This window comes from Mesoplodon bidens, assembly GCF_964165515.1.
Source record: "Mesoplodon bidens genome assembly, chromosome: 18".
In the NCBI taxonomy this organism is placed as follows: Eukaryota; Metazoa; Chordata; class Mammalia; order Artiodactyla; family Ziphiidae; genus Mesoplodon; species Mesoplodon bidens.
Genome location: NC_138175.1, coordinates 33,850,060 through 33,921,247, shown reverse-complemented (window position 1 = coordinate 33,921,247; position 71,188 = coordinate 33,850,060). Strand labels below are relative to the sequence as shown.

Genomic DNA, 71,188 nt, shown 5'->3' with positions numbered 1-71,188 from the left:
AACCCTTAACAATCATCAGTCTTATTCACGTTCCCTCTTCCTCTTTCCCAGCATGCTTTGTAATACTTTACTGACCTCATTGCACTTTGTGTGCATCTATACATTCTTCCTTTACTCTGCAAAATCTCTCTCTCTTTTCTCATTAACACAGAGTTTTTATTTATTTATTTATTTATTTAATTTATTATTATCATTATTATTATTTTCGGTACGCGGGCCTCTCCCTGTTGTGGTCTCTCTCGTTGCGGAGCACAGGCTCCGGACGCGCAGGCTCAGCGGCCATGGCTCACGGGCCCAGCCGCTCCGCGGCATGTGGGATCTCCCCGGACCAGGGCACGAACCTGTGTCCCCTGCATCGGCAGGCAGACTCTCAACCACTGCGCCACCAGGGAAGCCCGAGTTTTAATTTTTTTTTAATGCAACAGCTTTCACTAATTCCAGGACGGGTCTTGCTACTTTTTCTTCAGTGGTCAGGAAACGACCACATTTACAGGAGCCCTGTGTTTACTCTGGCTCTCTCTAATCAAGGGATTTTTCTTTCAGCAGACCACAGCTCCTAACTTTATCTCTTTGTCCTTTGAAGCCGAAAGCTATTGTTTCTAGCAGCCATCACTAATTCAAGTAAACACTCTGTTTTCTCCCAAAGTGCTACATTCTGTTAAAGAAAACTAGAATTAGGAAGGTCTCAATTTCTCCCGGCTCTCTATTTTATGAAAGGATATTGCAACAAGGCTTGAGAACAGAAGCAAAGTGTGTCTTCTCCGTATTCACCAGCTGGCTCCCTCCTCCCACGGTGATGATGCTTGACCCCACCTACCCAAGGGTGTTTCACACATTTACCCCAAAATATAAATAAGGATTCACAGGTAAGGAGTGCTATCCTTTTTAACTTTCTTTATTTGGAGGCAGCGGCTGCTGCTATTGTTTTTCTGCCTGCATCAGTCATAAAGATGTTTCTTCTGGAAAAGATCTGATCTTTGCCCCTAACCCCGCTGGAGGTAATTAGGACAGGAAGGAGGGCAGGGCACCTCACCTGGAACAGCGATGGGGGCTGTTTTACTCAGGTGTCTGGGTGCAGTCTGTGGCTGTCTTGGTTAAACTCTTATTTAGAGGGCTGTTCCCGGATCTAGAGCTTCTATAGCAGGAGGGCTTGCCTGTCCTCCAGACTTCCAGAAGCAGAAGGCCTGGGAATGTGGTCAACTCCCTTAGTACGTAGTACGTGGCCTGTGGCGGTTTGGGCTACTTCTCATCTTATTGGCTGTGACATTGCTCCGTTCTCTAATGATGCAGAATGTAAATATCCTACAGCATCAGTGTTGTTATCAGTATATTAATGGTGCTATTAGTAGTTGGTAGTACAACGGCTTTTAGAGAAGTAGCAACCTGAAGCCACACAAGCCATTCCTCCAGCCATTTCACACGAGTGCAAGCAACCTGAGGGCAGATAGCCATTCTGCATTGTTCACTGACGTGTCCCAGGACCAAGAACAGTGCCCGGAGGGGAGCAGGTGCTCCCTAAATGTTTGCTGAATTAATGAATAAATGAACTCCACCTAGCAAGCCAGCGTGTCCCCAGGGTCTCAGATGACTTCTACAGTCCCTATCCCTTTTGGAGCTACACTTCACCATCCTGTGTATAGATTTCTAGCGCACTTCACTGCACTGTGGGCTCCACCCCTCCGCAAGCACCAGAGGGTGACTCTGGCGCTGCCTAAACTGCCTGGTACTTAGTGGGTGCATAAGCTTTCAGTAACCATCTAGATCCGGGGAAGCTAACCTTTTTTAGTCTCTGTTATGGCTGGGTCTGAATTGAACCTTCCAAACTCAGAAGCAGGAGAACGTTTTGGCCAGAGTGCAATTACACCTCCTAAAATAGGGAGTGTTTCATTAGAAGGAGCATTGGGCTAGTGGAGAGAAACGCTGGATTTAAACAGTTCTCTGCCACTTACCATACAACCCTCTGGAAAGGTCATATTCAATTCCCTAGACCTTGGTTTCCTCATCTGTTTAAAGGGAATGGTGTTACCATCAGCTCTGTCCTGTAGGGTGAAGGGAAACAGTGAATGTGAAAGTGCTTTGTAAAACATAAAGCCTCCAGCGTGCAAAGGATGATCAGGGAAACTTCCGTTCCCCAACCTCAGGCCCAGTTTAAAGCCACCGTGTTCCTTCCCTTTCCGTATCTAGCATCTCCAGCAGAGACATCTGCAGGAAATCCAGGGTCCTGTCTGAACCCAATGATCTGCTTCCTGGTGGGGGCCTTCTCCTGAGATGTCCTCATGCTGTGGATTACCTTCTTCTCTTGACCTTGAAGGCATCTGTGTCCTGTTCTTCTACCCCAAGCTTCCTCTGCTGAGTCAATCTGTAGTTGCATCCACCCCTGTAATGTAAGGTGGTCCTGCCTTGTGTCCTTCCTTTCCTCCCTTGCAAAATGAGCTGATTGGACCTCATCTAGGGAGAAAAGTCACATGCGTACAGAGGCCAGCAGGCTGGCAGATGAGTGAGGTGATCTAAATGGGAATGGAGGAAAAGTGGAGAACGGGTTTGCTCTCTCTAAAGGGGACAGTGGCACCTTAGTGCCAGCCAATTGTTGAAATGTGGGAAGGCGAGAACACTACATCATCTGACACTCAAAAAAATCTGGAAATTTGAACTTTTATTTGAGCCCTCCTGACTTTCAAATGTTGGCAGTGTTTCAAATTTGTTAAATATGCCTTGGGAGCCAGATAAAACACATATGCTGGTCAAACTCAGCCTCTGAGTCTCCATTTTGTGGCCCGAGGTCTCTGAGCCTCCTTTCAGCTCTAAGATCCCTGTCTTTTCTGGGCTGTGAAAGCTGCTCAAAAATACCCCAAGCAACTTCTACCCTTTCCTCTCCTCTCAGGTCCTCTTTGTGTCTCGCCTTGAGCTACTGTGACAGCCTCCCTCCGACCCTCTGTATCTATCTACACATGTGACCTTATTTGGAAGTAGAGTGTTTGCAAATATAATTAAGATGAGGTCATTAGGGTGGACCCTAATTCAATATGAATAGTATCCTGATAAGGAGGGGAGAAGAGATACAGAGACAGACAAGCCCAGAGGGAAGATGACGTGAAGACAGACAAGGAAAACACCATGTGACAACAGAGGCAGAGACTGGAGTGAGGTGTCTACAAGCCAAGGATTGCCAGCAACATCAGAAACTAAGAGAAAGGCATGGAACAGTTTCTCCCCTAGAGCCTTCAGAAGGAACATGGCTCTGCCAACACCTTGACTGACTTCTAGCCTCCAGAACTGTGGGAAACTTAAGTTTCTGTCATTGTATTGGTGATAGCAGCCCTAGGAACTAATACGCTGGCCAATCAGGGGTGGGCACCAAGAGAGGAAGGAAGATCGGCCACCATCATCGTCCCTCCCTCACAGCACATCCAGACCATGAAAACCTGACCCTCCTCGCAGATTTCCTAAGTTTCCTAAAATGTTAACTACTTCCCTAAATGTTTCCTCGATTTTCCAGGAATTTTCAAATCTAGCTTCGTGTGCAAAAAAAAAAAAAAAAAAAAAAAAAAATGTGAATCTCATTGATCTTCTTCACAGGGAAACAAAAATATACCAGCCGCTCATGCCTGCAAACTATTTCTCCACTGTGATAATTCAGATGCAACATTTCCCCGCCCTGTGAAACATTGCGAGACCTGCAGTCTGTGAAAAGCATAGGAGAAAGAGTTGACTTGTTTCCCCATGAGAGAGGGCAAGAGATGGGGAATAAAGCCCCACACACTGCTAGGTGGAGGCACCGTTTCCTCTGTGGAAAAGATATCAAAATAATTTGATCTCTAAATATTAACAAGGTCTTTATAGGGTAGATAATGCTTGTCGCATCCATAAAGTATCCAGTGCTTGCTGAAGGAAGGTACTCGGGTTAGTGTGTGGATTCACAATCTGTGTGCATCCCTGCTACTTCTGTCAACGCTGCATGGTGAGGTCGAACAACCCTGGTCAGGAGGGTTCTCCTGTCAGAAGGAGGTGTGATTCACTTCCTGTGAATCCCAGAGGATTCTACTTCTCAAGAGACCTATGAGTAGGGAAAGGGCAAGGTGCAGAGATTTAACTTATTTACTGTAGAATTCTGGGCCTGGGGTTGAGTTAGGGAGAGACTGGCAGTACTCAATCTTCTTGGGAAGATTTCTGACGGGACAAAAGGAGAGCAGAATGGTTAAGAGCTGAGCATGTGTGCTCTGGAGCTGGGTTGTTTGGGTTTAAATTCTTGCCAGATGCTGTGCCCTTAGACATTTCACTTAACCTCTCTGTACCTTAGTTTCCTTATCCATAAAATGGGTGCAATGACAGTACCTACCTCATGCAGTTGCTGCAGGGATTAAGTGAGTTAATTTAAGTAAACCCTCTGAAACATCATCCGACACTTGCTAATTGCTGAATACATCTTACTGAAACAGTTGACTGTGGCCCCAGTGGTGCTAAGTAAGGAACCACCCACAAGTTCAATGGCTTAAAATAATGCCCATCTATTCCCCTAGATCTGTGGTAAGGCTCTGCTCAGTTGCATTCACTCAGGTGCTGGCTGGAGCTTGGCTGATCTTGGTGGGGCTTGGCAAGGGATTGCTCTGCTGCACGTGGCTTTTATTCTTTTCCCAGGATGGGTGGGCATGTTCTTTTCATGGTGATGGCAGAGGCACAAGCGTACAAGCAAAAACATGCAGGCATCTTGGGGCCCAGGCTTGGTGCTGGCACACCGCTGAGTCAAGTCACATGGCCAGACCCAAAGAGGCAGGGAAATACACCCTGCCCTGGGGGGTAGCAGTGCAAGTCCCATGGCAAAGGCCATGGATGAGAGAGGGCTGAAGAACCAAGAATGGGAACTACCATAGTAACTCCTTTTATTATAATTTACATAAGAAGTATTAGACTGAGAATCCAGGTGAAGAGATTATATCCTGATCTTCAGCTGACCAGCTGACCTTGGGCAAATCACTCCTCCACCCAGAATGAGAAGGTGCCATTCATTTAGTTATCTAAGTAACTCAGGCTCCGGCTCTCACACTAACTTCTATACAGCCAAAGAAGTTCCTTCCTGGCCACTCTTAACTCTGAAGATTTAGGTAAATGGGTGTGTGTGTGTGTGCACGTGCACACATGTTAGATAGAATCTGATCTTTGTTAAAGTCTGCAGAAAACCTCCCTATTTGGGCAGCATTCCTAAAAGAACTCTTCTAGAAATGATTACTCAGGATGATGTACTATTAGGCTATGGTCAGCCCCCTAGTTAGCACAGTGACTAAGGATGCTTAGAAATGGCAGGATTTGGGAGGGATGTTATCTTAGTTACTCCAGAGCTGGGGCCCAATTAGCAAGGGGGAAGGGTTCTTAAAGGGACAGTGTGGCTTTTTGCAAAAATTAAGTTTTTCCTACTCTGCTTTTGTTTTCTCTTTTGCACTCACGTGTGTTTAAGGAGAACCCCCTTTATGGCAAAATGCTATTAAAATCCTCCACGTGGAAGCAGCCCAGGAGAGGAGAACACAGGCTCTTCAGGACCAGAGCCCAGCCGAGCCCAGCCACTGGCCTCTCTACTTGCAGAGTCAGCAACTAGGAAACTCTGCATCAATGGATGTGTGAGTACAAAGAGAACTGGGCAACTGGTCTACCTGTGCCTTCATCAGTACTCTTCCCACTCCCAAACCTGGCCCCCCAGCCCCCTCTCCAAGGCCCCTGGTTCTGTGATTCCAGCTGAGAAAAAGAGGGGAGAACCAAGCTTTTGCCAGTGGTTTCAGACTTTTTGATGGCAACTCTCGCTAAGAAGTACATTGATCATTGCGGCCTGGTACACACCGATACGTGGCTGAAACAGAGCTTCATAAGACACTACTAACCCTTTAATACAGAGTTTGAGGTACACTGATTTTCCTATTCTATTACCCTTAAAAAATAATGCTTGGCATAACCTGCTACACTGATTTCATAATGCACTCATATTAGGGTCCCAACCCATAGTTTGAAAAACTCTGGGCCAGTTCCAAGGTGTGTGTCGACAGGTAGAGGGGTGGAGAAACAAAACTCAAGACCCACGACCTCACACTTGTCTAAAACAAGAGGCGGTTGGTTAGAAGAAAACTAAGAAAGGGTGCAGCTACTGAAGCAGCAGGAGGCGTCTGTATTATTTTGATTTGGGGCCCATCACCGAATGGGTGTGAACTGTAAGGATTTCTCCTGCATGGGACTAGAAAGACTATTGGAGAGAATGGAATCCAGTGTTTCCTATTCCTTCTAAAATAAACACACTTACATTTTTAAAAGGGAGTAACTCAAGTGAAGTGATCCAACAGGTAATAGTATAAGTGACTCTGATAACGCGAAATTGTGAACATGGTAAGATTTCTGATGGAAGCTGCTGGGAAATATTGATGGATATTGAAACTTTCAGGGTACACATGGGGAAACTGGTCCACGGATCAGAAAAGTTATGCCCCAGAGGTGGCTATTGAGCAAGTCATAACTCCAGGTTTCCTGGGGTCCAACTGTTCCTTCTCTGCATTCTGGGTCTCAGTTTTGTTATCTTGTAAATGACAGTGGCCCTGCCTGTCTCACAGGACTGGTGTGAGATGAAACAGGTGGAAACACCCCAAATTCTAAATACTGAAGCAGCTCTGCAGGCTGCTTATTATTCCCCTTCCATCAGGAGAGGAGCCTGCCTGCCGTGTTTGCATCTTTATCCATGTTTACAGGTGACTGACTGGGCCTCTTACTGAATGTGGCTGTGATTACAAGAAGCTGATGTAACCCCTGGCCTCTCTGCATCATGTCCACACAGACCATGCTGGGTCAGGATTCAGCTGGACTGGGTCCCATCCTGGGTCTAATGAGGAGGGACCGACTTGTGTGGCCTCCAACACCATGCCACGTGTCTTCAAAGCCCTCCACGGCACGTAAGTAAAAAGCTGATCCCGGAACTGCCCTTGCAGAGGTGAGTAGCCAAAGGTCCCCCCACAGAAGATGGCCTGTTCCTGGCAGTGTGGATAAAGGCCTGTCACATGCCCCGCCCCCGTCGTCCTGGCTTTAGGGAGGATCTGAGCCAAGATGACTGGAGGTCCCTGAGTCTTTGTTAAACTTGAGCTCAGATGGATGTAGAAACACAAGACGAGCCAAATCATATGTTTAAACAGTTAAGAGGAAACCAGGCTCAGCAAGGAACTGCAACCCTGGATTTAGCCTGGGTGAATTTTCCTTCTCCGGGATTTCCTGTCCCTTTTTTGGACGTTTCTATCTATCAAATGTTCAGTGGCAGTTGGTTTAGGCCATCAACTCTGCAGTGAAAGAAAGCCTTACACAGTACTTGGGTTTAGCTGCTAAAATATCTACGGCTGACAAATGGACCCAAAGCTAGGCTTACATGACACAAGCTCCAGGCCTCCGTCGATCTGCCCTTAGTGGAAAAAGACACCAAGCCTGAAGACCGGGCTTAAAGAAACATCCCTAACAATAAAGGCCGGCATGCAGCCCCAGCTGCCTCGGGGGCAGGGACAGTGGGACTGGTGGGGGTAGGTCCTTAAGGAATGCAGAGTAAGTGAACCCAAAACTCTGTCTCCTGCAATGGTTCTGAGACTGCAGTTAAAATTTAACAATTTTTTTTATGTAAATAATCTGGTATGCTCAATTGCATGGGGTCGGGGGGCGGGGGGCGGTTGGCCAAGGAGGGAACAATGGGCTGGGATTAGATAATTTACTTAGTGCTAAAATTCCAGGAAGTTTGTGTTGATCTGGGCCTGGATCTTGTTACTTTTTAGCTCAAATCTAAATCTTTATCTTCCTAGTATACTTGAGAGGACATTTTTTTACTTAACCATTTTTACAGTTGTAATTTTTTCCCCCTTTCATCAAATAGAGCTGGTTAGATTAGCAGCTCTTAGCACGGAGATGAAAATATTGGTAGAGCCCATTGGGCCCTGTTTTGTTTATTCTAACGGAGCAGGCTTTGATCTAAACATATTTCCTGGGGTCTGGACGAGATGACCTAATTCCTGTCTTATCCGTCTCCACTTTCTGTGAATCTCAGATTGCGTTGGACTGTGGAGCCCTTTGAAATTCACTTTACATTTTTTTCCCACTTTGTTACCCGCCCCTGACATTTGTTTCATTTGGGGTAGCAGTGTGTATGTAACTCCTAGTAAAAGACTCTGATGCTTTATTTTTCTAACAGGACTGCTAAGTTTTAACAGAGTGGGAGCTTTTTTTTTTCTTAAGTCCTCTCATTCTTGACATTCGCAACACGCCAAAAACAATAAGCAAATAATCTACTGATAGAAATTTATGTCAACTGCAAATCATTTAGGATTTTCTATATGACACTTTTTTCCTAATTAAAAAGAAAAAAGAAAACCCCACTGTCCCCCACCTCCATAAACATCAGTTGAATAAACCCGGGCCAGGAGGATTGAGATGCAAGGACCCGAACTCCAAGTGAGCTTAGAACCAGCCGCTATCTCCAATTGGTCTGCAGGAACCTGTCCCCTTCCTTACTCTGTGGACCCCATCGCCCTCCACAGCCACTGGCCTGAGGGGCTTTGGGTAGCTTGGGTCTGTCACTGGTCTCCCTTTTTCCTCCCTAGGTCCCTGTCAATCACCAAACTGCTCTTCCAAGTCTGCTTTCCAGAAAGAGGGAAGCCCCTGTGTGTGTGTATGGAGACGGGTTGGGGTGGGGGGGATGAGGCTGGGGGTGAGGGGAAGCGCAGATGAAGGCAGAGACAAGAAAAAACACAAAAGGATGTAGGGAAGGAAAGACGGGAAGAGAAGGGACAAGAAGGTGAAAGGATGACAGCGACACAGTTGAGTGAGAAAAAGAAAAATCATAGTTACTGAAAAATGCGGGAAAAAAAACCCCCAGGTTGCTAACGTTTGTAAATTTCGAGGGATGGGCACAAGAGGGTTGGTTACATTATTCGCTGTACTTTTCTGCTTTCTTTTTACAAGTCATATTTTTCAAAAAGGAACTGAGGAAAATGTCACCAAAATGAATATTTTTAGTTTACAAATGTCGTGAATTGGGCTGTCATCATTCCGGGCAGCAACAACCCAGGAAATTTGGTTCTCGGCGATTCCAAGACACACGTCAAGTTTCAGAAGGGGGAAAAGAAAGGCGGAAAAAGTGAGGCGAGGCGAGGCGAGGCTTGGCGGGAGGGGGTGGGGCGGTGCGTTCACATCTGCCTTAAAATAAACCCTGTTGCTTTATAAATATAAATCCATTTCTCTTCCGCCGGGCTGAACCGAAAGGCTGAGTGTATTTCTCACACTGAGAGAGGAAGCAGGCTGGGGGCGATTTCTTGTTTTGGAAATGAATGGAAAGGGGAATGGGCAGGTAATGATCAATAGATTAGAAAGACAGTCGATCGATGGATGGATAGGCAGGGACCAAAGCAGAGAGGCAAGGGAGGTGAGAGAGACCCAGACGGAGACCCCGAGGCTCCGACCTTCTCCTAAGGGCTTCGGTCGCCTCGGAAAGTCTATCCAAGCGAAAAGGCGCGTTTGCTCCCCTTAACTCATCAGAAAACGCTAGAAGGGAGGAGGTTGGTGGTGAGAGGGAAAAGAAAAAAATCGCCCGCTCCCTGCCCCGCCCGCCTGCCTGCCTGGCGGAAATGGACGCGCAGCCGGGGTGGCTTAGGGCCGTGACCCCCGCACCCGCCGCGGGTGGGAGCCCCGGGATGGGGGCGGGGTGGGGACCGCGCCGCGGCCAAGGGAGGGAGGGGGCCGGGCGACGTGGGGCCGGGCGAGGTGGGTCCCGCCGCTGGGCGTGTGCTCAAGAACTGGCGTCGGGGCTCGGCTGACGGGGCCCCTTTGGAGAAGCGAGCGCTGGGCGAGGGAGTCGGGGAGCGGGGGTGCGGAGGGGCGTGTGCGAGACCGTCCCTCTCAGTGGCCCACAGCCCTCGGATGCCCCGCGGGTCCCCAGGGAGAAGCGCCCCAAGCCTAGAACCACGAAGGCCCGGCACACCGTCGTCGTCGTGCCCAGCCCTGGGAAGGGGTTGGACGCCTCCTTCGCAGCGAAAACGTCCCCCACTTCGGCCCGCGTATAACAAAAGCTGCCAGAAATCCGCCTTCTCGCCATGTCCCCACTCTTGAACAGAGAGGTCTCTCTGGGGGCGGCGTGGCTGAGGCTGGAGAGGCGCAATCGAGGAACCCCGCTAACGTGCTGAAACGTCTGGGTGATTCTGTGCAGGGCGCACAGCCCAGTCGCTGCCCTCTCAAGGTTTGGGGGCGCCCGTGTCCCCATAAGGTCCCGGCCTGGGGTCAGCGCCCACCTTTCGGCACGCCCCGCCTGGGCGCCCAGACCACCCAGCCTGGGGAGGCGCGCCCTGTGTGGCCATGGAGTGGCCTGCGCCCCGATGGAAACTCTACTGGAAGGTGGCCCCGACGCTTCTCCCTTACCTGGGCGCAGGGCCACCGGCTGCCGGCGGTTCACCGCCTCTCTGGAAGAAAAATTTCGCCGACCCCTCTAGACACCAACTTTCACCCCGTCCGTTTGCTGACCCCAAAATAGTGCTCTGGAGGAAAACATGTTTCCCCTAGAACAAAAGGGAGAGAGGAGGAATCAGATTGAATTCGGATGATGCAATATTCAACTCGACAGCACGTATCCTTTGCAATGGACTTTTTCTTTCAAATATGCGTGTTTAAATGCCTAAAACCAAGTTGACCTCTTGGGTTGAGGCCCAGTTTCAGAGTCAGATTATATAACCCCCGCTGCCCCGGGAATTCTCCACCAATGCTTCTCTCAGCCGCCTGGAAAACGACTGAATCAAGGAAAGTGAAAATGGAACAGTTGAAATAAAGCCGAGGTCTCCATGGGCACAAATGTCTTGCTTAAGGAAACTTACCTGGCCGGATGGAACCTCCTATACCAACTTTTAATTTCATGTCATATTTTCCTTTTGCTTGGGGGCAGGGGGGTTGTAAGAGGAGCGGCCAACAAGCAATGGATATTGGGAGAATATCTAGATCCTCCAAATTAAAAAAAGAAAGAAAGGAAAAAAGAAAAAGAAAACACATGCCCATGCAAACCTGTTTCTGTTATGCCTTTTACAAATCCTTATTTAGAGAGAGACACACACTCAATTTACCTGGTGCCTGGGGAAATGTTAAAATACATTTCGGGGCCCTAGCTAAATAGAAATGCACTCTAAAAACACAGACACAGTATTTTGTTTTATCTGTTGCAAAAAAAAAAATGTATTTGATTACTTGAGTAAAATTACAGTATCTCTGTTGTTAGTAAGTATTAAATGTTAAAGAAATTGGACCCCCCCCCTTTCCTTTCAACTTTCCAAGAAAGTGCATGTAACAGTCCAATTTTTTTCTTCCATAACCTAATACAAAATAAGCAAACACTATACCTGCTCTCTTGATCAAGAAGAAGCATTTGCTCTTGTAAGGAACATATGTACATTTTAATGAAAGTGATATTTGTTACTGTATATACAAGAGCATCTACATTTTCTCCACTGAAGGTTGTTCAAGATGCTATACTTAGCAGCATTGTGAAATTCCAGCACACATTTTCTATTGTGAATATACCTACAAGGCAAAATGTTACGTCTTAGTTTCAACTACCAAAACAACACTTGTATTTTCTCTAGAGAATTCTGCGTGCTTATCACTGTACAGAAACTTATTAACATTGAGGACGACTCAAGTAAAAAGCACGATACAAAGAGCAGTTCAAAACGGAAAGGGTTAAATCTACAAAAAAAAAAAAAAAAAAAAAAAAGCAGATTGAATTTTAGAACAAAAATCAAAAAAACCCAAACCTTTCAAAGAACCACACAGTTCAGTCTGTACTTTCAGTCCTTTCCTTAAATTTGTTTCAAAAGATTAGACAATGTGTTTGCTGATAAAATTTTCCAGCAGGATCAAAGTGTACATTTATATACAGATTTTATTAGAGATCTAATGCATCACTGAGGCATTTCATCAACACCAGATTCATATTAAACTGGATATAGAAAATAAGTTAATGCCAGATTAAGACCGCCTAGCAGGGCAACTTGCAATTGCCATAAATGTTACAGCAAGTTTACAGGACTCTAGTCAATTAGTATTTAGTCCAAAAATACAGAAGACCAAAGTTAACGCTTGCATCCTGTTTGCAAAGCCAGGTTATATCACTAATAAATAAGCTTTCTTAGAACTCTAGAAGTTGAACAAGGTACAAAAGAATGTCTTCAGAATGTTGTAGTTCAGAGATCTGGGGGGACCAGAAGGTGGGGGGCATGGGGCGAGGAGTAGGAGGCAACCATGGGTCTCATTCTGAACGGGGATGCTCTTTCTCCAGCCAGGGTGGATTTAACTTGTGACGATCTCTTTGCTGTCTTCCACGAAGCGGGTGAAACGGAAGTTGGTTCCATTCTCGCTGCTTGCCATCTTCTCAAGGCCAGCCAGGGGCGCACTGGGTTCTGAGTTCTGGAGCTTCTCCAGGTTTCCCGTCAGCCCACTAATAGGTGAGCTGCTCCCGCTGCCCAGGCTTCCAGGAATTGGAGGGATGCCGCCGTTCTGAATGACCGAGATCTCGTTGGCCTTCATCGCCAGCCCATTGGACAGCGCTGCTGCATACTGATTCCAGAAACTGGAAGGATCCCCACTTCCTGACCTGGCCGCCAAATCCTTCTGGAACATTTCTGGGAACTTGACGGGATTGCCTCCTAGGAATGTCATGGGGCCATCCACGGAGAGCCGGCGACCCCGGCGGGCAGGGGTGCTGTTCCACATGTGAGTGCCCATGTGTACCTGGGATATGGGGGAAGAGAGGAGAGGAGAGAGAAAAAAAGGGGAGAGAGAAGAAAGGAGAAGCTGAATAGTTGAATCTGTCTCAACTCGTATCCCAACACTCGACAGGGCAAGTGGCCGCAATGTCTATTCTTATTACCTGCCCGACAGTGGGAAAGGTAACAAGAGCTGTCCGCTCCAGTCCGCTGGTAATAAGGTGTCTGCTCTCTGTAGCCCTGGGCCGCCTTTCCTCTGCCTGGGCAAGGATGCCTTACTTACTCCTTTTTTATTACCTGTATTTAGCTTATAATGGCCTCAAGCAAGCCAGTCAGTCAGTCACAGATAGCTCCTTTCAGGGTGAGAATTGTTATGTCCACTCTCATTGCCATGGTAAGTATTGCATCTGACACCTTTTACCCTATAAATGTCCTTTTCAGATGGGAAGAAAGTGCCCCTCACTGATTGCCCATTGGAGGGCCTGCGCGTGGAGAGAAAAAGCCAGAAAGTAATTATTCATTTCACATTACTGGCCGCAATCTCTAGAGAAATACTCTGTCAACAGAAAAATGTACACAGTAAGAGTGTTCAACTGTTGCTCTAGAACTTAAGCATATTTGCTTTCTTTCCAACACATATCAGTAGGAAATGCTGTATGATCAATTATCATAATACCCATTAGCCGAGCGGTGACGTTACCGTTTTTAGAAAGACAAGCCACGCTGGACTGCAGAGTTATGAAAAAATAGATGCCAACGCTGAGGAGAACTGTAATTATTAAGTGATACGGGCAGCACACAGGCCACGTGGAGGCCTTTAATCAATACCCCATGGCAACGCTGTGCTGTCTGACTTGGTAGGTAAAGCAATTCATTTGGTGCACTTAGCGAGTCAACAGGACTAGGCCGCCGCTTCGCTTAGGTACCAAATTATTCAATGCACTCTGACATTCAGCAAGCTGCAGCCTGCCCCAGTCCCTGCCGTGATCCTGACCTGCACGGGCACCCATGTTTCTCCAGATCAGTCACATGCAACAGGTTCCCTTTCGAGAACTCTCTCCCTGACTGTCTGGACTGAAGACTCTGGGAATGTACCTTACAAACAGTCAACGGCCAAGAGAGAAAGAGGGCGGCTAGGGTGGGTCTGGGTGAGGTACAGGTGGAGGGAGGTACCTTAAGATTGCCTTTTGTTGTGAAAGCTCTCCCACAAATAGTGCAAGCAAAGGGTTTCTCTCCAGTGTGAGTTCTCTCGTGAATCTGCAGGGCACTCGACGAGGAGAAGGTCTTGCCACACGTGTTGCAGTAGTGCTGTTTGGGGGTCCTCCTGGGCAGAGCTGGGAGCAGAACTGGGGACGTGGCGGACGATGACAGAGGCCCCGAAGGGACGTGACTGGTGGGGGTGTCCTTACTGTCCTGAGGAGTCACATGCACGAAGCCGTTGACCTCTGTCTTGATGAGAGACGCCAACGAGTTGGCGGGAATCACCGCCGAGTTCTGATTGGGGCCAAGGTTGGAACTGGGCTCAAAGAGCTGTGATGGTAGATCTCGCATCTGATGTGTCAACATGTGTTGCTTCAAATTACCCTTGGTGGAAAAGCCACGATTGCAGACTGTGCAAATAAATGGTCTCTCTTTGGTATGACTTCTGTAGTGAATGTCCAAGGCACTCTGACAAGCAAAGGTTTTGCCACAAATGTCGCAAGCAGTGTTTTTAAATTTACCCCGGTCTCTGAAAGGGAAGAGGATCCCCAAAGAATCTTCTTTGATGATTTTCTCTGTGTGACTAGATGTCAAATCCAAAGCCCCACCGTTCACTGGGGTGGGAGACAGACCATTGGCAAAGTCGCTTGCCCCTGCTCTCTGCGGCTTCTCCTCGGCGCTGGGTGACTTGTGGAATTCCTGGGTGCTGTTGGATGGGGACAGAGCCTGCATGGAGGAGGTAGACTCTGAGATGGCCGGGCTGCCAGCACTTTGGCTCTCCATGTCACCACCCACCGAGGACGAATCGTTGGTCAGGACGTCCCCCTCGACGGACCCGTTCTCCACTGACTTCAGGCTGGCCTGCAGCTGCTCTGCCAGGCCGGCATTGATCATCTTCATCTGATTTTCCAAAGCAGCGATGCTCGACATCTCTAGAGGCAAAGGCGAGGAAGACAGGCTGTCTTGGGACGCATCCGCGGACTTGGGCGTGTCCGGGATGCTGCCCTCAGGACAGTCTTCCATGTTTTCATCGGAGAAGTTGTCTAGGTCATCAAAATTTTTCTCATCAAAGGAGCCCGTGTCCGACTCCATGGACTCGGGGTAGCTGTCAGGGACCGGGGTGTTGGGGATCTGGCCCCCCATGTGCATTCGGATGTGCTGCTGTAGGACGACAGCGTTCGTGAACTTCTTCTGGCAGATGGGGCAGGAATGCTGGACTCTGAGCGGGGGCATAGCACGATGGACGCTGTAATGGGTTTTCAGGTTCCCTTTCGTGGTGAAAGCCCGGCCACAGATCTTACACTTAAAGGGCCTCTCCCCGGTGTGGGTGCGGTAGTGCATCTTCAAGGCGCTCTGACAACTGAGGACCCGGTGGCAGATGATACACTCATTGGGGTCAGTGGCCTTCTTGTCAATGTTTTCGACCAGCTGCTGAAGCTTGGATGTCTCTGAGGCCTGGGCCGAGTCCAAGAGTCCCCCAAAAGGGAACTTTGCCTTGAACTGCTCGGACATGAGCGGCAACAAAGGGTTGGTGAAAGTCGAGGCACTGCCTGGGCCAACGTCGGATGCTAGGGAGCTCAGCACGCCAGTGCTCACGGTCGGGGCTGAGCTGGGGACCACGCCGCTCTCTTCGCTTTTGCCACTGGAGGGGGGCCCAGTGGAACCTTCCGCTTCCTCTGGGAGCCCACCCGGGTTTCTCGAGGCCGGCTCGGGAGCCCCGGAGTCACTTTTGACGGAGCCCGGGGGGCTGGCGGCAGAATGGCTGATGGGGATGGGGGCTGGCTCTTCGGTCTTGATGCAGGGGGTGAGGCTCGGGAGGGTCGGGGGCAACGGCAGGCCGACTGAAGTGGTCCGAGTGGGCAGGACCGGTTTGGTGTCTAGCCAGCTGGTGACCGGCTTTTCTGGAGGAATGGACATGCCGTAGGGGATGCCGGTACTGGTCGGGATGTTGTCCAAATGCTCGGGCACGGGATAGGGGTTCATCTGGATGTGAGGGTACTTCTCTTTGTGGCGCTGAAAGTGGACTTTGAGGTTCCCCTTGGTGGAGAACCTGTTCCCGCAGATGTTGCACTTGAACGGCCTCTCTCCGGTGTGGGAACGGAGGTGGATCTGCAAGGCACTGTCGCTTCCGAAGACCTTCGCACAGAACCTGCACTTGTGTTTGAAGAAGGCCTCGTCCGAAGCGCTTTTTGCTTCGAAGGCAGTGACATTGGGTGGCTTGCTTTTTCTTTGCTGGGCCAAGGCAGACAAGGGGTTTAAATCCTCTGCCGTCGTTCCGATGTTGGGCAAAGGGCTGGGGAAAACCGAGTTAGCAGGGGCCGGCTGAGGTAGAAGTGGATTAGATGCAGGACTCAATAGACTGCTTATTGCAAAAGCTGGTGAGGAGGATGCCGAGACTGCGGGGCTGCCGGCATGGGCATGGGAGGCGCCCGCGCTCGAAGCCACTTTTTCCGCGGATGGGGTGGGAACTGCCGCCGCCAATATGTGAACGCTGGGGGAAGAGCCGCTGTGGGGTGGACCGATGGTGTTGCCAGAACTGCTCTGAGGTAGCTGGATGGGGGGGAGCTGTTTCACACCGCTGATGCTGGCAGACTGGCTAGCGAGGCTCTGTGCTAACCCAGCTGCTGCCGCCAGCTGCTGAGATAAATGGGAGCTGAGTGTGGACAAGGGGTTGGCAGATGTTCGTACAGTACCTGGAGAAGGACTAGAAGATGTTGGCAAGTCTGTGTTCTGAGAAGCCAACAGCAATATTTGGTGACGAATCTGTTCGATCAGTTGCAGCTGATGGATCTGCTGCTGCTGCAGAGCTAAGAGCTGCTCCATCAGGGCCGGGACGGCCAGCTTGCCTCCGGAGGCCCCATTGCACCTCGCTTCCTGGGAGAACTGGGCCACCGCCACCTTGGTGCTCTGGAGGTTCTCGATGATGACGTTGCTGTTGATCACGGAGAAGTTGCCCAGTGTTGTCAGGTCCCCGAGTTGAGGTAGAGAGGTTGTGATCGCTGAGGTACCTGGGCAGGAGCTGCCGCTGCTGCAGCTTGGGGGGGCACTGTTGTCGCCACCGCTGCTCAGGGGGCCGCTGGCGCCTTTGTTGGCCACCGGGGCCTCCACCTCCATGGACTCTTCCCTGTCCGGTCCGTGGGGTTCCGCCAGGTCACTGCAGTCTCCTTGCTCTGTTTTGTTAGCTGTGTTGTTCATCTGTTCCTCGGGATGATCCGGAGCCGGGCTGGGGGAGAAGGTTTCAGGTGGGGACGCTGGACTTTCATTTACAATTAAAACGAGTTGGTTTTTAGTACAGTTCTTCTTGTGGAGCAGGAGATCTGACAATTCAAAGAACTCGGCGCAGCACCGGCCGCAGACGTGGGCATCCTTGCTCTTAGTGGTGCGGCTGGGTTGACCCTTCTCTGTGTCTCCTGCAAACGTCCAAAGGAGCAGGGTTAGCGAGTAAGCCAGGACACCCAGACATCCATGACTTCAAAAAAAGAGAGAAAGGGGTTGATCAACTCTTTTCTCCCTGCGAAACTCAAAACTGTGGCCCCTGAAAAACAATCAATATTCCCTAAGAACAATCATGATTAAAATTTTTAGGCTGTTGGAGGACTTCCTATCAATCTGGTATCTCCGAGAGCCAGGACCTTCAGGTAATCCATCAAGATATAAAATACTGCGAACTGCAGACATTGGTGCATAATGAAATTCCATAGCAAAATATTGATTTCCAATATTTTATACACGTTATTGTCTACTCATCCAGAGACGGTCCAGCCACCATCCTGAGGACTTATTAGGCTCTTGAGTTTCTGTCAACCTTATTCATTTTCAACTGATTCAGAGATATCTGTGACAGTTTGTTCTGTCACTAAACTAATTTGTAGTCATTCAGGTTCCAATCAGTGGTTGACAAGGGGGAAAAAAAAATGCATATCACCAAGCTGAAGACTGACAACTTGAAAATCACCTCCAGTCCCTACCTAGAACCTGAGCTACGTCTGATCCGTGACAAGCACACTTTAGCCACATCAGTAAGAAATCCTCCAGACCACTCAAGACTCAGCTGAATACAAGAGAAAGCAACGTGCAACACACACACACACACACACACACACACACGGGAGAAACACAATGATCATAATCCGTTACAAGGCCTGCCTGGCACCTATATATCACCCTGTGGCATGTTTATTTTTAAAATTAAAGAATGCGACTGTGGCTACCATCCCGCTAATCAAGGAATATATGCCACTATGCTCCAAATGGCAACATTATGCCTCTAAATATTTCAACAAAAGTGCTCTTTCTACGTATAAAAACTGGCACAGGATTTACGTTTCTGATTAAACATCAACTTAAAGAAAGATGTGCAGTTAAGGGGAAGTGAAGAATAATTCTTGGTTTCCAGTTTGGAAATGCTTTGCAATTCTCCTTGTCTGAATGCCTTTAAAAACAGTTTGCTCTTAACTGTTATCAATTGTTTAACAGATTGTCCTGAACCTTTCATTATAAAATCCCTTTATTTCGTGTTTGTTTCCACTGGTTGCTCAGATTTCTTCTCACTAAGATCCATTTTAAACATAAAAATCTCCAACTCCAAGCTAACATCCTATTCAAAGACAGGATGGCGTCCCATTGTTTGCCCAGCATGGGGAACACCAACTTCTGTTGTACAAATGGTGTGTGGTCATCTCCGAAGGCTGTGAAAAAAAAAAAAAAAAAACTGTTTAATTCAAGGATTACCTCCCTGTGTGCTTTTCTGCAGAACTGAATCAGATAATAGTTAGTTTCCATGACTTCCAAATTGAATCTCCCAGAAAACTTGCAGGGGGAAAAAAAAAAACTAATTGCAAATATGAATAAACGCAAAATCAAAATGCTGCTTTTTCAGTAAACTTAGAGTTGACTCAAAAGAGCCTGCCATTTGCCTCTTTGTAGTAAACATCAAAAAAAAAAAAAAAAAGGAAAAAGAAAAGCTTGAGTAGTTTTGCATTCCAGAAAATATAATTAATACCCAAATACTAACTTCTGAAAATTCCTTAACTCTGTTTGCCTTGAGTGATACCACAGTTGATTAGAAGCCCTGTTAAAGTATGCCAAATGTATGCGCACTTTATTCACTGGGAGGGTTATTTGAGTAGCTAAGTTATACTTAACAAGCTAGCTTTCCTAATACCCATCTTTTAATCTCCGCAAGGGTATAGTGCAAAATGCATTAACAATACCAAACAAATCTTGGTTGGAGCAGAAAATACCAATAATGATTCAGTTTTAATTTAATGTTTAATCATTCTAATTGGCACAGGATTCCTCTGCACATTCAAGGTGCTGTTTTAAGCCCTTTCTGTCTCTCTCCCTGCTTTAAAATAATGTAAACAAAATACGCTAAAGTTATGTTGCTTAACTTGGGATGAAAATAATGTGACAAAAATTCTGTTTAAAGTTTCTTATTTTGACAACCAATTTTAAATGATGCATCCATTTCAGATGCTTATTTTAAACTAGGAAATGCAATTCCTAATATATTCAACCGAAATGTTATTTCTTTCTCTTTGCACATTTCCATATGTAATGGTTATGTTTCCATCTACTTTTACAGCCAATTATGAAGGAACAAAAGCTATTCTGTTTGTTCACACATTTTCAACAAAATGCATTAAAACTATTATGTCAGCATGTTCTATTAAGCTCTGCATTCAGTGGAAAATACTTTTCAACCAGCTCACATTTATCAAAACATAAAGCCACTTTAAAACACAGTTTTGCTTGGTCAGCTGGGCTTAGACAAATAATGACAGATTCAGAACTAAATAACTAGCAAGGGAAATCAGAAAACTGACTTCATCAATTGTACACATTACAATGCAGTTGCTTCAAATATTTAGCACATCTGTGCTCACGATTAAAGGGCATTTTTTAATTCTTTATAACTTGCAAACATCTGATATTCTCATAATATAGAGAGAAAATAAAAAGGTTACTTTACAGGATTTAGCTGATTATTACTTTCCTGTGCTCCAACTCTGCATTTGTGCTGTTTCAAGACTCACTTGAGAATTTTCAAGTTTTTCGACCTGAACAGTTTTATATTTAGGGTTGTGCTAACTGGATGGAAAATATAGGCATTTAAAAATAAGTGTCTGCCTTCTAAGAAAGAGACTGTGTTTAAAAAAAGCTGCCCATATTTTAGCTTAGATTTTCACATTTTAATAAGCTGACATTTGATCTCACTGTAGAGTCAACTAATTTAATTTCCTGATGTTTATGAACACCAAAAAAAAACCCCGATATCTATTTTTGATTTATTTCAAAAGCAGGTGTCGCTACACTATAATAATTCTTAACTTTAAATCTGCCTTCTGAACAGAATTCCAATGAAACAGCTTTATATATTAAAAAAAAAAAGACAAAACATGAGGACTAGTTTGAATCTTTAACTACCAAAGGAAATATTTTAAGTTGTAATAAGATATATACACACACACACACACACACACACACACACACACACACACATGTTCTAATTCATTTTTCTGACCATTTGCTATCTTGCATCTCTCTCAGTAATCTGTTACACAGGATTGCAACTGGTGACCCCCTTATAGTAAATACAGTTGCCTTGTTCCCTGTGCTATGGTGAAAACAAGATTCCAGTTCCTCTTCTATGGATTTTGCATACAAATTAATTTTGTAATCGTGGTCATATAGAAAAATTTAAGAAGTAGTGGTTTTCTAAGTATGTACACACAAAAAGATATTTGGAATTTTCTGGGTTTCTTTTCCCCACTCTGGGTCAGGAGAGGAGGTGATCTTATAGCTCCAGCCAATGTATATGAAAATCCCAGATGTTTTAGTTCCGATTGTACTGTTTAGGTTCTTCATGCCCATTTCAAATGTGTCAGTTTTCATCATCTGAACTAAACATTGCAGAACAGGAGACAGAAAATTGAAGTGTTCCAGTGTATCTGTCTGCTGAGAAAACAAAAATACAACTATGCCCCACACTGAAAGGTTTAGCCAGCCAGGAAAACAAACCAAAACAAAACAACACAACAGCCCTACTGTACCACGTTGAGTTTTCTTTTTTGGAGCTCCCCGGAAAGACCCTTCACTTTACTTCCCATTATCTTCAGATCACATTAACATTTTTAATAAAACCTCTCAAGACTGTGATTTTGGAACCTATCATTTTAACTGGCTGTTCCTTTTTGTAGACCAATTTCGAAAGGCTATCACAAACATTTTTGATTGATTGGTCTTTTCTCTTGTTTTCTTTCTCTTTCACAGACCTGGGAAAAACCTGCATCCGAATGTCCAGCTTAAGATTCCAAAGCAATTTTCAACACCGCCACATATGCTCTGCATATTTTCTGTAATGTCTTAAGTTTCCTCTATGGGGTATGCAACCACATGACACATTTTACTGGCCCCCTTCAAGTCCCCTCACTGTTCTGACTGGGATTAGCGTATTCTCGAGGGGAAGAATACAAGGGAAAATCTCTGAAAAAATAACAACACGGACAAGACAGTCCTTTGAAAATCGTGATACCAGCCCACCTAATGTACACAATAAATGAAAGGGGAAAATGTCTTCCCCTTGGATGAATCAAACTGAACACTAGATGGGGTTCCAGTTGCAAGGGTTTGTTCAAAAACTTCTTTGTGGCTTTCCTCTTCCAGTGACGCGTAAAAGAGACTGCTTAAGGCGAGATCTAAACTTTGACTACATAAACATTGGCAAAGGCACAAGAAACTAAATCCCTGTTGTTTGAGGGTAAAACTGAGCTATGGGAACTACCTGTCAATCTTCCCCTTTGGGGGTCTGGCATCTGAGGGTGACAGGGGAATAAGGTTAGGAAAAGAAGCCAAGCTGATAAGGTGAAACTAAAATAAACTTCGAACTTCCTGCTAAGTGACTAGCAAGACTCAATTTGGGGGTCACTGGGAAGATTCTGAAGGACATATTATGATCTGGACCTTGTCACCTCTGCATGGGAGGAGGCTAGCAAAGGTTAAAACAGCTCGACACATCTAGGTTTTCCAAAGCCTGGCACACCGACTTTTTTTCTTTTGGAGGGGGAGGGGTGCTGGTTCTTGGGATAATTTACCATCGCCTTCGTTCAACTGCTCAATGACTGCCGTTTTGGTAATCTAAGAATATTTGGGAAGACTGGGCTAGCTGTATCAGGAGGTACCTTAGAAAAACCGAATTAAGTCTACAGAAGGAATTAGTTCTGGTTACTCCCCTGAGTTTGGCTTTTCCCAATTTCAAAAAAACTGAACTGCTGGTCTAAGTCTCCCCCAGCTTTTTGGTAAGATCTCTGCGTTAAAAATTTGGGTTTCTGCTTTCTAAAGGACTGTGGGTCAAGACAACTTGCTACCTGCGAAAGTAGAAAGAAATGAAATAAAGTCCCCAAAGAATAACCTATAAATTGGCACTCGTGCCTATAAACCATAGGTGAACCTGGATGTAAAATAAATCACAAAACATTCGGTATCACAAATCCACTTTAACACACGCTTTCTCGTGTCCATCCACCCTTCGCTTGTTTGTGTTTGTCACATTTTTGGAAGTATGTACAGCCTGCAGCAAATCCCCCCTCAAACAGTTTGCATTTTCTCAACCAGAATCTTCCATTATGCCACAAACTTAAAATAGGCCTGATTAAACATGAGTACTTTCCAACTGCCTTATCGTGCAGGTGTCGGTTTTTCAAAAAAAGCAATTAATTACAGTTCTCTCTAACCTTTGGGCCCAGAAATCAATGTGTTGCCATTAAGCTGCTCACAATGAGTAAATTACTCTGGTAAATAATAGAATTTCATTATTAATATAAATAAAAGGAATTTTTATGATACTTTATATGACAGGCAGGGTGTTATCTCCAGTTCATGATGCTTTTATCTTTCTTCCAATATGATCTTTTCCTTGAAAAAGCTGGGCACCGAAATCCTTTCTTAATAGATGAATGGAGTCTGAGTGGGCCATCCATGTAGTTCCAGGAATCTTAAAAACACCACCCAAAGAAGAAAAACCCAACACACACACACACACACACACACACACACACCCCTCTGAAATCCAAATCTCTAGTAAAGAACCCACATATAAAATCAGTAGATTCTAATGTGTCCGTTCCTCAGAATTATTTATCTCAGTAAATAATTTTCCCAATGGCACTCATCTTTCTACAAGTAATTCGAGACTTGTTGAATATCACTTAAGAGACAAGTAAGGTGCCAAAATCTTGGTTTCATAGGAAACAGAAAAATCCCCCAGTTTATTTTAGGGTTTTATAGCTGCACCAAAAGTAGAATTAAAATATGAACATCATAAGACTGACCAAATAATCTTGTTTTCTTGAACTTGTTCCGATGAAGTTATCCTCGGGGGCTGCTGAGCCTGGCTGGGATTTTCTTTGTATGCGCGCACACACTTAAACACACACAGGCGTGACATGCGGCACGGCAAGCCTGGCTGCTCCCAGCCTTGGGAGTCGCTCCTTTAGGGCTCTGGTAACTGGGGTCTACAAACTTTTCTAGGTCCCACTCTGGGCCGAGGTCACGAAATTGGAGGTGGCAGCATCTGCTGGGGGCACCGCCGACTAGATTTCACTTGGTATGTTCAACATTTCATTTGCCATATTGTAAGCCCATCTCAAGATAGAAAAAAAAAGTAACCACATTGTTTAAGGAAAGGTGTATCTTCTAAAAATTTAACAATTTTGTGTATATTAAAACAAACAAACAAACAAACCCGCAAATCAAAAAACAGAACCCGACAGACAACTCTTTGAAGTGTATTTTCTGGGTGGATAGAAGAATGGGTTGCTGAATATACTGCATGAAAGGTGGTGACTTTTTAAAGGTAACTTGGAGACAAGTCATGATCTCTCAGTTCTCTGTATCTCACAACTATTCCCAAATAAAAAGAACTGGAGTGTGTAAGGCCCTCCTGTAAATCAGACATGGAGGAGGATTAGTTGTGTACTAATATTATTACAACATACTAAATCCTGTAACCCTATTACAAAATCTACCCTCTAGGCAGCTTCTCCTAAACTTATTGTTCAACCATGTAAAAACAGTCATAATCTAAAACCATTACAACTGGAGAAAAGGAGGGGGTTAGGGAGAGGTGAGAAAGGGGGCTGGGAGGGGAGTGTTTCCTACGGTGCCCCTAACAGTTTACTGCCTCTTAGGACAATGAACCACCAGCTTTTGGGGGTAAAAAAGAAAGAAAAAAGAAAGGAAGGAAGGAAGGAAAAAAGTAAAAGAAAGGGAAAAAAGAAAGGAAACTTGATTCAGTGACTTAACTAACTTACCTCAAAGCTCAAATAAACTAAAAAAAAAAAAACAGTCCTAATAAATAATAATGGTCAGAGGTAGTGAACTCCTTTTATGCTATCGCTTTATGAGAAGCCTTAACTATTAAAAACTCTGGATTCAGAAGGCGACAGGAAAAAGGCAAAGATCTAGCAAGCATCAATTCTCTGGGAAGCCCGAGCCTTTATTTTTTCTTTTTTGAAAATATAGAAAATCAGTACACATTTATTTTAAAAAAAAAAAGACTTAAAAAACTCTTGTCTCTCCTCCCATGAGGTTTGGTCCTCTACAAACTGTTAACTTTAACAGTATTACTGTGATGAAGGTCTCACCAGAAACTTTAGGAAAGATGGGTGTGGGAGTGAGATGCAGAAGAGACCAGCTGAGAAAACCCAGAAAAATACCGAGGCAGCGGCCTTGGGTAATTTCACCTCACTGTACCTCGACTACCCGGTCTCGCCTGGGATGGAAAGCGGGGATCAGGGGTTCTTCTCAGCGGACTGAGAAATCGCAGAGGCTCTGGGTAAGGCTTGAAGCTCCAGAAAGTACTGGGGTGGAGGGAGCAAATATTGTAAACAAATTCCTTAATCGGTCTCTGTTCTCCCCAATTTCTTAAGGGACCCCCCACGCCAGGAGTCCCCTTTCAGGACAGTCGGGGTTTAGGGGGTGGGAGTCCCTTCGCTTCTCTGCCTGGGTTCTGCGCGGGTCCCTGCGCCCCAGCTCTGCTGAGAAGCAGGCCTCTCAGGAAGGACCCCGGGGACCTTGAGGTCCGGGCGGCCGCAGAGTTTAGGGGACAGAGGTGCCGACCAAAGGGCACGCTTCGGAGCCCTATCGGGGTCCAGTTCCCTCCTCCACACCCCAAAATGATGCCCGGGACTGGAGCATCCCGAGAGGCATCCCGAGTCGCGGAGACCGCTTGGAGGTTGCCCCTCGTCCTTCCGCAGCCGAGGGGCGAGCATTGTGCCCGGGGAACCCAGCCCGAGCGCCGCTCCATCGCCTCTGGCCCTGGGCCTGGGAGCTCGGAGGCCCCTAAAGTGAAACACCTTTAGGAATAAGGAAGGATTCGAGGTGTCCTCCCTCTGTACCCCCGATTCCCTGCCCGGATCTCTTCCACTCTCGGCCTTAGCTCCCTAACACAAACTTTGTTCTGGACTTGTTCGTTCCCTTCGGGACCCCTCAGCTGTCGTCTTCATCGTAAGAAGCTAGTGCCTCTGTTTTAGGGGGATTCTCTCGTGGCTAGATAGCACCCCAGCTCTGAGAAAACGACCCTTACTACTCCTGGAAGTACAAGGTACCACGATCCTCAGCGGGAGCCAACCGAGTTTAAAGATTTCTTGGGGGCGCGGGGGATGCATGTGTTGGGAGAAGAGATGCTGGGATAAACTTGGGTAGCCGGACCCCGACACTTCCCCCGTCTGCCGGCACTCAGTCTGGGGAGCATCCTGCTGCAAAGAGCACTCTCCACTCCGGCCTCCACCCTGGTGTGTCAGGCACGGGCGCCCCAACACAGGTCCCCATCTTCTTGCAGCTCCGAACTCCCAAAGGCACCCCATTCCGCGGTGCGGGCCCAGGAGGAGTGGGAGTGTTGGGGGGAGGGGGAGCGCGGCGCAGGGAGCTCCCCCCACGTTCCGAGTTGAGCCCAGAGCACAAAGTAAACTTCCTTCCCTCAGGCAGCAGGGCCAGGGCGGCGGAGGCCAGGCCGGGGCCCCGGGCGCGGGCCGGGAAGCGCGTGGAGCCCCGCGCAGGCAGGGGCCGACGGCCTCTGCCCGCACCCGCGTCCCGCCGGGCACCCGGGCCCCTGCCGCAGCTTGGCGGGTTCCGGGCTCCGCTCCCCGGAAAAGCCGGGACGGAGAAGCAAGGCCGGCGTGCCCTCTTTCCTCCCCATAGGAGGACCCAACAACTCCGGAAAGATCCTGCCGGGAGAAGTGTTTGCTTTCCCCCGTTGCAAGGGGGGAAGCCCAGCAAAGGCAAATTGAAAATTAAAAAGAAAAATAAAAATCGCGAAGTCGAAAAGGCGATTCGGGACGCGGCGGCGGCGGCGCCGCGGCCGGGCGGTGGGCGCAGGGGTCAGCCGCGTGTGCGTGGGTGCGAGTGCGCGTGAGTGTGAGTGCGAGTGCGTGTGTGCGCGTGTGTGTGTCCGCGGCACGGTCCGGAGCACTTACCATCTCGCCGGGGGAGCGAGGCCACTTCGGGGTCGGATTGGAAATGTTGAGGCTTCGCTTGCTTCCTCCGCGACATGCTGGCTCAAACATCAGCTGGGGCAGAATAAAAAATTACTAAAAAAAAATCTTCTCAAAATTACGGAAATCGAGCGGCGGCGGCGGCGGCGGCTCCCCCCGCCCGCCGGCCCGCCCGCCCCCTCCCCGGCTCCCCGGCCCCGGGCGCAGCGCGCATGTGTCCTGCTATAATTATGATTATCAATAATGCATTGCGATTAATCATAGAGGGGCTCTTTGAAAGGCGATTGGCACCGGGCCAGCGCTATTCAAACCCGCTCGCCTTAATCAATTAGTTCGTGATTTGCTGCAGACCCCTGTCTCTCCGCGCGCTGGCCCAATAAGCCGGCCGCGGGGCTGGCTCTGCGCGCCGCGCCGCCCGACACTGGGTTAACCCTCTTCGCGACCGCCAGGGACTCCACGGCCGGGCCGCCGGGGGCCTGCCTCCTCGCCTCTGCGCACCAGGCGCCCCGGCCTGAGCCCCCCTCCCTCCCTCGGCCCCCCCATCCCGGGCTGGGCCGACCCAAATTAGCATGCCCTCCCCGGAATTAAACCTCCCCGGGTGGGGGGTGGGGCCGGGCGGCGGGGCCTGGGGACCCGGGCTGCAGGCGCGCGGCGAACTTCCCAACTCCGGCGCTAGGCGCGCCGGCCCGCGGGGGGAGGGAGTCCCGTGGCGGGATTTGGGAGGAGGAAGTCCCGTTTCTTGAGTGTTTCTTCGTTTCTTTAAGAGCTACCAGAAAGCAGCCCACCCCCACACCCATTAAAAAAAAAAATAAGCGAGTGGGGAAGAGCCAGCCCCACGCCGGTCCGCCTCCCGCCCGCGGCCAGGCCTCCCTCCCGCTCGCCGCCTGGCTCGGCGCTCCTCCGCCCCGAGTTCTCCATCCCCTGGATCCCGGGCTCGCGGGGCGCGGAGAAGAGGACCAAGGAAAGGTTTGGGAACATGACGGGTTTGGGGCTTTGGGGGGGAGGGGCAGCTCTCCCGCCACCCCGATCCTCCACAAAGGGCCCCGATCCTCCAGCCTCTCGCTTGCTCCCTCGCTCCCTTTCTCTACCTCGGACATTCCCAGGACAATTAGGGCTGAAGTTTTCGGGAGAAGCGGCCCCGAGCCCGTGGGATAAGGGGGCGGCCCGGCTCCGCCCAGGACCCCTCCTGGACCTCCCCCTCGGCTGCCCGGGTTGGCTGCAGGGTGCGTCACTCCGCGGGGAGGCGGCGGCGGCCGTGGCGCCGCAGATCCCGGGGCGGGCGGCGAGCGGGGACCGGCCTGGGATCCGAGTTCAGCTCCAGCCGGGGGGAGGGGAGGGGCCGCCGCTTACCCAGCACGCTGCAACCCTCCCCTGGCCTCGGGAGGCGCGGGCCTGCCCCGCCGGGCTCCGGGCAAGGCCAGTCCCCGGGACCCCTGGGCTCCCCGACCTGGGGGAGGGGGCCGTACCCCAGGCTCCTGGCGAGGTGGCCGAGCTGAGCCGGGAGTGAGAGGGGGGGTCCTCGTCCGCAGCAGCCTGGCCCGGCAGAAGCTCGCCTCCACCTCTCAGGCACTTGCCGACAGCGGCGCCCAAACTTTTCGCACCAGGTCCATCTCCCCAGGCTGGGATGCAGCCTCCCCACCCGAGCCCCAGAGCCCGGAATGGGGATCCCGGGGCCCGCACTCCCTCCGCTGGGCTCGGGCGCCCGCGAACCTGAGGTTCAGTCCTCGTCTCAGTCTAGCTCTTCCCCCTCGCGCCTCAGGGTCTCCTCGCTCCAAGGTTCCCGAAGTCCTGCGCCCGAGGGACAAACTAAACTTCGGTTGAGTAATGGGGAGGAGGGGGGTGCAGATACACAATCCCTGCCCTATCTCGCGATCGGGAAAGGAGAGGGCTCATAAGGACGCCCCAATTCGGGAGCGCCCTGGAGTCTGGAGAGGAACACAGTCGGTTCGCGCGAAGTGGGCACCAATCTTCGGGTAGAGTTTCGGGTACTCCAGACCCTACTGCGCGCCCCCGTGAATCTCTCTAGCTTCTTTGCGCCCCCCTCTTTTTTTTAAAACCTAGATCTTTTGTGTGCGGGTGAATGTTTCTGTTTTCCTCCTGGCGACTTTATTTTTCTTGGTATAACTTCTCCTTTCTTTCTCCTTGTTCGCCCTTTCTTCACCTTTTCTCCCGCTTATTTTTCCTCTCTTCTGCCCTCGCTCGGTTCTTAACACACACGCGCACACACACACACACACACACACACCCTCTGCTCCTCGCTCTTTCTCCCCAGGTCCTGTTGGTTACAGTAGATTTTGATAAAAAGACAAACGAAGCCATCAGTGGGGCTGATGTTGAAGAATGAAGATAATAATGTTTCCATAGGTGGTGCTTCAAATGCCATTATTTCTCACTGAATATTTAAAGAGATCTCTCGGCAAAGATGGATCTGCGTGCTCCTGGGGTGCGAGCGGCTCGCTTCCCCCAGACACCCGGGAAAGTGTGCAGGAGCACGTGTAAACCCTACACACACACACACACACACACACACACTCCGCAAACTGTGATCCTCGCAGACATCCCAACCCGCGCTCTCCCAGGTACACCAACGCGGCCGTATGCACTTGCACACTCGTTTCTCCGCTTATGCCCGCGTTTGGAGCCGCCCCGCATCCGTCTCTAACAATCTTGGCTTCTTGAAAGTCCGGGCCTCCGGAGCACCGCGTGCTGCCAGGAACCAAGCGGAGCTGCCGATCCCGCAAGCCCCTCTTCCCGGTTCGCGCCGCATGCTCCGCGGGAAGCTCTCGGGGAGTAGCTTCACACGTGTTCGTTACTTGCTCTGTGTGTGATTAAGATTAAGGGGGGGATCCTTTCCCTCCCCCCCCAAAAAAACCACCGAAACAACCAACCAAACGAAATGCACAACGCAAAAGCAGCTTGGCGATGTTTAATTAAAAATGGGCGAACAGAGACGAATTAATTGGGGAGATCCAAACTTTAATAACTTTTTTCGTTCTTTTGCGTCCTCGAAGGCGTAGAGGCAGGGGTCTCGCTCCGTGCGCAGCGACCCCCGCTAATTTCTTGTTTGTTTTCTTTCCCTCTGTGGCCCGGAGAGAGGAGAGGGAAGGTGGAGGAGGGGGGATGGGAGGAAGGGATTGGTCAGAATGGCCGGGAGAGGAGAATTGGTCTTTATTGTTGACGGCAATACATCGATTACGGGCCATTGTCTCAGGCCCAAGTTCCGTGGTTCGCAGACACCGGCGCCGTACTGCCAAGGCGCACGGGCGAGGCTTCGAGTGTCGCGAGGCAGAGAAATAATTAAATTAATAAAAACGGAGAGAGAGTGGGGGTCGATCTGCACTTTCGAGCGGGCCGAAAGAAGGCTGGGAGTGCGAGTGAGGTTGCCACAGCTGGAGCCCGTCCCCACGCCCTGCTCACTCAGGAGACCTGTGCGCTCTACTGGGGGTCGCGGGTCCCCGCCTTAGGTGGGGCAGCTGCTGAGGAACTCGGACTGACGGGCCTGGCACTTAGAGGTTGCTCCACGTCAAGGAATGGGGGTGGCCCGAAGTGAAGCAGCGGCTGCGCCAGGGTCGTGACCTCGTGGGCCGGCAGGAACCGCACCCGGGGGCGGCGATTGGCGAGCTGTGCAAACTCACATTTGGGGGGCTTGATGCCCGTGTTTCTACCAACACGTTCCCTCAGTTTTCCCAACACCTACGGAGTCCTTGGTGGGTTTGGCTGGGCCGAAGTGCTGGGCCCCAAGGCTTCGGGCCACAGCCGAATTCCCAGCGAAGGGGTTTCCCGGCTTCTCCCCTTCATCCCCTGATCCTGGGACGGGGAGCGGGTGTTGAGCCTCCCTTTTTCTGAGGCCTGGTTCTTCCACCCGCAAAAGGACCTTATTCTGGCCCAGTCTGACCCCGGGTTTGGGAGGGAGCCTGGAATGAGGCCTGGCCTGGGCCCGGGACGCTCCTTCTCTTTCCGCCGGCGCGGACTGGACACTCTACTACCCTTGAACTGAAGGTCGGCCCCACTCGCCCTGCCCCGCGCCCCTGCTTCCTCAGCCCCCCGGCCTCAGGCCCCGCTGGCCTCGCGGCCGAAGTTAGGAGGGCAGGAGAGGAGGTTTCGTTTTCTGGTGCCAAGCAGAAAGCGGCGAAAAGGCGGCCGCGGCGTCCCGGGGGCGGGGGTGGAGGTGGAGGCACACCGATGCTATCAACATTATTGATGGGGAAATATTAGGGGCAGGAGCCCGGAGATCAGGTTCCCAGTCCCTCCCCTACCCGGAGGTGGGAGGGACGGAGTGGGTGGTGGCAGCGGTGGCGGCGGTGGCGCGTGTTGGGATGCGGGCGGCTGAATGCACCCGCATTAAGCACTCTTGGGATTTATTTATATTTTTCTTGTCTGAAAGTTGGGGCGGGGGGAGGAGGAAGGATTGACTTGGCTAGTACCCTAGCCCTTAAGCTCTCTCCCAGGGTTGGGGCCAGAGTGGTGGGAGGAGGGGGCAGGAAAAATGATAAAAAGCAAAGACCAAGTTTGCAAAGCACACCGTAGGCTCGCTTATTTTCCAAGCCCCGGTCCTTCGCTTCCCCGAGAGTTTCAGAAACTCCTTCCTTAACCGAACTGCTGTCGCTCAAATCCTAATCTCTCCTCGGGCACTGGAGAGGCTTCGAACCCGAGGCCTGGGGGAGCAGGCTCAGGTGGGTACCCCCGGCCGCGGCGGAGACTGCCGCGAGCGCTTGGCGCGCTGGCTCTCCAGCAGCCAAGTCCCGGCGGCGGCGAAAAGGCGCACTTTCTGGGGGAACCCGCCGCCCGCAGCCAAGGGCTATCTCCAGACCGGCGCCGGGTGCAGCGCGGGGACCAGGCGCCCAGGCGCCGGCTCCGGCGGGAAATTCAGCCGTGGCGAGCGGAGGGCGGGCTGGGTAACCAGCCGCGCGCATCCCAGCCAAGGGTCCCACACTACTGGCAAACTTCGTCTTTCTTCTCTTGCAGGGCCATCTGCACGCCGGCATTTAGAAACTGACTTCGCTGGCGACCGCCAAGTGCCTGTGATTTTTTACTTTCCGCCTACACTGAGCGTCTTGCGTTTAAATTCACTGCGCCCTGCATGCAACAGTACCTCGCTAAGGGGTCTCTGGGTATAAAATGCCTCCCAAAGGAAATTGTATCGAGGTAGAGAAAGTGAAAAAGACTAATCAAATTTATAAAAAGAAAACCTTTGCTTCCTTTTGGTTAAAATCCCTTTGCGGTTTTCTGAGCGTGAAAAAAAAATCATCACCATGCAATAGAGTGTAGCTAATTCCTGGAACCTATTAGGAGGATGTCCAGAAAGCCCAGCAGGGCTCACAGATTTATTCCCATCTTTGAGCTCAAGAAGTAGGACTTTTGGATCCAGTGAATAGTAATCAGTTCTTATATCTTATATGTTGGGAATAGGTGTGAGACCTCTGGAGCCCTGGACTCTGTGTGCATTGCGGGGTGTGACTGGGGGTCTGCCAGGAAGCTCATTTTCATTCATAAAAGAGATCCGCTCCAACGACCTCCCTGTGGGACGCCTAGATGAACTAATTTAGCAAATCTCTTGCAACAGACTTCAACCATATATATATATTATATACATATATATGTATATAATATATACATAATATATATATATATATTATATATATATATATATATATAATATATATATATATATATATATTCTGCCTCTTTCTCTAGCAAAAGGTCCCTTTTTAAAAGAACAGATCGACAATTGCCAAAGAGAGGTGCATCTTGGTTTTATAAAAAGCTTCATACAGTGAGACCTTGCTCCGGGATGGCTTCTCTTTGGTCAGTGTTCAGAGAAGAAAGCACCTTTTGGTTTCTGTTTGATTAATCAAATGGCCACATGGAGTTTCAGAACCATCCTGGGGTCCTGGCCCTTGTCTGCCCGGCAGCCTGTGAGCAGAGCTGGACTGTCACTCACATTATGGGTAATTTACAAATCCCACAAGTCTCAGCTGAGCTATGACTTTCTTAGGGAATATTTCTCTCTACTGAGAAAGGGCTTTCTCTGAGGGAGAGAGGTATTTCTTCTTGGGGCTGCAGTGAGTCAGAGTTGTAGCTTTACCCCATCCCCACAGCAAAGTTCAATTCATCCATCCGGTGCAGTTCAAATCTGCATCCTTTATGTGTGATGAGTTAAAAAAGGGTGGGGGGGGGACAACCCACCCCTCTCTTCTCCTTCTTTCACCTTTTCCAGCTCAAGGAAATTTTCTAAACTGTTGCACTGATATTTCTTTCTCCCAATGTTCATCCTCATCTCTCTAGCCACAGTTACAATTCTTTCCAACTTAATATCCAGTTTAACATGGAGTTTTACATTTAAGAGACTAAAATTTCCCAATTCCAAACCTGTGTCTCCCTGCTTCCTTGTGCCTTCTCAAAACGGAGGCAATTATCTCTTAAGTTACAATCCTGAAACCATCAACACCTACACAGTCATGTCAGGAACCAGCTCCAACTTTTTCTTCCTCTTCCCATTTATAATTCTCATTCTGTCCCAGCCTCCATTCTTTCATCCTGGGTTCCCCCACCCCCAGACTCGTTGACATACTTTATAGTAAAACCCAATCCCTGGAAGCCTTCCTCAGAATCTCGCGCAGGTTGTAATGGACATAACTTTTGCTTAGAACGTGGCTAGAAACTTGCTGCGGCCTTTTCCCAGGGCCCCCAAACGGGAAGATGCCAGCAGATCTCTCCCTCTCTGACCCAAACAAAAAGATTTCGGGGGAATTGGGGTGGAAACATTTTCCAGCTTTGTTTTGATTTTCTCTTTCCCTCCTGGACCCCCTAGTACCTCCAGTTTGGGAGAACAGTTGCTGAGAAAACCGGTCTCTTAGCGCAGCCCCCCTTGACAATCTCTCCTCTCCTGATCTCAGATATTTGCCATGGACCAGCTTTATTCACATGTCTTGCTTGGGCGTTGGAGTCAGGCTATTGGGGTTCCCATCCTGGCTCTGTCATATGACAGTGTCCTGGGAACACAGTCCTGGGTATGCACCCATGTGATGGGTAGCTTTGTTCACATTAATTTCACTAGCCTCTCTTTCCTGCTCCATCAAGTGAAGCTAATGCAGAGGAAGCACAGAGCTTAAGAGCATCCAGCAAGGACTCAGCTTTGCCTCCTCCTAGCAGTGTGACCTCCATATGCCTCTAACAGTTTCTCATCTGTTAAATGGAGATAATAATAGTCCTTATTTCATAGAGCTCTTGAGGGTTAAAAGAGTTAATATGTATGAAGAATTTAGAATAGTGGCTGGTATATAATTAGCACAACGTAAGTGTTAACTACTATTGTTATTACCTCACAGGCTTGTTGTGGGAATCAAATGATACAATATGGCTAAAATATCATTCTCTATTCATCCATCCATCCATCCATTCACTTATCTATTTATTCATTCACTCTACAGAGTAACATGAGAGGCATGGGGAATAACAGCTGTGAAACAAACACTATCATTCCTTTCCTTGCTTACAGACAATTAATCAAACAGATTATTTCCTGGGAGCCTGTTATTATTGCCTGGCTCAGTGTTGGGCTGAGGGGAACAGTATAGGAGCAAGGGTAAAACAGTGCATAATCTTAGGGTATTTCTAACATTCTAATAGGAAGTCCCAACTAATAAAGAAGATTGAAACTAGAGCAGGTTGTGCGTGTACCCAAGCCCTGTTTTGCATGTGGGTCCTTTGGGCCAGGGGCAGATCATCCTCATGCTTCTAGAAGGTTCGTAAGCACCAGCGGACATGTAAGTGGCCTGTTGCTTAGGTGCCAGGCTGTATGCACCTGGTTGTTTTATTTGGCTCACATATTTGTCTTTTTGATGGTGTGAACTCCTCTGAGTTGTGCGGAAAACAAAACAATAAAACGGGTGCTGTTTTTCTTTGGGCTCCATGAAAGGTCTAAATCACTTACAGTGTTTACGTAGACCTCCCATTTCTGGCTTTTTTGCTCTCCATTTTTGTCAGATTATAAAAATTAATCATGGTCATTACAATAGACCATGCTGTAGCCAAATCTAATGGCTGGGATGGAAGAATCCTCCTATCAGTCTGTCCTGCTCTCCCCAGTCATTGGTCTATTCTGGATACAAAACCTCTGGTGGCTGCTGCATGGACCAACTTAGTATTAGTATTATAACCATGTTGTGACCAAATGTAATTTAACATTTACTGGTGGAATGCAAAGTGCTCTTGTGAACCACCCCCCTTCCCCTGTGCTTTGAGATTAAAACACATTTTATGGTTAGTATCTGGAAAAAGAATGAAAGAGTCTGGGCCAAAATACCTGTTAGCGGTGGAGCTGTTGTGTAAAACGGGAGAGACAATAGCACATGTGTACCCGTTTTCGGTGTAATAACGGCTTCCTTGGGAAGCATCTGACAGCAAATGCAGTTTAAGACAGTCGCGGATGTCAGCAAGCAGAGAGTGAGGTTTCTTCTTTCCCCAGCGCTGAGGGAGCAGACTCGATTTAATCTGTCACTTGATGTCCTTCTCCTCAAAAATAGTGCCCGGGGGCTCTCAGGGGTTTTATTTAGAGGCTCTTAGGAGCTTGGCAGTATGTAAATTATGCGTGAGTGTCCTTCATAGTTCCTGGTGGTCACAATCAGAGGCATTTAAACATGATTTAGCCTTTCAGATGATTTGTGGGAGCACTGGAGCCAGCCAGGGCAGTGGTGATAGTCCAGGCTGGGTTTCTCACCATTGCATTAAATAGGTTTCCATGTCTTGGCTGCTCTGTCCATTCTCCCCCTGGACTTGGAGTTGGTCTAAGAGTAACCCCGCAGCATTGGTGGGTGACCTCCGAAATATCTTTACTACATCAGGGAGTTCTGAGATTTTTCAAAATGGAAGGTTTTATAACTTTAAAAAATACAATTCAATCTCTAATGACTGCAAAGCTTCCCATTCATTTATTCAGCCAACATTTATTGAGCACCTACTGTATGCTCCATGTAGGCATTTTAGGCACGAGGAGACAGCAAGCTTGGAGAAGTTTGCTCTTTTTTCTTCTTCCCTTTTTCTCTCCTCTTCCTTGTTATTATGTTTCAGGAGGGTTAGGGGGACTAAATATCATTAAAAATTTTTTTTTCCAATTGAATGGATAAAACAAATTGTGGAATATCCATGTAATGGAATATTACTTAGCCACAAAAAAGGAATGAACTACTGATACTTTCAGTGATGTGGATGAAGCTCAAAAGTATTATTCTGAATGAAAGAAGGCAGAACCAAAAGAGTAGACACAGTATCACTCCATTTATATAACATTCTAGAAGATGCAAACCAATTTATAGTGACAGAAAGTAAGTCAGTGGTTTAATGGTTGCCTGGGGATGGAGGGGGAGGAAAGGAGAGATTGTTAAGGAGCATAGGGAAACTTTTGGGGGTAATTGAAATGTTTGCTCTCTCGATTGTAGTGATGGTTTCACAGTTATATGCATATTTCAAAACTGATCAAATTGTATACTTTACGTATGGGCGGTTCAGTGTACTTAAATCATAGCTCAGTAAAGTTGAAGAATTAGGTTTCTCATTTCAAACAATGTTGGAAATGGAGGTTTTAGATAAGGAATTTAAAGAGAAAATGGAAATTGCCACTGTCACACTTAAACACTTGCACCCTAAAAATTCTTTGGGGCTTGGTCACATTCATTCTGGGAACAAGTATTGGCTTGATGGGGATGGCACTGCGGTTGGCTCCTGCATTGATCCTGGAAAAAGCATAAAGATTTCCTAGTAATTTTGAGTAGTGTTGACTCTCAAACAAACAAAAAGTCCTTTGAATGCCAGGTCCTAATCCAGTCTCAGAATTAGAGGACCTATGAGTGGTGAGAGAGGTCACAGCCCCCATTGGCAGGTGCATCCAGATGGAGTTCAGGGTCTGAGACACTAACACTATTCAAACTGACTTATGGGTTATTGATTGGGTGATTATTTTGAAATTCCATAGACAATGCTGGCCATGAAAGACCGTCTTTGGTGAAGGATTAGGTTTTTTTTTCTTCAATATGTCATGGACCAATACTTTTGTAGAATACAATAAAAATACAATACTAGAAAAAACTGAATAGTAAATAGAGTCACACAAAATATAAGCCCTAAATTGCATTACAGGCATACCTCGGAGATAATTGTGGGTTTGGTTCCAGACCACAGCAATAAAGCAGTTATCGCAATAAAGCAAGTCACACAAATGTTTTGGTTTCCCAGTGCATATAAAAGTTATGTTTACATTATACTGTAGTCTATTAAGTGTGCAATAGCATTATGTCTAAAGAAAACAATGTACATACCTTAATTAAAAATACTTTATTGCTAAAACATGCTAACCATCATCTGAGCCTTTAGCAATTATAGTAGTAATGTCAGAGATCACTGATCCTAGATCATCATAACAAATATAATAAGAATGGAAAAGTTTGCAGTATTGTGAGAATTACCAATACGTGACACAGAGGCATGAAGTGAGCACATGATGTTGGGAAAACGATGCCAACAGACTTGCTGGACACGGAGTTGCCATGAACCTTCAATTTGTAAAAAAACTACAATATCTGCAGAGTGCAATAAAACAAGGTACACCTGTGCAGATTCAGCAACATGAAATTATTCTGGCAAACTGCCAAAGTAGCTTCTAACCGCTTACGCTCAGTTTCTCTGGTTATGGTGTGGCAGACTGACAACAAACTGGACCAAACCCTGGTCCTCGGACCACAGTTTGAGTAGCTTTGGAGTAGTTCAGAACCTCGCAGCCAGTGTGGTCACAAGGGGAGTGGTGAGATACTCCTTCCCCTCAGTGCTCAGGGAAGCTGGATGGGGCCTGGGGAGCCAGAGCCCCCAAGAACCAGTTGCCTCTGGTCACAAGGAGCTTCTTCCTTTTATCACACTGAGCCACACAGATGTTCCAGTGGTCTCTGTGGAGAAGGATAGGAAACACCTTAGACCAGGGGTTCTCACACTTCAGTGAGCAAAAAAATTGCAGGGGTGGGGGCAGGAGCAGGGCTTGCTAAAAATGCATATTTTTGAACCGCAGCTCCAAAGATTCTAATTCAGTATCTGAGGAGTGAAGGCCAGGAATCTGCATTTTTATCAATACCCTAGTTACACGATAGTGGACTCCCATGCGTGTGTTCCAAGGACCTCATTTTGAGAAGCACTCATACATCCACATAGTGCAGGTGGATTAGTGGTGGGGTGTTCTCCATCTGTATGTACTTACTTCTCTCCATGAGCTACATTTAAGACCAGAAATTAAATGTAGAGATGCTTCTGTTAATGTTCTTAGCTTCAGCAAGAGGCACTGTTTATTTCAACAGAGAAGTAACCTCTTAAAGGACTTGGGGAGCTCACAAATTCTTTAGGAGGGCAAGAGAGTCAGGCTCAGTCTGTCTTAGATTCGATCTCCAGAAGAGCTCCCAGGAGACGTCATTATTGTCACTGGAGACGGTCCCACTGCTGAGCCCCCAGAAGCTGGGCACCCGCCCCTGCAAGCACCCCTGCCACTCCTGGGACATCCTCAGCAGACTGGGTTCTCTTCTTTACAGGCCATGGCTCCAAAGTCAAAGTCGTCAGCAGGGGCATTTGGTGACTGCTTCATAGCTGCAAGGGAGGCAGGAGAAATGGATGTCTGACATTTTCAGCTTCTGTCCCAGGGGTGATCTAAAGCTCTTGTAGTGGCGTGTTCCCCTGAGCTGGGTGAACCAGCAGAACATCAGCTGTCCCTGCAGACTCACAGCCTCCTCCCCCATCGTCTTCTTTTCCTGAGCATCACAGAAGGCCCAGAGAACACTGTTAAAGGCGACAGTGAGCTCGCCTGTAGGCACATAGGGCAGCAACAGCCCTTCTGCAGGGCTCCATCCCCTGCATTTGAAGGGGACTCCTTTGTACTCTTAGCAGTTCAACCTGATGTGTTGGAGGATGCCTCGGAAGACTCATCAGGCACCATCAGCCCTCAGCAGCCCCCTGGAATGTTCTCAGAAAAAAGGGAGGGAGAAGGTAGCTGATATTTGTTGCACACAGGCCAGGACTCGGGCTGGGGTGGAGTTCAGTGCACGCATTAGCTACATGAATGCCCCCAGGAACTCTTGCAAGAAGTTTCTATTTTTCCCATTTTATAGATGAGAAAACTGAGGCTCTTTTGTAATTCCCCTGGTACCGCAGAGCTTTGGAGCTGCTCGATGCCTGAAACCAGGTCTCATGCCATCTTTATGAGGAAACTAAACTAAACTAAACTGAATGGAGCTAAATGAAAACAAAAGCGTTTTCAAGTTTTAGGAGGCCCAGGTGAAGGGACTTGGGGTGGGATTTAGGAGTTCACAGCATGGACATAATCTGGACCTCCCACTTGATTTCAAAAGATAGGAAGGTAGAGTTTGAGGGTGCAGGTTGATTAAAATCTCAGGAGCTGTGGTTGCTTTGTATTTTTTTTAATGGGTGGTCTTTAAATGTCTTTGATTTGGAACTGATGAAACTGGTGAATTGCTTTGAGCAAAGCCAACCCACCCCAGTGAATTAAACCATGTCTGGTTCTAGATGTGTTCATAGCTGAAGCTGAAGCTGGTGAGTTCATAGCTGAAGCTGGTTTCAGTGATCTCTCAGCCACCAATCCTGCCTTCGGTATGATCCAGTAGTTAAGATAGGCAGAAACTTCTGTTTCTTCTTTTTTCCCTGATGACTGTAGTTGAAAAGTAGTACGGGTGTAGTAGAAAGAGCCAAGATCCGGGGAAAGGATGTCTGAGTTCAAACCCTTGCTCTGGTTATTATTAGCAGCAGGATTTTCCCCAAGTCTCTTAAGCTCTTGGAGCTTCATGTTCCTCCTGTATAACCCGAGGGACTTCATCTGTGTGGTCACCTGTCTGAGAGGTGGCGAAGAACCACAAGACTGTCGGTTCCACTAGGGCAGGATACCTGGTAGGCATTCAATACATATTTGTGGAATGAATGAATCTAGCGAGAGAAAGTTAGGCATCTGTGCACACTCTAAAATGCTGACAGATGCTAGCAGCCTTGTACTGTTGTGATGAAGCAGTGTCTCAAATTGAGTGCATTCAGAAATGACCCGGGGATCGTGTTTGAATGCAGATTCTGAATGGGAAGGTCAGGGCTGGGGCCTGAGATTCCAAATTTCTAACAAGCTCCCGGCTGATGAGGATGTTTCAGGTCCTGGACCACTCTTGGTGTAGTGAGGGTTGAACTAAGTGGCCAGCAAGTGCACAAAGCATGCAAGGTGGGGTGGGGTGGGGAAGGGGTCCCCTAGGCCAGTGATCTTCCAATAGGACCATGGCTCAGTTCTCCAGCTCATCCTGGTTCCAGAAATATCCCCAGTCCAAAAAGCACATGCTCTTTCTTCTCATGCAGCAGTGAGTGTGGCCTGGCGGTGGTATCCCAGGTTGGCCATATTTGGTGAAAATGATCCCTCTGGCTGCCCATTACTCTGAGTCACCCATGCCCAGCACTAGCATTAATAACCACTAATACTTGTTAGGCATGGTGTGTGCTCAGTTTGCACAAGCTTGGCACATGAGAGGTGCTCCAGAAAAGGTAGCTGCTGTTGCAGATGAGGATTGTTTTATGAAATCCTTTCCATCTCTTTTAGTTCTCTTGGCAACTGGACGAGGTGGGTGTTAATTGTGTGGCTCTGGAATGTCTCTCTCTAGATCCTGGACATACCAGGCTCATTCCCACCTCTGCACCTTTGCTTGAAGCAGTGGTTTTCCCCTGGGGGCAGTTTCCACCTGCATGGACTTTCCACAGTGTCTGGAGACATTTTTGGTTGTTATGACTGGGGGAGGGGTGGTGCTGGCACCGAGTGGGTAGAGACCACAGATGCCACTAAGCATCCTACAGTGCATAGGACCACTCCCCACGACCAATCGTTATGGAGCCTAAAATAAAGGTCATAGTGCTCAGGCTGAGAAACTCTGGATTAGATAGTCTTTCCTCTAGAGAATACTCTACCCAACTCCACCTGTGAATACCCTAGAGGTCTCAAAACTGACTTTGGAGTGGAATAATCTCATTATGCTATCTTCTTAACTTTGAAGGCCTATAGCCTTTTAATGCTATGGGTTCAAATCGAGGCCAGTGAGAGCTTCCCTGCCATTCCCACTGCTGTTTATAGTAAGGATGCTGTGGGTGTGGCGACTGTGTTTGCCCATTCAACACGTGGAGGGAGGGAGGGAGGGAGAAAAGGGCCCCAGCGGGTGTGTGCCTGTGTTGTCTATTTCAGAACAAGGCCCTAGAGCTCTTGTCTGCTTCCCATCTCACTGACCGAGCGCAGCAAGGGATGCCTGGCGGGGGTGAGGAGACGGGAATGCTTAGCCCCACCTTGGCTGCAACATCCAGACTTTTTTTTTTTTTTAAGACAGAAGAAGAAGGAAAAAAAAAAAAGCCTGTTAGACAACACTTTGGCAGCATAATGCCTTTTCCTCTCCAAAAAATGAGGAAGGCCTGATGCGGTGTGGCCTCCCCGGAGTAATTTAATCGGGAACGCCTCTCCACAGCACTTGGGTCTCCGCAGCACCTCCCTGGGAGCCAGGAACCACCACCAACCCTCCACCGGCATTCCCCGGGCGATCTGCTCTCTCCGCGCGACCCATGGGAATCAAAGCGGAGGGAGGCTGCTTGGCGATGGCCTGGTCAGTGCCAGCAAGCCCGGGAGGAGCTGTTAAACAACACAGGGAAACGTCCACCGGGCTGTGGGAGGCCAGGTGACAGGCTGGTGGCGCGATGCCTCCTGGAATTGGTTTCTTCGCTGTGAGCTTGCGCGGGGGATGTTTATCAGAGAGGGCAGACAGGCCTGCTGGGGGGACGAGCCTCCATCCTGTTTCCCGCAGCCTTTCACTGCTAGTGACGGTGCCATCCGTGTCAGGCTGAGAAATGGCCATGCCGCAGGCACCTCCGTCAACGCATCTTATTGATCGGCTGTGCTCCTGCCTCCCCGGAGCAAGGGAAGAGGAGTAAGAAGTCAGGAGCAGCAGCACAGCCCCAGCCGTGAGGTACTGGTGGCTACAGCTGCCCCCCTGGGTGCCCGTGTACCGGATAGTCCTCAAGGCTGCTCCCCAAGGCTGACCACCAGTCTGTGCCTCCCGCAGGGACCTCCCAGGCCTGCCTGCACAATGACCTTTCAGAAAGATGCATGCCTCTTCTGGTTTTTTCCCTCATCAAAGTGCTGTGGCTGTGATTCATTTTCCCACCACTGACACATTGGACCCCTGTTAAATAGGATTGAAAGCAATTAATCTGGGGTGAAACGCCTGAGAATCGCATTCGTAAATAATGCTTTCTGTTAGCACCCCCAGCACTGGTGTGCCAGGGGAGATTTACATACCCAAAGCCTACAGCCCAAACTCACAGGCAAGTGTACCCAACCCTCTGCCTTTGCACATGGGATTTAATGGCCGTGATCAATATATCACCATCAGCCTCAAGGGGCCATGTTTATGGCACGTACATAAGAGTTTACAATGTAGAAGAGATGGGATCTACCACCAGCCCCAACCAGGGCATAACACCCATCTTCCAAATAAAAACTGAAAAGGTACTTTAGCAAAAGTTCTGTTCTGTGTCTGTGAAGGCTGCAGAGAAAGGTCTGTTGAGAATAAGGCAGGCTGAAATTAGAGTCAGAATGTGTGAGTGTCAAGTGCAGGAAGAGGGCATCCTGGAGCAATCGGCTGAGGTATGGCTGAGCGGTTAAGGGCGTGGCCAATCCTGGCAGTGAACTGTGGCTCCATCACTTGTTAGCTAGTTGACCTTGGGCAAGTCACCTAAGTTCTCCAAGCATCATTTTATTCATGACAATAATAGTACCTGGCCTCATAAGGCAGTTGATAAAGAACTAACATGTGGAAAATGTGCAGTGTGCCCTTGGGGTTTAATAATCGCTCCAGAAATGTTAGGAAGAAGAAGGAGATGCTGTTGATGATGATGTTGTTGATGGCAATGATCCCTTTCTGTCTGAAATGTACCTGATGACAGCGTACAGCCTCACATGACTCTTACCCGTCAGGTAAAAAGCAGGTTTGACCGGGCTTCCCTGGTGGTGCAGTGGTTGAGAGTCCGCCTGCCGACGCAGGGGACACAGGTTCGTGCCACAGTCCGGGAAGATCCCACATGCCGTGGAGGAGCTGGGCCCATGAGCCATGGCCGCTGAGCCTGCGCGTCCGGAGCCTGTGCTCCACAATGGGAGAGGCCACAACAGTGAGAGGCCCATGTACCGCAAAAAAAAAAAAAAAAAAAAAAGCAGGTTTGACCACTTCAAAGCGTGCTCGGTGGTAAAGAGGCCAGGCAGAGCGGTTGCAGGACATGTCCCTGGGATAACTGTTTGAACTCTGGAGCTGGACCTCTGCCCTCGAGCCCTTGTCCCTTCACCTTCATCTGTCTTCCTCGTGCTGCGCATTGGCTGGGTGTCCCCAGACCGGGGAGTGATTTTCACGTTAGGGCTGGCGAACCACGGTTAAGAAGGAGAATTTGCTGCCAAAATCATCACTCAACATTCTTGTTTGTTTGGTGTGGCTGTTGGATGGTCTGTGCCTTCCTTCCATTCTGCTCATCCTGTATTGCCAATTCACGGTGAATACGGCCAACAGGAGAACCCAAGCAGCCAGAGTCTGAGTGTGGAGGGAAGAGTTGCCAATTCGGCAACTAGGATTCTGTGTACCCTTGCTGGTCAATTCAAACCTTGTGTTTAACTCAGATCATCCCTTCATGGGGGCCATCTGAGTCTGTAATCATCTCAAGAGCTGATATGTACTGAGCCGGGCATTCAGTGCGATGCTTTCCAAGAGCAATTTCAGTTAAGCTTCACAACAGCCTGACAAAGGAGGCCCTTTTATCTGGCAGCCTTCTTGGCTGCAAACAACCCAGGCTGACTTGCCGTTCCAGAAGGAGGGAGTTTATTTGCAAGGACATTGGGGGCTACCCATATAAGAGATAACTCTCGCACTTCGGGAGATTTTTCCTCATTGGTAATTGTCAGAAGGCTGGAACTCAAGGCTGTGGAAAGGGGCAGGAACCCCGTGAGCCCCAGAGGGCCAGGCGGCAGGGGAGAGCTGGTCCAGGTGCCCCCTGTGTTGCTCCAATCACCGTAACTTCCAGTCCTCTCCAGGTCCTAGTCACTCAATCTGGATTTGCTGAGTTTTGCATCGAGACCTGCCATGTGGCTAGGCCAGGGCAGGAGAAAAAAGCTCTTGTCTGTTAAGCATCAATAACGCCAGGCAGGGCCTCCCTGGTGGCGCAGTGGTTGAGAGTCCGCCTGCCGATGCAGGGGATACGGGTTCGTGCCCCGGTCCGGGAGGATCCCATATGCCGCGGAGCGGCTGGGCCCGTGAGCCATGGCCGCTGAGCCTGCGCGTCCGGAGCCTGTGCTCCGCAACGGGAGAGGCCACAACAGTGAGAGGCCCGCGTACCGCAAAAAAAATAAAAAATAAAAATAACTCCAGGCAGGCTCTATCTTTCACCAATACTACAGCGCACTGGGGACGCCCCAAATGCGTCGAATGATGGAGGGTGATGGATTCTAGAGAACCTCCATTGGCAAATATCCCTCACAGTAGCATTAATGACCCCATTGTACAGATGAACAAACTGATGCTCAGAAGGGTTGGGTAGATGGTCCAATTTCACACAGACATCAAGTGGCAGAGCTGGGACGTGCACTCAGAATTCTCAGAGCCCAGACACTAAGCTCTCAACCACTAAGTGGCTCTTCCTTTCAGTAGGGAGTGCATCTGTCAGGATGAGCTCAGCTGACAGTAACACGATCTTCTTCTCAGACTGTCATAACAGTAAGGAAGTTTATTAGCCTCCAGACCCAGCGCTGCTGAATCCAGGGCCTTAGCCATGACATCAGGGAACCTGTGCCAGCCTCATCATGTGGCTGCAGGATGGTAAACAGAGGCATCCAGGCTCCTTGCTTCCTTGTTCATATCTCATGGGGAAAGTGGAAGTAGACTTTCCTATTCTCTCTCTCCCTAAAGGGCATGAAAGAACTTTCTCAGAAGCTTCCAGCAAATCTCTCCCTCAGTCTCATTGACCGGAATCAGGTCACGTGACCACAACTAAAACACAGGCTGGTTGTAATTAACCTCAGAGCTGTCACTGGAGCTGGAGTCAAACCCCAAACTGCATGACCTTTCCAAGATGACAGAGGAGATTCAAATATCAAGGAGTTGAGCATGGTCCACTATGGGAATGATAATGCATTTAAATATCCATAAATGCGTGGAAGTTTAGCTCACGTTTTACTTATAACAAGGACCCAGGCCAGTCAATATATTCACCATACTGATGCCTATGATCCAGTTTCTCTCTTTGTCTAGCTAATAAATACTTTTATGACATAGCTACAGTATAAACAGAATGAAGATACATTATTTGTTCATTATCCTTTCCAGCTTGGACTTAGAACTGGACCAATCTATGGCCCAAACTCACCTATCACAGACACTCTGCCCTGGAACTTTGCCAACCACCTTCCATTACCTGTAGATTTATTTTTCATTGTTGTTTTTAAACACAACTTGTCTCCTTCTAACACAGTTACTGGCACCATCCCGGGGTGACTCTTGGTTTGGGATAGGGCAGAGAAGAAACTCCACCAAAGGTATGACTTTTTTTTTTTTTTTTTTTTTTTTTTTTTTTTTTTTTGCGGTACACGGGCCTCTCACTGTTGTGGCCTCTCCCGCTGCGGAGCACAGGCTCCGGACGTGCAGGCTCAGTGGCCATGGCTCACGGGCCCAGCCGCTCCGCGGCATGTGGGATCTTCCTGGACCAGGGCACGAACCCGAGTGTCCTGCATCGGCAGGCGGACTCTCAACCACTGCGCCACCAGGGAAGCCCCAAAGGCATGACTTCTTCCAAGTGGACAGACTTCCCAGAGCAGTATTGTACATTAATCAGGATGCTGTAGGTTGCAAGCAACAGAAGCTCAAGTTGAACAAATTTACGGAACAGGGAAGAGGGGACCTAAGTAGATACTAGAGTATCTCTGAAAAAATGCAACAAGACCTCAGGAACCAATGAAATGCAGGGCTCAAATGACATCAGAATGCTCCATCTCTTGTTGTGCTTCTCACGGAGCACCTGCTGTCCATCCTATCTGCTTGCAACTGGCCTTCTTCCATTTCTGACACCCTCATAGAAGGGGATGGGGCTGTCTAGAACAATCCATGCCTCACTCTAAGATGCTGGATGCTCTTTTTCAGTTTTAATTTCAGGGATCGCTGAAAGGTCTCTGATGGGCTCTCTGAGGCTCAGGGGCCCATCCCCAGGTCTGTCACCTGTGCTCAGGAGTCACAGTGGACTTACAGAGTGGCTCCCTCAATGACCATGTGAGCGGTGGGAGATGGGGAGCAGGGCGGTTCTGGGAGGACAATCCCAGAGACTCCATCACAATCATCTAGTGCCATCGAGGGGAGGGGTCAGCAGGAGAGAGGAAGGGCATTTTCCTTGTGATTCTGTGGACTTGGCTCTGCCTGGAGTTTTCCAAGGAGACCAGAAGTCTCTGTGACCTCACCCATTCCCTCCTGAGGATTCTCTGAGAAAGCTGCCAGACCTTTCAGGAGAAGGTGGTTAACAGAGCTGGACAGATGAATATAGCACAGTCCCTTCCCTCAAGAGACTACAGACTGGTGAGGAAGACAGATATGCATACAGCTCATTTGGGCTCCCAAGGACCCCGGCTGTTACGCTCCCTGTGCACCGTGCCAGTTACCTGTGCATGGGCTTCTTTTTCTAGGCTGTGTCTAGATCTCTGCCATGCTCCAGACCCTAGATCTTCTGGCTTTGCATGGATGTGGCAGGTAAGTGATGGAATATATAAACACTCCTCCATTCAGAATGAGAGGAGTATTAAAGACAGACACAAGCTGGCTACTTTGAGAGGGGAGAGCTTGGCTCTTTCCAGCTGGAGGATTGGGAAAGTCATCCCAGATGTGGCATCACTGAACTGTGCCATGCAATCAATGAGAAGGGGAGAGGTGGGGATTCAACTCCCCCTGGGACTTCTGTCCCTGGCCTGGGCTCTGACAACCTGAAATAGGGGACACCATTTAAATTAGAGCTTGTACCCAGAAGTCAGCACCTGCCTGTTGTCCACCGCGCCTTGCAGGCGCTTTGTGTATTTCCACTTAGACCATCTTATTAATCTTCCCAATAGCCCTAGGAGATCAGGAGGGAAGGCCGGGCTTGGGGGGGACCATGTGCAGGAGTGTAAGAAAGCCAGGTGAGAGGCAGGCCTCTGAGGTTCAGACCAGCCTTGCAGCCAGTTCTGCCAGCAACACACCGTATGGCCCTGGGCAAGTCCCCTTCCTTCACTGTGACTCAAGTTCCCATTTATAGGAAGAGGAGATGGGATTCAGTTACCCTTGTGAAACCTTCCAGCTCTTAACATTTCATGCCCCCCTACTGTGCCCGACCGGAGGTGCCAAGTTCCTAAGAAGGGTGGTGGTTGGCCCAAGTTATTCAGCAAGTTGGGGAAGTTTCTTGGAAGTGAACCCATTGTGAGCAGTAGGGAAATGAGATCTGTGTTTTCATGTTTGCCACTGTGATAGCCATAGCATCTTGCACACAGTAGGTGCTTAGGAAAGATGCTGAATGAATCAATGCAAGTTTCCAGACTCCTGAGTTAGTGTATGCAGTGGACTGACTGTGTCCCCTCCAAATTCATATGTTGAAATCCTAACTCCCAACAGGACCGTATTAGAGGTGGGGCCTTTGGGAAGTAATTAGGGCATGAGGGTGGAGCCCTCATGAATGGGATTAGTGCGCTTATAAAAGGGACCACAGAGAGCTCTCTGGCTCTCTTGTGACCATGTGGAGCACACAATGAGAAGACTGTAGTCTGCACCCTGGAAGGGGACCCTCACCCAACCATGCTGGAACTCTCATCTCGGACTTCCAGCCTCGGAACTGTGAGAAATACATTTCTACAGGTTAGAAGCTACCCGATCTATGTACGTTTTCATTGCTGGCTGAGCCAACTAAAACACTGTAGATTCCAGAGGCTGCCGCCTTTCTATCGGGCTTCCAGAGAGAAGCCCTCAACTTCCCCAGCAGGACAGTCTGTTTCTGAATGGGGATTAGACACTCTTTTATAATTGATGTCAGAACTGACCAGGGGGGTGAGAAGTTGGGACTCATCTTCAGTTTCTCATGGGGATCTGGAGCCCAGTGCAGCTCACAGGAGAAGCAGAGCTGCAGTGCAGAGGAAGCCATTCGACAGGTGTGTGTGGAAAACCATCTGAGCCACAGGACACCGCAGATGAGTGGGTTTGCACCTTAAGGACTGAATGCTGCTGAGTCTTCCAGAGAATGGCAGCCCCATGGAGATGGTACCAGGGCAGGAAAGCAGGGTCACAGCAGCCAGGGTGCTGCTGAGCACAGAAGTCAGGAGCCAGGGAGCACAGGAGCAGCATGATCCTGGGCTCTAGACCAAGGGCGACACAATATTTTAGAAGGCTCGGTAAGATGAAGGCCAAGGTGGACCTATGAACGAGGAGAATCTTATTTCCTATTCCAGCTGGATTTTCTTTGATTTCAGTTTTCATTCATATACTTGCTGGTTTATTCATTTCTAGGGAAGTCACAAGATTTCCAGCAGAGCCTTTAGAGCATGAAAGGATGATGATTTCTCTTCTAGAGAAAGGTCCTAAGTCTTTAATTCAGGGGCTTTCAAACTTTTTTGAACATGACCCACTGTTACAAAATACATTTTACATCAGGATTCTAGTACACATAAACACATATATTACTGAAACAAGAGTGTCAAGAAACAAAACTTGCCCTTAATGTAGGTGCTGCAGGCTTAACACAATAGTTCCCAAAATGTGGTCCCGAACCAGCAGGAGTAGCATCACCTGGGAACTTGTTAGGGATGCAGATTCTCAGGCCCTGCCCCAGACAGGCTCTATCGGAAGTTCTGGTTGCTTTACCAAGCCTTCCAAGTGATTCTGTTACATGCTAAAGTTTGAGAATTTCTGCATAGTATATATTAAACTATTCTAATCTATTTCGTTGTTTTTTAAAAAGTGTTGTTTTTGAGCCACAAAGTTGGGGGAAGCTTAAACTACCTTTAGAAAAGACCTCTGAGGCCTCCCCTGGGCTCCTTCCTTCTTCCCTTTCCAAACTCATCTCTACTATCCGCTCTTCAAAAACCGTGTCCTACACAGCCCCAGCCAGGCCCACCTCCTTTCTGGTTCTTAAACTCTGGCCTTTCTGCTCCCAAACCTCTGTGTTATACTCCCCTGCTAGGAGCCTCCCCTCTCAGCTCTTGCAAGGCTGGCTCAAGCTCCCTGAAAGTTCTTGGCTCAGATGCCCTTCCTCAGAGAGACTGTCCTGTCTAACTGGGCTTTAGCTGGTCTGTTTTCCTTTCGTCATCACCCTTAGCACAATTGATACTCGTCTACCCCCAGTTGACTGAAGCTGCATAGAACAATGCCTGGCATATAGTAGGTCCTCAATAAATATTTGTTGAAGGAAAAAATGAATTAATGAGTAACTCTCAATCAGACGTACTTGGGAACACATCGTCATCACCTGAGAAGTATTTTCAATACACAGAGTCCTGCTCCCTTCTCCAACCTGGACCTTTCCAGTGAGAAACCCTGCCACTGTTTCGGAAGGGGGCACAAAAAGATGGAGTATCCCCTCTCCTGATGTTCCTTGCCTCTCCGGTCCCTCCACCATTCTGGTATGTAATATTTTAATCAGGGAAATGTAGAGTGAATAGCATCAAACTCAAGTCTGGGTTCAAGGCAGGGCTCACGCACAGCCTGGCTATTTGACCTGAGGTAAGCCCATTATAATACCTTTTGGCTCAGTACCACTGGGGTCACAAAACCCGCTCAGGCTCCTTTATAGAGTGGTCAAGGGTCAACTAGGATAGAACTTATGAACATGCCATCTATTACAAAGGATTCACACCCTTAACACCTAAGGTATTGACCCATAAGCCACATTTGTAGCATTAAGCACAGCCCTCCCAAGGAAGCTGCCAGAACGTGGGCAAGAAGTCCAAGGTGGGAGCAAGCAAACAAGAAAATACCTACATGGCTTCTAAAAGGAATCCTGAGCCTCAGGGTCTAAAAGACGGCTTTGGTGATTTGCATAATGATTTGCATATCCTTTACCAGTCATTTGAGGCCAGTGGCTGATCTCCTCCAACCATCCTTGGCCTCTTCACCTTCAAGGCCGCCCCCCTCCCCGCACCCACCCCCGCACCCCCCCCCCCCCGCTGGAGCCCAGCCTGGACAAATGGTGGGTTGGGCTCCCCCTGGGGGCTCCCACGGCCTTCCCCTCCTCCCAGAAGCCAAGCCGGGATGGGGGCGAATCCAGGCCTGCGGAGAGCTCAGTGCCACACTGCCTGATGGATGGCAGGCCTTAAGCGTGACTGAGCTTTCACAGTTGAAACCATTAAAGGTTATTCTCCTTTTAATTCTTTGTGGTCGTTCTCGTTCCTTAGAGAAACCTCTGGTTTTCACTTGCGAGACGCTCGGCTGCACTTGTCACACCCTAAAAGGTGATTTCAGTTCTCCCATGCCAAAGAACCTTTTCTGCTAATCAAAACACAGCTGCAGAGGCCCGTGTGATCTGCTAATGGGCCCCCAACTCTGGGGTATGTCTGTCTGTACCTGGGAAAATAGATATAATTAGGATAACAGATATCATATGTATATGCTAATGCATCAGGTAAAAATGGCTAGCAATGAGAGGGGAATGGAGTTTGCCAAATCCCATTGGACCAGCTATGCAGCTTAATCTGAGGCCAACCCCATCGCTACCACTCCCTCACCAGAACCAGGCCTGGTGCCCTCTCTTCCTCCCCTTTTCTCCCCTCCGCTGGACCCTCTCATGCAAATTATTTTTCTTTTTCATATACAAATTGATCCCCATACTTTTCTGAAAAGGCTCTTTCAGTAGCCCCAGATCTGATGAGGCTGAAGGAATCTGAGCATCTGAGAGGCAAGGGAGGCAAAGAGGGATGAGAAGAGAGATCCTCTTTAATGTTTGGCCTTTAATAAGGGTTCTGTCCCCACAGTAGTAGCATCATGACCAGACCTGGCAAATCATTACTGAGAACCAATTGCCTTTTTCAAAGGGAACCACTGCACTAGGAGGGCCTGGAAGTTTGGTGTCAGGAGTCAGAAGGCTCTGGTTTGAGTTGTGTGTGTGCTGCTTCCTGATGGTGGGAGCCGGGGCGAGTGACTTACCTCTCTGTTCCCCAGGTTCCTCACCCTAAAATGGGCACAAGAACAGTACCGACCTGAAAGGGACTGGCAAGCCGCAAGCTCTCAGGTGATGTTATCCTTTGTAATGGGTTCATGGGGGCAGGGAGTGGGGGGAGGAGGGAGAATCAGGATCAGGCCCAGGTCCTCACTCCACTATATCCCTCCATCTTGGAGAAATCACTTCACCTCGCTGAACCTCAGTTTCCTCATCTGTAAAATGGGCTACTATTGCCTACTTTCCTGGGCTGTTAGAAGGGTCAGATAGACAGTGGGTGGATGTCGTGGTGTATAAGAGTAAACCACAGAAGCTAGTTATGTGTGTGGAGTAGTGGTGTCTGCATCTCTTGGGAGCTCCAAGCCTGATGTTATGGGTTGAAGATGGGTTGAAGAGGACTTTATTCCCATCCAGTCTGTCAAAATTACTCAAAACTGTGCAGGCAGGCAACATGGGCACTGACTTCTACCAAGCTGTTCAGGCATTCAATGTGGGCATCCCATTTCTGCCAAACTGTGAGGCTCTGCATATGGACACCTGACTTTTGCATTGGGATTGGGACCGTTTTCATTGCTGTATGCTCTGTGCCTAACACAGTGCCTAGTGCATTAGAAATGTTTAAGAAATATTTATTGGTTGCCTGAATAAATGGATGAATAAATGCTGAATTGCATCATAAATTTCTCTGCCCTGTGGGTAGAGTACAGCGAGCTGTCAGAATCCTGGTCCCTCTACAAATAGTGAGGACAATACTTGTATAGTGCAGATGGACTTTGGAGTCAGAACCACATTCAAATCTTGGTTCTACCATATCCTAGCAGTGATTCAAACCTTGTTTGAACTTCAGTTTAAGAAAATTTGCTGAACCTCAGTTTTCCTCATCTGTAAAATGGGGGTAAAAATATTACCTCCTTTATAAGGTCATTGTGCAGATTTCTTAAACTTGTACTTAACAGTGCCTGCAGATTCCTACAGGGGAGGTAGAGAAATTGAAGTGGAGCTTCTTTCCCCTCCACCCTTCTTCCCTAATCACTACACAGATGCCAGGGATATTTCAGACCCAGTCCAGTCCCAAGCCCCAGAAGTGAATCTGATCCTTTATCTCACCATGGCATTGAGGCTTTTTATTCTGTTGAAGGCATCAATATTTGTTCAATAGTGTAAGTCTTAAATAAGCATCTAAACGACATATTACAGATGATGAAAGTCATTTCCGTGCAGAAGATTATCTCACGTGATCAGGTTTCCATCGCTATCTGGGACCTCTGTAGTTGGCAAATCTCCGGAGCTACTTAAATGATAACATTAGTCCTAATACCCTGTAAAATGACTAGTTCCTCAGGGTAGGTTTATTTTTAATAGTGTATGTCAGCAGCAAATAGCTCGAAAGAGCCCAGAGGAAAAAACACAGCCCAGGCTCTCAGTGAAGTGATGATATGGATATATTTAATATCTGTATTAAAAACCTTTTAGGCGCCATGGTAATATTGAACTGGATAGTGAGACATATGCAGGCAAAATCCTGGGCTGTTTATAGGGCCCTACGCAGTGTGCATTACAGGAATCTTTGAGGTTGTTCAAAGTCAAATTTGGGCTTCGAAAATCTTTGACAGACATTTGACCCCAGTAGTAAAATACTCTGAAACACAAGCTGAGAGAACAAAATCACTTCCTTTTTTTTCTTTTTTTTTTTTTCCGTGAGTCTGTTGATAAGTTTGCTGCACTATTAAAATGTTTAATCACATGCCTCCAGCAAGAGTGACCTTCCATCTGAAGTTGCAGTTTATTAGAGTGTCCAGAACATACTTGCTCTTTACCCAAAGGATGGCTGGGTGGATCCTTAGAGGGAAAATAAACCACAAGTTGAAATGAAGCATAGAGTCACAGATGAAGGATTGAAAACAAACTTTATTTTGGAGTCAGTGTCAGGTGAGATAAGGTAAAAGTTGCACCTAAGTTCCTAACCTGAATGTACAGGGTTAAGTCATGGGTGGCCACAGGTCTTGGCCTAAGCTGCAGCCCTGGGACGTTGGCTGCTGTCAGGCCCGTGCCAGGGAGGGGAGAAGGGGGATGGAGCTGCTTGCTAGGGGCATTTACCTTCCAAGAAAAGGCAGTCCTCTCTGCTTTGGTGTGCAGTTTCAGCTACATGTACCATCCCTTCCCTCTGGGCTTTGCAGGAGCAGCTCTCACTTTAGACTTTCAGACTTAACCAAAAGCAAACTGAGTGCTGGGGCAGGAGGTTGCCTCTGAGGCAGTGAGTGCCATCAGACTATGGACACTGCAGCCCTCTTAGGGCCAGTGAGGCATAACACCATGGACCCTCCCTTGGAGGAAGGGGCGTGGAGACCCCTTAGAGGACCACAAATAATTAACCCCTTCTGGTAACCAGTCATTCTGGATGATGCCTTGAAGGACACCGAGAGGCAATGAGTCAACTGAGAATTGTGACGTCACAAGTCTCTAAAAATTGATGAATAAAGATATAAAGAATTGGGCTTCCCTGGTGGCTCAGTGGTTGAGAGTCCACCTGCCAATGCGGGGGACAGGGGTTCATGCCCCGGTCTGGGAGGATCCCACATGCCGCGGAGCCGCTGGGCCCGTGAGCCATGGCCGCTGAGCCTGCGCGTCCGGAACCTGTGCTCCACGGCGGGAGAGGCCACAACAGTGAGAGGCCCGCGTACCGCAAACAAACAAACAAACAAAATATAAGGAATTCCCTATATATCACCCTGGTCCTTGGCTATCCAAAAAGCTAACATTAATTACTAAAATCAGATAATTGTATCCCAAACTGGGTTATGAGGGATATCAGGTATCATAGCGGGAAAGCGTACTATGTCCTGAAGTGAAAACCCAGCCAACAAAACTGGTTTCACTCTGCTCAACCCAGTGTTTCCCCAAATTATTTGGCTATGCATTCGTTCCGTCACAGAATGGTTAGTATCATCTTACTCTTGTGAAATCCAGTTTCAGAATCACTGTGTGGTGGGAAGAATTCTAAAAATGCTCCCCTCTTCCCAAGATCCTCTTCTTCTGGTTATCCAGTCAAACCCTAATGCAGTTACTGTTGTGAAGGGATTTTGCAGATGGAAATAAAGTCCTAAATACATTGACCTTACGACAGGGAGATGATCTGCGTGAGCCTGACCTAATCCGTTGAGCCCTGGATTGAAAGAGTGAGATGGTTTGAAGTCCCATCACCCCCTGGCTTTGAAGATAGAGAGGACCACATGGGAAGGGATGCGAAAGCCCTGGAGAAGCTGAGCGTGATGCCCGGCTGACAGCCAGCAGAGATGTTGGGGCATCAGACCTGCAGCTACGAGGACTGGGACTGAGCCAACAAGATGAGTGACCCTGGAAGCAGATTCTTCCAGAGCCCCCTCTCCCCGGACAAGAGTCCAGCTTGGCCGACGGCTGGATTTTGGCCTTGATTTTGGCATGGAGAGCCAAAATCAAGGTGAGCCTGCCCCAACTTCTGCCCCAAGGAACTGTGAGACAATAAACGGGTCTTGTTTTCAGCCGCTAAGCTTGTGGTAATTCATTCATTGTTCAGCAATAAAAAGCAAATACATGCTGATTCAGAGAAATCAAAGCAGAATTAACTGTGTTCACTCTTCCCTACCCCATTACATTTATAAGGTTCTGTCTAATCAGGTCCTGCCAGTGATGCTCAGACAGGGCAGGGCAGGGCATGTGTCTCCATTTTTACAGGCAAGGAAATAGACTCAGGGAGATTGAGGGACTTGGCCTGAGACACTCAGCCAGTAAATGCATGCAAGGCGACTTGAAGACTTGAAGGGGGCTGTTATTTGTGACTTGGGGTGGGGGGGAGTTCCTTTACTTCCTCCTGCTTTCAGATAGGAAAAAACGTGAGCATTGGGAGACATTGCTGGTGAGAACTTGCAAAGGAGGAGGAAAAAAATAATTCAGAGGACACATCCGGCAAAGGGTTTGACTGCTTCGTCAGAAAGGTCCTTGCTTTCATCCCTTGCCTCTGACCAGAAAAGCTTGTTAGAAAATGGACTCACAGCTGTGAGCCAGTGACAGTGTGTGGAGCAGGGTGCCTGGAGGCTGCTGGAAGTGGATGGCAGGGGTGCTTTATTTGGATGACTGAGAGCAAGACACACAGGCTTATAATATTGAGAGGAGCAGCGTCTATGGGCTGACCTCCCAGATGGGTGGTTTGCAGAGGTGGGACGGCTGCCGTAAGTAATCTGCTTTCCCTGCCACAAGTAGCATTCCTCCCTGTACTGTCATCACCGCTTCTGCAGCCCCTACCTCAACATCATGTAGCAGACAAGTCATCCAGCGCCACCTCCATGGATACAAGGGGAGCCTGAGGTCCGGGAAAGGAACAAGACTCCTTCAAGACCACAGGTGGCCTGACTTTCCATTCAGGGACCCCCCAACACACACACACACACTCACCCCCCACACATACACACAATACTTGGCCATCGTATGACGGCAATTCCCCATGTTGGTTAATGATCACTCCTGATGAATCAGAGTTCCTTACCAAGCAAATGTATTGTGTGTGTGTGTGTGTGTGTGTGTGTGTTTTGTGTCCAGCATGAGTCAGAACTGCGTGTTTACTTTTGTTCTAATAATAATAGAGTCCAACCCTGACTGAGTGCAGACCCACTGCTGGGCACTGTCTTGAAAGTGCCCTGAGTTCACTCACTTCATCCCAACCACAAGCCCATGAGGTCTTGGGGAAGTTGTCAGGGCTCTTAACAAATGTTTCTGGCCAGAGGTGGGTCCAGGTTTTGTAGGGCCTGAAGCTTATATGATTTGGGGGCCTTCTTCAAGAACAGGAATACAGAGTTACCAATATAAAATTAGGGCTTCCCTGGTGGCGCAGTGGTTGAGAGTCCGCCTGCTGATGTGGGGGACGCGGGTTTGTGCCCCGGTCCGGGAAGATCCCACATGCCGCGGAGCGGCTGGGCCCGTGAGCCATGGCCGCTGAGCCTGCGCGTCCGGAGCCTGTGCTCCGCAACGGGAGAGGCCACAACAGTCAGAGGCCTGCGTACCTCAAAAAATAATAATAATAAAATAATAAAAAATAAAATAAAATTAGGTACAGGGTCCTGGAAAGCACACAAGAAAGAGAAAGGCTCTGAAGCATCACGGTAAGTCTACCTCGAGTTCCCTCTTCCTCCTCGGCAAAGGTTAGGGTTGTATGTTCCTACCCCCGTGAAGTTAGCCAGGCCACCTGACTTGCATCAGTCCATGGGCTGTGAATAAACTTCATGTGTGTCACTTCCAAGAGGAAATTTTGAGAGTCAATGTGTGATTCGCCACTTTCCTCCCCAACCCTGATGTTCACGGTCCCTGAACGGAAGATGGGGGTGTGTGCTAAGACGGACCCTCCTCTGCCCTGGGACTCTGAGTCATTACATCCTTACAGTGATTAGAGCCTCCCCTCCCCTCCCCCTGCCCTGTGTCAACCCACAGTAAACACAGAGCATGGGTGAGAAATAAGAATTTGTTAAATTAATTCCCGAAGATTTTGGAGATTTTTTTTTTTAACCACAGCATTCCTAGCTTAACCTCACTGATATAGGTAGGGGACTATTGTTGTTCCCGTCTTCCAGATGACAAATCTTGGCACAGGAAGGTTTAGTCACTTGCGCAAGGTCATATAGCTAGCCAGTGGTGCACCGGGGTCAATGGCTCCATTTCCCAGTGACACCAGGCAAGGGTGGGACCTTTTGTAAACTGAAGATATTTGTCCCATCTACAGGCTGCTACCCGGCTCCAGCTGACGGTTGTAAAAGAGGAATGTGAGCCAATTGTTGCCAGATCTTCTGATTTTTTTTTAAAGAGAGGCTGTAAATCCAGAGTTTTAATGTGAAATCCTGATTATTATACTTAGGCAGCTGATTGAAGTCATTTTCTTTTTCTGAGCACGGCGAGACCAACACATCAGTGAGCTTGATTTGGTTCACCGGTTTGAGACCTTACACCCTCCAACTTCTCACTAAAAAACAAACAAACAGAAAACCAGAAAGCAGCTGAAAATTCAAGCCAGTAACAGGTATGTGTGAAGTGACGGAGTTAGGCAGGGAAGGACAGAGAAAGGGGGCGGGGACAGATACAGTGGTCTGAGAAAGCCTTTGAGGGCTGGTAGGACTGGGCAGGAGGGGTTGCAGGCAGATGCCCGTGTCCAGAGAGGAGAGGTCTCAGGCAGTGAGATGACTGGGCTTGGGTTTGTTCCTGGAAGTGAAGAGAGTCACATACAGTTTCAAGGACTCAAAAACGTAGAAAATGTTTTGTTAGGGTTATTCAAATTTTTCTCTGACACTGCCATCCTGACACACAAATACCCCTCGAGGAAACATACCTGGGAGCTTGACTGTCACTGTGAGCCTGTGGGTTGGGCAGGATGTGGCCGAGGGTCATTGAGTCAAAGAGAGAAGGGGCTTCCTGGAAACAGGAGATCTGCTTGGACTCAAAGGTCCTTCATAAATCCCTGATGAGCCCAAGGTATTTCCATCTGCCCTGTCTCTTTTTCCGCTGTTTGTCTGTAAGGCTCAGCACGTTCTTGTGGAATGAAACAATGAGCAGTTAAGAAGGAAGGTCATGTCCACGTGACTCTTAACACTAAGGCTCTGACAAGGAAGGTCAAGGTCAGATGAGACTAGTGTGCTTCCAGAACATCTGACCTCACACATTAACCAGCAGGTTCCCAAAGCACAGAGGGGAACGTGAGATGCTGTAAGAATAAATGGACCATCAGTGGAAATAGAAGCTTGGAGGCCAAGGTGTTTGGAAAACCGAGTCACACAATGAAACAAGGCCCTTTGCGCGATTTCTCAGAACTTTAATAAACCACGAGCACGGTGTGCTTCCGAGAGGGCAACATGGCACCCTGCTTGGCTGTGGAATCCCTTTTTCTTTTTCCCAGAATCTCTTGGGAAAGAATGGGACAGAGAATGTTCTTTGAAACATGCTGGCTAATTTTTCCTTTGTGGCTTTTCTCCTCACCTCTCAATATCCTAGGCTTTCTCCCCAGTTTTCTTTTAGAACAGCAGTTTTCTCTCTTCAGGAAATGTATCATTTCTACTTATCCATTAGTTTCAACAAGTAGGTGGTGCAGTGGAGACTGGAGGGGGGGGGGTCCTTGCATATCTGTCCCTGTCACCTCGTGTCCTGGGGCTCTCGGGGCTGGGTTCCAGGACTACCGCTATTCACCAAGCACTGACTTTCACAGTGGGAATTTCCAGCCCAGGGGAGACAGGCGAAGCCAAGGGACAAAGCACTTGGGAGGTAGCAGCCTTCTAAAGGAAACACTCCCTCTGCCTGGGGACACGTACGGGGGGGAGGAGGAAAAGGAAGAGGAGGAGGAGAGAGAAACCCCTGAGTGGTTGACCCAAAGGGGCCCCTTTTATGGCCTTCCTGTTTATGGCTGAGAAGTAAACAGCCTGGGAGCCAGGTCGTCTCCGACAGCAGCTGGGGCACCAGCTCAAGCTGGCTGGGGACCCTCTCCTTCTGGGTGGCAATGGGTGGGGAATCTGCCAGTCATGCGAGTCTCAGGGGACTTTTTTTTTTTTTTTTTTTTTAACCAGCATCTTGCGGCATTTTCCCTTCAGCTCACACCATCTGCTTCACCCCCCCTCATTGGTCCTACGCCTTTTAGGGGCTAGCTGGGAATCTGTGTGCTCAGGCTCAGCGTGCAGATCCCAGCTGTGACGCTTAGCAGCTGTGTGACTTCAGGTGAGCCCTGCACCTCTCTGAGCCTCCTTTGTAATGAAGAGGAGAAGGATGTGGAGACGGCCTGTGAACAGCACTTACAGCTTGCCTGGCATGTGGTAAGTGTCAATACACGTTTACTGCTCTCCTGATGATCTCAGCTGCCATCCTGACTAAGCCCCCAGGGCCTTAGCTGAGGGGAGGGGAGGGAGCTGGGGGAGGGGCAAAGCCCACCTCTGAGAGGCTCCTGGCCTTGGTCTAGGCAGCAGCTCGCTCTCTGGATTGGAACCCGCAGCACTTTGCCTCCTGAAAAATGCAGGCTGTGATGGACGACGAGATGGTGCCCCAACTAAGATGAAGAACACAGTGCCAGGGGCAGCAGACACCAGGAGAATCAATAAACTATAATTATCGGGACGTTGTCTGTGGGGGGTGCGGAGTCCTGAGGACAGGGAGAGACAGGGGAGGAGGCGGGAGGATGCCAGAGAGGAGAGCGCGAGAGGAAGACACACACACACACACACACACACACACACACACATCCTGAGAGATGCAGAAAAAGCATGCGCCCGAGGAAGCAAACGTTAGAAGGGAGAACCAGAGGAATGTGACATGAACGGGGCCCCCCCTCAGCTCTTTAAATCCCCCAAGTTCTCATCCCCATCAGACCTTTGCATCACTACTAAAAATATAAGAGCCTAAATATAATATCTGTAAAGAATACTGGATTAACTCTGATGCAAAGGTGAAATTTTCCAGTGCCCCGATGTCCACTTACAAGATTAAATCCGTTCATTTGGTTAGGCTGAGATATGAAGCCAATATGGACAGCAATATATTGTGTTAGAAACACTAGTTCCACATCACCAGGGTCTTCATCATCCCCGAATTCACCACTACCTCCCTGGCTCAACACGAGTTTTTTTTTTTTGCGTTACGCGGGCCTCTCACTGTTGTGGCCTCTCCCGTTGCGGAGCACAGGCTCCGGACGCGCAGGCTCAGTGGCCATGGCTCACGGGCCCAGCCACTCCGCGGCATGTGGGATCTTCCCGGACCGGGGCAGGAACCCGTGTCCCCTGCATCGGCAGGCGGACTCTCAACCACTGCGCCACCAGGGAAGCCCTTCCTGGCCCCTTTTGATCTGGTAACCTGGTAACCTTTAGGAGCACACAACTGGCATGAATCGAGCTAATTCGGGCTTGGTGTGCCTTCTGAATGCATTAGAGAGTGTCTCATGGGAGGCATGCTTTTGTGACACTCAGATTGGCTGAGTTCCTCCCCACCTCCTTTTTCAAGGATAATTTTTTTTTTTTAAACAAACACACACGCAAACAAACTTGTTTTACTTTGGGCTTTATTGTGTGCCTGGCACCAGCCTAAGTATTTTACAAGCATTATCTCAGTCAGCCGCCTAGTCTCAATGGCACCAATAGGAACTATTTTTTCCCTCATTTGTGTGTGGAGATGCTGGCCAGAGGTCTCGCCTCCCTGTCATAGAACTTGCAGGTGGCCGAGCTTAGTGGATGCCCAGGCCGGCCCTGAAGCCCAGGGACATCACCGCCTTTCCCGGAGAGGAAACTGAGGCCCGGAGAGGTTAACACACAAGGCCTCACAGCTCACCATAGCAGTGACAGATGAGGTTAGATCAGGACCCCCAACCACCCAGAGAAGTTGATGAGAAAACAAAGGACACACAGTAAAACCCAGCCTGCATTGGGGGTCTCCAGGATGGTCCCACACAAGCCCCTGCCTCCTTCCCACCTCCCACCTTCCCATCTCCCACCACCTTGAAGGATGCACACAGCCCCTCCAGCTCTAGGTGACACTTTTTATAAGCAGGTCAGCCTCCTGGCCCTCCGCTGGGGAATCGTGTAGCTGTCCAGACTCCCGGGAGGAAGCAGCATAGGGCTCCTCCAAATTCTCTTTTCAATCTGGGGGGCACCACCCAGAAAGGTCTCTCTGGCCTGGAACCTGAAGGAAGAACCCCATGTGTGTCCACTTGGCCAAGGGACCCTTGGTGAGAAGATTGTTCCTGAGTTTGGGGTGGCCCGTTCTGCACATGCGCGCAAACCTTTCACCTTGTGCAGGAGGGTGATGGGCACCTGCACAGCCAGGGGTTTGGGTTTCTCTCTCTAATCACCAAGCACAGCCTCCGCCTTTTGGGAAGGAGAATGTGATTACTACTTTGTTTCTTTCCATTTTGTTATTTCAAATTGACACCGTGACCTGGGGCAAAGTGCAGCAGGGAGTTTCCTTTTATTCTTATCTTTTCATTTTGTTTTGTGTCGGTTTAAACTGTATACAACTGTTGGAGAGTTTAATATGTATACAATGAAGCCAGATACCAGAAACATAAATTACCTTCAAGACTCTGAGCTTTGAGAATTGGTAGGATTTTTCCCTTTTAAAACTCAATGCAATTTTTCATTTGGTAACTTACTCTCTTACTTGATAAGATATCACAGAGAAAGCATGGTTTAAAAATTCTTTTTTAAAAAAGTGGTGTGGGTGTGTGTGTGTTTTCTATTTTAATGAAAAGAAAAAGGAAAACACAGAATGATAGTCTGTTAGGAAACACGCTTGCTAATTTATCCCTCCCCCCAAACCCCTTTCCCCTTTGTTTTCTATGTCTGTGCATCTCCTTCTGTTTTGGAAATAAGTTCATTTGTATCGTTTTTTAGGACTCCACCTATAAGTGATATCATATGATATTTGTCTTTCTCTGTCTGGCTTACTTCACTTAGTATGATTATCTTAGTATAATTAGGAGGTTGGATTAACGTATACAAACTACTACATATAAAATAGATAACCAACAAGGACCTACTGCATAGCACAGAGAACTATACTCAATATTTTGTAATAACTTACAAGGGAAAAGAATCAGAAAAGGAATGTGTATTTATAACGGAATCACTGCACTGTACACCTGAAACTAACATGATATTGTAAATCAACTATACTTCAATTCAAAAAAAAAATACTAAATTCGTCAGAAGAAAAAAAAATGAAAGAAACAGGCTTTTTGCTCGGCAAACACTACCCTATGGGGTTACTTACAAGTAAGTTTACTTACAACCAGGGATGGGTTTCCCCAGTTCCTTCAACTTCAAGCCTAAATCATGCTCACTCTTAAAAGGCATTCAGAACTACAAATGTGAGACTTTACAAAAGGCTTAAAACATGTGAAGGATTTGAAGCAGATTTTCTTTAAGCAGAAGGAAACTCCAGTTGCATGAGGTAGAGTAAAATTTTCCACAAATTCAGCCTGTTGGTTTCTGTTTTATTTGGGGGAGAACGGGTGATCTGTGTCACCCCAAGCAGAGGAATCATTTTCATTAGTTGTTTTCTTACTTGCTTTAGATGTGTGGAGAAGTTTGGAAGCTCTGGAAGAATAAAAATGTTGGGAAAAAATAATGTAAGGAATTACTCTCTCTCTCTTTTTTCTGACCTAGATTTTGTCTTTTCTTCCTCTTTTCTAGCTCCCAATCAAGCATGTTGGACTCTGCCCCGCCATGCCCTCCCTTCCCCCTGCTTCCCACCCCATTCTTGCTGCCCCCCTACCGAGCAAGGCCAGCTGCCTGCTGGCTTGGACTCCCACAAGTGGTTTGATGGTGGGGGGAGATTAGGGAGGGATGGAAGATTGGGGGAGCAGAGAAGTTTCCATAAGCAGAATTGGGGGCTGAACTTCAGCCAGAGGCCACCATGCCAAGGGGATGATGGGCCTGGAGGTACCAGCTGTTTCTCTCTTTTTCTGATACTGAATTCAACATCCCAAGACTAGTAAAACCTCCCACTCGGGGCACTTCATGAAACGGTTATATAAACTATGCTGACTGCTGCTGTGAGTTTTTAAGTATTTAGAGGCCTTGCTTTCTTCTAAAAAAACATGAATTTGATGTCAGCCTTTCATGGAGGCAGGTGGGAAAGACACCGTAGGAAGGATATTGTAGCTACTGCCCAAAGTGTTGCAAACTGGGATTTTCTGATTGGATTGCGTATTTTCTCTCCCTCTTTGTTACACACGTTTCTGTTAGCAAGACTTTGCTTTCTATTTTGTACTTCTTTCTCCCACGTCAAGATTTTGAATCTCTGCTCAAGCGCTCAGAAATCTGTTTGTGCACGTGGGGACATGTGCATATACTTCTCACTGGGTGATCCTGTGTGGCTTCCCCTAAAGCCCCCACTGCGCTCTGTCCCCGCCTTGAAGTTCACACCTGGGTGGCCCTGACCTAAGCTAAAGAGTCCAAGTCCTTCCCAAGTTCCCAAGATGTCTCCCTCCCCATGCACACAGGGTTTCTTGATGTTGTGTCTATAAGCATAGACCAAACGCCCTGCTTTGTGGGCTGATTTATGGTTGCATTAGGGAAAGCTCCACAGAGGGTGTAAAATACAGTGTTCCACTCTTGGGCCTGAGCTTACGTGTTATCGGTGATTGCAAGTGCGTTTTATAACCCCGGTGCCAAATCGAAATCAAGGTGATTTGAGCATCAATCTCCTGGATAAAATCAGGGCATGCTCTATTGTGGTTTGACCTTCATGGTGCCTTTGGCTGGTCTGACTTGTCCAAGTCCCTTGGACAATTACCCAGGGATAGTTGGAAAATGCAGCGATAATGGCCAGAGCTGGGATTACCAGCTGTATCAAAAGGCTTAACTGCTCACCCCAGAGACTCCTGAGCACCAGAGAAAAAGTCCTAAGAGGAGGTTTGCATCGCCTCTAAGGAATGCAAGCTGCAGGCAGGGAGGGGGAGCGCCATGGGGCCCTTTTCCTGAGCATTTAGACTGCACCCCTGAACTCCATAGCAACTCCAGAATGCAAAACTTTGAAACTTACAAAAAAGCCGTCAGACAACTGGGCTTCAGAAAACCAGTGCAGGCCCTCCTGGCCTTATTTATAATCCCAAGATCTCAGTCGACTATAGGCCAGGGAAGTAATTAAGTTTCTCAAATGAATGGAAGAGCTGGCATAGGACTGAAATCAATGGTATCCATCCTGCCACCACCAAAGTGGGTTCTTCTTGTTGATTTTTATAGAGAATGATCAGAGGCTTCCTGAAAAATCTGACAGTCTTTTTTCAGTAAAGTTCAAACCTTAACCCAAAACGTTGAAGGCTGCACTCACAAGAGCCTAGCCGGGTTAAAGATCTTTTGAACAAATTTGTGGAAATTGTAGATTTTTAGAAGCTGAAGTCTCTTTAGTGATGGTCAGAGGGTGTATTTAGGATAAATATTCTTAAGTCAGGGTTTTATGCCTATAATCTGAGTTTCTCAACTTACATTTAGTCCAAACTTCTTTTTAAAGTAATTCTATCTCTTCTGATTCTGCCCCCTTTCATAGACTGGGGGAGGAAGCTTAGTTGGCTCTTCAAATGGTAAAGGCTGTTTTACAAATCCCTTTAAGATATGCTAATGTATATGGGCTGATTATTGAGATAAATACCTTCTGTTGGAAACTGAAGTTCATTATAATATATGTAATTAGTCACTGGTCAGACGAGAAGTTATAACTTACTGTCCCCTAATTTGGATTTATTATCAAAGATATTTAATTAAAGGAATTACAAAAAATAGGCTGATTTGAGTGGTTATGGAGATGGTGGGCATTTAGTAAACTTCAAAACTCTTTTTTCCCCCCCAAACTTTTCTAAACCCATTATATACAATTTCAGGAAATAACACACCAACATTAGGAGATGACTTGTACTGGTTGATTAAAAAAAAAAAAAAATCAGAAAGCCATTTTTTGTAAGAAATGATGCCGTTTTCTCTTCCAGACCCTCATTTTTGGAACACTAGGTAAGCTTGCATGATAAGAGGGTCCAAGTTCAAGTAGAATTATGGAGCTTGTGTGATGAGGATGTCTTTTGTGTCAATGTTGGTTGGGGCAGGAAAAGTAAAATATTAGATGCTTTTCCTTTCAGATTATAATTTCTTCTGGACAGTGTATAAGAGACCAGTAGTTTGCTACAGATACAGCTTTTGTATAAAAGGGGGGTCTCATTCCATTTCATAAAGTATGTTTCCATAAAGCTCCACTGGCCTTTCAAACATATTGTTTCTGCGTTCCTTTATCTGATTCCTGCTCTGTCAAGACTCTGAGCTCCCTCTGCCACACAGGAACGACTTTCCAGTATCCCATTGTCTCTGAATGAATGTCTGTGTTGAAGTGGGGCTCATTGGCCCAGTGTGGAAGCAGCCCTCACCTCTCTCCCTTCCTAGGAACCCTCTTTTTTTAATCAAGGCAGCCGCAGTTTGACTTGGCACTGAGTTAGTCTGAGATGCGTCCACAGAGGAAGCGACACCACCACCGGGATGTCAGAATTTTCCGACCTGAGAGGAAGGGATCGTCCGTCTGAGGTTGATGTTTGTAAGAATATACCTTTCAAGTTTGTGTGTCTTCTGATCCAGATCGTCCTGGAGCCATGTGGACACTGTTTTTGAACTCACTGAATGCTGACATCAGAATGTCACCCTCTCAAGCCCCATTTCTTAGAGGTCAGAAATGGGGCTATTTGATTTCATGACTTTTTTTTTTTTATTGAAGTACAGTTGATTTACAACGTTGTATTAATTTCTGCTGTACAGCAAAGTGACTCCGTTAAACATATATATGTATATATATATATATATTCTTTTCCATTATGGTTTATCACAGGATATTGAATCTACTTCCCTGCGCCATCCAGTAGGACCTTGTTGTTTATCCATTCTGTATATAATAGTTCGCATCTTCTAAGCCCAAACTCTCAATCCTTCCCTCCTCTCTGCCCTTCTTGGCAACCACTAGTCTGTCCTCTATGTCTGTGAGTCTGTTTCTCTTTGGTAGTTCAGTTCATTTGTGTCATATTTTAGATTCCACATATAAGTGATATCATACGCTATTTGTCTTTCTCTTTCTGGCTTACTTTGCTTAGTATGATAATCTCTAGGTCCATCCATTGATGCTGCAAGTGGCATTATTTCATTCTTTTTAATGGCTGTAATATTCCATTCTCTATATATACCATATCTTTTTTATCCATTCATCTGTCAATGGGCATTTAGGTTGTTTCCATGTCTTGGCTATTGTGAATAGTGCTGCTATGAACATAGGGGTACCTGCATGTTTTTGAATTAGAGTTTTGGATTTCATGACTTCCATAAGTAAGAGTGAGACATGGTCAGATTGGGTGTGATTTGAATTATTCTTCCTGTGGATAGAAATTCTGTTCTCTTATTGAAGGAGAGGTTGGAGGTGAGCATGGTGGACACCTTCTTTGAGGACAAGACCTCAAACTACCCTTGTGGGTATCCAGGGGAACAGATTTGCGGGTGGTGGAAAAAAAGAGTCCTGAACATCCTGAAGCTCCATGGGACACCTCCCGGCCATTCCTGCAAAGGACCCCCTGGCTTCCTCTCTGCTCAGGAAGCCCTGGTGTGCAGGGGTATACCAAGGTGGGGTGGGTGCAACCAGGGGGTGCATTGACTACAGAGAATTTAAAAATTAACACCAACTAAAAGTGGTGTCCTTTTATTATCACTGTAAGCCAGCAATTCTAACATTAGTGATAAAGTACTGCCACAGACAGTACTTCAGTAATGTACACCTCAGCTCTGCATGGGGGTTGATGTTGGGTTCTGGTCCAGATCCCCATTTCTGGGTCAGGGCAGCCCCTCCCCAGCTATTGAGAGTTTTGGCTGCCAATGGCTCAGAGCTGCCACCTTCCCTGGAGAGTTACACCCAACCTTCCCTGAGCAGCTCATGGCCAGTGGACAGCAGGCCCTCTCAGGGGCCGATAGCCCTAACAGAGAGTTCACCATTCAGAGTCCTCACCTCCACAGGCCATGCTTAGACCCAGCTCCAGACCACAACCTCGCTCAGCCCCTTTCCTTTCTCCCTCCTGCTTCTTTCCCCTCCTCCAAGCACTCCCTCAACGGAGCCCATGCAATCAGTTCCCTGTCTCAGGCTGGGCTTTGAGGGGACCCTCCCTAAGTCATCTGACTTTCAGTCAGGAATGCTCTGCATGGCCAGAAAACTTGGCCTCTGCCCACCCGCTCCAAGGTCCACCTGCAATCCCAAAGGGTCCATATGTCTAATTTCTTCCTCTTCACCTGTAGATGCCAGATGTACTCCCAATACAACTGTGCACTTTTCAAGTGCCTTCAGTGTCATCCATGGGTCTGCAGAGTAACAGAACCCTGTGTTCCCTTGAGGATGTTAGAATTCTTTTCTCAAGGGCTCTGCTTGAAGGCTATAACCAGCCTCTGGGAGGCAAGATAACATGAGTTTTGTGGCCTAACAGACCAGACTGCCATTTACTTCCTGTGCAATACCAGGGAAGAGACTAAGCCCAGTGCCACCCTTACCCAGCTGGTAAAAAACAGCGCCAGCATGAGACCCAGGAGCTCCATTCCACAGTCCCTGCTTTTAGCAACTATTCTGATTAAAGGGTGCAATGGATCTAAAGTGCTTAGCACAGTCCCTGGCTGCTCATGAGATGAGAGCAATGAAGATGATTATCCTGTTGAGGAGGAGATGATGAAGATGATGGCAGCAACAAGGGTGACAGAACAAGATTCGTACGTGTAGATAACAGAAGACAATAGACCAACCAACAACCCCTAAATTCTTCCCTGGCTCCTCCCGAGGAGAAGACAAAGAAACCAAACCGGGCTTGCCTGGTGGCGCAGTGGTTGAGAGTCTGCCTGCCGACGCAGGGCACATGGGTTCGTGCCCCGGTCCGGGAAGATCCCACATACCGCGGAGCGGTTGCGCCCGTGAGCCATGGCTGCTGAGCCTGCGCGTCCGGAGCCTGTGCTCCGCAGCGGGAGAGGCCACAACAGTGAGAGGCCCGCGTACCGCAAAAAAAAAAAAAAAAAGAAACCAAACCCTTGGGGTCCTGGAACGAGCACTGGTCTTGGAGTCAGATACAGACTTTGGATTGGTTGCTGACTTTGGGTGAATTTTATAAAATGGGCAGAAATGTCAGGTTTAAATGAAAAGAGATCCTGGGTACAAGTGCTTAGTGTGGTAGGGGTCCAGCAGATATCTGGTGGCTGGAAGAAGACCATGTCTTGGGAGAGTATTTAAGGGTGACTCTGGAGAGAAGTTGTGCAAGGAACTCTATCACTGACCTACTCCAGGGAGTAGGTCAAGGTAACTCTAAAGAATTACTGAGATTCCAGTGGACAGGGCTTTGTTGGCTCTTATGACAAGGACTTGCTGATTTCCTTGACTTCAGAGTGGCTGTTTCTCTGCACTTCATGGTCCTCTGCGATTTCTAGGTCCTGTTTTCACACATTTGGCCCCATCCTGAAAGTAAGCACCCCATACAAAGGCCCAGGAGGGCCGAGATTTCAGCCTATATTTCATTGCTGCACTCCCAGTACCTAGGGTATTACCTAACATATGCTCAACGTTCAATAAATATTGTTGAGAAAATCAACTTTTTCAAGAACAAGGACTGAATGTGGCAGGAACAAGCAGTTCACTAGGAGTCAAGAGGCCTTAAATTGTGTCCTTTCTCAGCTCTGTGGCTTTGGAAGAGCCACCTAACCCCTGTGATTTTCATTCATCTTCTATGTCAATGACACCAGCTCTACCTGACAGGGTTGGACTAATGCCAATGGAATCTTACTGGATCTTCGAATTTTAAGAGCTATGAAATTGACTTGAAAAGGACAATTAAGGAAATGTAGTTAGTCCTAGAATTTACTGAGATAATATTTCTAGAAAATATGCTGCAAATTTTTTTCTCTTAGAAATTTAAAAACACCTTTCCAAATAAGCCCTTGGATTACAAAGTCAAAACTGAAATAATAAACTATTCCGAAATTAATGGTACCATGTACCAGATGTGGCCTTGGAATGCAGCTAAAATAGTACTCAGAGAACAATTTATAGCCTTAAATGGATTTATCAAAGCATAAGATTAAAAATATATGAACTGAACATTCAACTCAAGAAGCTGGAGAAGGAACACCACCACCAATAACAACAAAGACACAGTAGACACGCACACACATGCAAAGGAAGAAAAACATTTTCAGTTGAAGGTTTTCATAAAAATAAAGTCTTATGATAGTGGGATGTGTTTGTATCAGGAGAATTTCTGAAAGTGGTCACCGATGGATACATTTTCCACTAATCAATAATTCATAGTTATATATTGCCCTTATGCAGAGTACGAAGCTTTCTAAAGAAGATAGCCATTCCATAATGGCCAATCATGCTTTATTTTATCTAGATCATCCTTGGAAAGTGCCAATCAAAGAAGATGGAAGGGGTTGTGGGAGATCTGACAGGTCTTGGAGAGAGGAGAGGGCTCACTGAGACTCTTGACCATGTGGAGAATCATGTTACTGGGTGATGCAATTTGTATAATATGGTAGCAGCATCAGGGAGGCCCTGGAGACATGAATATAAAATGCAGGGTCCTGGGGCTTCCCTGGTGGCGCAGTGATTGAGAGTCCGCCTGCCAATGCAGGGGACATGGGTTCGTGCCCTGGTCTAGGAAGATGCCACATGCCGCGGAGTGGCTGGGCCCGTGAGCCATGGCTGCTGAGCCTGTGCGTCTGGGGCCTGTGCTCTGCAGCGGGAGAGGCACAACAGTGAGAGGCCCGCGTACCGCAAAAAAAAAAAAAGTGCAGGGTCCTGTGGGGAGGGAGGACCCTGAGCCACCGGCTGGAATTTCCAGGGAGGTAGAGGGGGAGACAGTGTGTTGGCTTCCTTTTCTAGTTCCTTTTGATAAATAGTCTGATAACTCATAGGAGACCAGACTCTCACCTCCCTGAGGACATCATCTAGACAGGATGTTGGTGGCTGGAGGCCACTGGGAAATTCCCTTTGGATTTTTCTCCTGGAGCAAAGAAGGTGTCAAATGCTCACTTCTTTAAAGCAGGACCTGACTCTGGGCTCCTGTTCTTAAAACAACTTAAAGAATGGAGTCCAACACCCTCCATTGATATTTCCTCTGCACTCTGGACAGTGCCTGCACCTTCTCTCCTGCCAAGAGGAAAGAGTCAGGAAACAGGAAGCTTTCCAAGAGAAAGTCTCCAATGCATCCGTGCAGCCACTGGACCATGCATGCTGCTAACTGGAGTCAGGGCCCCTGGAGTCTCTCTTGATCCACAAATGCCTTGAACTAAACATACTGCAGGGATGTTGACATCTTTAAACTTATGTGTCCAACAAGGTCTCCACTGATATTTAACCTCTTGAAGCCTTGTTTTGCTGTTTGTTTGTATTCTTTATCTGTTAAATGGGTAAAACGAGAGTGCCTACCTGTCTTAGTCCCTTCAGGCTGCTATAACAAAGTATCACAAATAATGAGGTGGCTTATAAACAATAGACATTTATTTTCTCATAGCTCTGGAGGCTGGAAGTCCTAGATTGGGGTGCCAGCCTGGTTGGATGAGAGCCCTCTTCTGGGCTACAGATATCTCATTCTATCCTTACCTGGTGGAAGGGGGCCAGCAGGAAGGGATTTCTCTGGAGGCTCCTTCTATAAGGCACTAATCCCATTCATGAGGGCTACACCCTAATGACCTAATCACCTCCCCAAAGCCTCACTTCCTGATACCATCACCTTGGGGGTTAAGATTTCCAATACGAACTTTGGAGAGGCACAAACTTTCAGACTACCTCAAAGACTGTGATAGGTTTTCCATGAGGAAATTATGTAAAGCATTTCAATGAATGCCTCGTTTATGCCAAAACTCAAACTAAATTGTGGCTGTCTGTGACTTGCCGCTTTTGAGCAAATTTCCTCATTTGGAAATGGGATAAACAATAACCCTCATACCCTACTTCAGAATGGAGTTTAAATACGTAAGTTTGGGAATTCCCTGGCTGTCCAGTGGTTAGGACTTTGTGCTTTCACTGCTGTGAGCCCAGGTTCAATCCCTGGTCGGGGAGCTAAGATCCCACAAGCTGTGTGACACGGCCATCATCATCATCATCATCATAAATTTTAAAAATATGTAAGGTGGAGCCATATGAAATTGTCAATATTTGATCATTTTTGCCCTCTATAAACCACAATCTTGTGCGGGTCAATCTGATGACATGTGGTATGTCTATTCATATCTATAGAGCCTTATAACCAATTATAAATCTGAATGGTTGCTTTAGTTCCTCCCCACTTCCCAGTTCCATTGTGAAAACACGCCTCAGAAAAATGACAAGAGTAGACCTATAGGTTTTATTTTTCTCTCTTTGTTTCATTTTATACTCTTCCCCATCTCTCCTCAGAACTTGCCCATAATCATGTTTCACAGAGCTCTGGAGGGGCAAGCTCTGTTAATCAGAAATATCCCACAGAAGCAAGTAGATTTGTTATTTTCTGTGTTAAGTTGTTAATTGATTTGATAATTGCCTGGGAGACACACACAGACCTACACATGCACAAAACAAATGTCAGGCCACACACTCTTCTCTCGACAGTAAGATGAAGATGTTTTAGTTATTGGCACTCAGATGTCAGCTAGAAGAATAAGAGGAGGTACCGGGAAAAAAAGAGGGGAGTGGAGCCAACGTGGCAGGGGGGAGGCAGGCCATCCCTCTTGGTTATCAAGCGAAATGACTCCCCAAATATGACAATAAATCACCGCAGGAATCAATCAGACGGGAGGCCACTGCTCCACGCTGATAATGCATCAATCAATATTTAATGTTTACACTTTAATTAATCCACACATGGGAAGCATTCTTTCAGTGACAAAAATAAAGGGATGAGAAATAAAACACCTTTTATATCAGGAGCCGTGAGTGCACTGCCTATCTGGGTGGCTTTGATTGGAGCTGTCATTGATCACCTTGAATCTTGCCAGCCTCTGA

The 71,188-nt window shown here is 47.9% G+C and overlaps 1 protein-coding gene and 1 long non-coding RNA gene across 3 annotated transcripts; one reads left to right on the top strand and one right to left on the bottom strand.

The window, feature by feature from the left end:
* Positions 1-11,899: 11,899 nt before the first annotated feature.
* SALL1 (spalt like transcription factor 1) lies at positions 11,900-28,234 on the bottom strand. 2 transcript variants are annotated; one of them, XM_081217524.1, is made up of 4 exons: positions 28,145-28,234; positions 26,417-26,509; positions 13,914-17,350; positions 11,900-12,765 (listed from the first exon to the last, which is right to left on the bottom strand). In XM_081217524.1, the coding sequence occupies exons 2-4, from the start codon at positions 26,490-26,492 to the stop codon at positions 12,325-12,327; spliced, it is 3,954 nt and encodes a 1,317-aa protein (XP_081073650.1). In that variant the 5' UTR covers positions 26,493-26,509; positions 28,145-28,234; the 3' UTR covers positions 11,900-12,324. The 2 variants fall into 2 exon arrangements, with proteins under 2 accessions (XP_081073650.1, XP_081073651.1); XM_081217525.1 differs by lacking the exon at positions 28,145-28,234 and adding an exon at positions 27,901-28,138.
* Positions 28,235-56,182: 27,948 nt separating this feature from the next.
* LOC308606356 lies at positions 56,183-61,814 on the top strand. Its single transcript, XR_014013805.1, has 3 exons — positions 56,183-56,714; positions 58,246-58,488; positions 58,632-61,814. It is a non-coding gene; the product is annotated as an uncharacterized lncRNA (long non-coding RNA).
* The last annotated feature ends 9,374 nt before the right edge of the window (positions 61,815-71,188 follow it).

Coding starts and splice junctions, on each gene's coding strand:
- SALL1 (XM_081217524.1), bottom strand. CDS start 26,492: ATGTCGCGGAGGAAGCAAGCGAAGCCTCAACATTTCCAATCCGACCCC. Junction 17,351..26,416: donor CTCGCTCCCCCGGCGAGATG/GTAAGTGCTCCG, acceptor GGACGTTTGCAG/GAGACACAGAGAAGGGTCAA. Junction 12,766..13,913: donor CAACAAAAGGCAATCTTAAG/GTACCTCCCTCC, acceptor CCCATATCCCAG/GTACACATGGGCACTCACAT.